The following is a 70,916-nucleotide window of genomic DNA, read 5'->3' as shown; positions in this document are numbered from 1 at the left end:
TGTGATGTTTCCTCCTCAGACATCAGCTTCTTGTCTTTTCTTTCAAAAAGAGGAGAAGTTTATTGAGAAGCAGGAGATGAGAAAACTTCCCGGCCAGAAAGGAACGTAGTAGAGGGCTATGCTGAGTGTCTGTGTCTTTTGCGGAGTTTTGCTCCAACTTTTTAAATGAAAAACAAAAAACTAAACATCCCTAGGGGCCTTCCCATCTTTCTGCTTCTTCTGGAAATTATATTTGCTCTTAAGACAATGTATTTATGGCTCCTCTGTTCTGTGTGAAAAATTATTATTATTATTTTTTGCTTTTTGGGTCACACCTGGCGATGCACAGGGGTTACCTCCTGGCTTTGTACTCAGGAGTTACTCCTGGCGGTGCTCAGGGGACCATATGGGATGCTGGGAATCGAACCCGGGTCAGCCGCATGCAAGGCAAACGCCCTCCCCGCTGTGCTATTGCTCCAGCCCCTGAAAAATTATTTTTTATTCAAAGACACCAAGTGTGACAAGAGCGTGACAATGTGACAGTGGCATAGTCTTGTCAAAGGCATCGTCCTGAAGCTCACGAATGACTCTGTAGTAAGAGAGATCATGGCACAAACCAAAACCTTGTGGGGTCCAGCTTACTAGTGAGGTGTTTCCACCGAGATTTTCTTATAGTACCTAAATCTCTCCCATCCAAATACTAACCAGGCCCAACCCTGCTCAGCTTCCGAGATCAGACGAGATCGGGTGGGCGTGTTCAGGGTGGCATGGTCATAGACAATAGCACAGCAGGTGGGGTGTTTGCCTTGCACTCGGCCAACCTGGGTTCTGGGAGAGCCCTGCAAGCTACTGAGAGTATCCCGCCCGCATGGAAGAGCTTGGCAAGCTACCCATGGCGTATTCGATATGCCAAAAACAGTAACAAGTCTCACAATGGAGACGTTACTGGTGCCTGCTTGAGCAAATTGATGAACAAAAGGACGACAGTGCTACAGTGCAGTGCTACCTAAATTTCTAGTGCTCACATTACCTCCTGGACTTAATTTCTGTGGTCCTGCTACTCATTTTTTTTGGTCTGTACTGTATTTCTTTTTTTTCTTTTTCCCTTTACATTTTTCACTGCCAGTCTTCAAATACTGTGACTTGGATCATCTGAATCCGCTCAACTCAGTAACAGACCATGATCTCTCAGTGAGTCAAATCTCTCTCTCTCTCTCCTTCCCAAATGGAAATTACATCACATTGCCTCAACTGTTCACATTTTCTTCAGCCCCACTTTAAGAAAAAACAGACTCATTCCTTTGTCTCGAATGTATCATCTACCTTTTGTAGAGAAGTAGGAGACTCTCCACTTCTCTTATATAGATTTACTCAGACCAGGCCTGGGAGCCCTCTCAGTTTTATCATCCTTTTCCTCTGAGGAAATATCGCCCATATTTTATTTATTTATTTATTTATTTATTTATTTATTTATTTATTTATTTACCTTTTGGGTCACATCCAGTGATGCTCAGGGGTTACTCCTGGCTCTGCACATGGGAATTACTCCTGGCGGTGCTTGAGAAACCCTATGGGATGCCGGGGACTGAACCCAGGTCGGCCGTGTGCAAAGCAAGCACCCTACCTGCTCTACTATTGCTCTGGCCCTTGCCCATATTTTAATGTTCAATTTAAATGCCGCATCCAACGTTGCCTTGGACTTCTGTTAGCCAGAAACATCTTCAGAATCAGATAGTAATTCAGTTGTCTTTGTGTCCCCAGTACAGTGGGGAGGGCATTTGCCTTGCGTGGGACTGACCTGGATTCGATTTCTGGCATCCCATATGGTCCCCTGAGCACTGCCACAAGTAATCGCAGAGTCAGCCAGAAGTAAGTCCTGAGCATAGCTGGATGTGGCCCCCAAACAGAATAATCAAAAAAACAAACAAAAGGCACTTAAGTAGGAAGAAGGTTGAGGTTTCAAACAGAAAGTTTGCTCCAAAGGTTGCAAATGATGGCAAGAAATAAAATCCTCCAAGATTTGTTTGTTTGTTTTTTGGGTCACACCCCGCAATGCTCAAGGGTTACTCCTGGCTCTGCACTTAGGAATTACTTCTGTGGTGCTCAGGGGATCAGACGGGATGCTGGGAATTGAACCTGGGTCAGCTGTGTGCAAGGCAAACGCCCTACCCACTGTGCTATCACTTGGGCCCCAAGATTCATGATCTCTGGTAGCACTTACAGGGCAGCTGGAAGCTACAGTGGGTGAAGACCGAAAGCAGAACAGTTCCTGGGGTGGAACCAAGGAGAAGATGATTTCCAAGTTTGGTTGGGAAAAGGATACCTTATGGCAACACAGCAGGACCTTCGGGCAGGAGACAGGAGGATTCTCTGGAGAATCCGAGGGAGTGGTATCAGTAAAAGCATGTGAAGAGAGGCTATCAAGAGAGTGACTCAGTCTCTCCACTCATTCCACTGTGAGGCTCACATGCCGGCAACATCTACAGCGACATCTGATAATTTCAGTGTCTCAGTCTAGGTAAACAGAAAGCAAAGGTTCATGGGATACTTGCAAAGATCTCCATCAAATAAGACTCAAGAAAACAGCAAAAGAGAGAATTCAGGGGGATGAACAATATGAGTTGCATAAGAAGTCTTTAATAAATAGTATTAACATATCCTGAGGGATGCATATAGATACTACACCCTTAAAAAAGAATAGGGTGCTATTAAACACAGAATCAATAAGAAAATAAAAAAGAATTGGCAATTAAAAATTTTTTTCTTTTTGGGTCACACCCGGCGATGCACAGGGGTTACTCCTGGCTCTGTACTCAGGAATTACTCCTGGTGGTGCTCGGGGAACCATATGGGATTCCGGGAATCGAATCTGGGTTGGCCACGTGCAAGTCAAACTCCCTATCCACTGTGCTATTGCTCCAGCCACCGACGATTTAAAATTCTTTAAATGATAAGTACAATTGAAAATAAATCAGGGAACTCCTTGAGCCTCATACTGTAGATTAAAGAGACAAATAAATGGTCAACAAGTGAGTTTTCAGTAAAAAAAATTCCACTAACAAAGGAAAGCCTCTTTAACAAATGGTGCTGGCAAAACTGGACAGCCACGTGCAAAAAAAAGGGGGGGGGGACTCAGACCTCTACCTAACACCATGCACAAAATTCAGAACAAAATGTATTAAAGACCTCAACATCAGACCACAATCCATAAGGTACATTGAAGAAAAGGTAGCAAAACCCTCCACGACATTGAAGCTAAAGGTGTCTTCAAAGACGAGAAGCCACTGACTAAGCAAGTGGAAACAGAGATAAACAAATGGCATTATCTTAAATTAAGAAGCTTCTGCCTCTCAAAAGAAATGTGACCAGAATCCAAAAACAGTCTACAGAATGGGAAAGGATATTCACCCAACACCCTTCTGATAAGGGGTTAATATCAAGAATATACAAGGCACTGGTTGAACTCTACAAGAAGAAGTTCATGGGATACTGGCAAAGATCTTCATCAAATCCCATCAGAAAATGGGGCGATGAAATGAACAAAAACTTTGTCAAAGAAGAAATTTGAATGGCCAAAAGGCACATGGAAAAATGCTCTTCATCACTAATCATCATGGAGATGCAGATCAAAACAACGATGAAGTATCATCTCACACAACAGAGACTTGCCCACACCTAAAAGAACAAAAGCAACTGGTATTGGTGTGGATGTGGGGAAAAGGGGACTCTCCTTCACTGCTTGTGGGAATGCTGACCTGTTCAGTCCTTTTGGAAAACAATATGGTCATTTCTCAACCAAAACTATAAATTGAGCTCCCACTTGACCCAGCAATACCACTTCTGGGAATATATACTGGAGATGCGAAAAAATACAATAGAAATGACATCTGCACTTGTATGTTTATTGCAGCACTATTTATGATAGCCAGAATCTGGAAAAAACCCAAGTGCCCAAGAACAGATGAATAATTAAAAAAATTGTGGTACATATACACAATGGAATACTATGCAGCTGTTAGAAAAGATTAAATCATGAAATTTGCATACAAGTGGATCAACATGGACAGTATCCTGCTAAGTGAAATGAGGCAGACAGAGAAGGATAGACATAGAATGACTGCACTCATTTGTGGAATATAAAGTAACAGAATGGGAGACTAACGCCCAAGGATAGTAGAGATAAGGGCCAGGAGGAAGTCGGCCTCACATACTGGGGAAAAGGCAGCTGGGATAGAGAAGGGACCACCAAGTAAATGATGCTTGGAGGGCTTGTTCAGGATGGGGGATGTGTGCTGAAAGTAGACTATGGACCGAACATGATGGCCACTTAGTACCCGTATTGCAAACCATAACACCCAAAAGGAGAGAGAGAGTACAAGGGAAGGTGCCTGCCACAGAGGTGTGTGTGTGTGGGGCGGATGGGTTGGGGGTGGCGGGAGGGATACTGGGAACATTGGTGGAGGAGAATGGGCACTGGTGGGGGGGATGGGTACTCGATCATTGTATGACTGAAATGTAATCTTGAAAGTTTGTAAGTCTGTAACGGTATCTCATGGTGATTCTTTAAATAAGAAAAGAAAAGAAAAGAAAAAGACAAAAAAAATCCGCTAACATACATTTGAAAGCAAAAGAGGAGAGTGGCAAAGAAATGATCAACGAAGCATGACACTTCCCAGAAGTGTGGATGATTCCTTTCTTTCCTTTCATAGAAAGTTATTGATAATGAAAGTGTCCTGTGACCATCCACCCTTAATATAGGCAAGGTCCAGAAAGCTGAACAGAGGCCTGCATAATTTAAATATTCACAAGTTTTTTCTTTTTCAATTGAATCACAGTTACAAAATTGTTCATGATTGGGTTTCAGTCATACAATGTTCCAACATCCATCCCTCCACCACTGTACATTTCTCATCACCAATGTTCCCAGTTTGCCAGCCTCTGGGGATTGAACTGGGTCAGCCGAATGGAAGGTAAACGCCCTCCCCTCTCTACTATCGCTCTGTCCCCAAGTCCACGTGTTTTACTTGGCTTCTTGGACTCTGTGTGTTTTGATTCAGAAGCCAGGAGGCTTGTGTTACTCCCAAGGAGATTCTCAAATTTCAGTAGGTAAAAGTGGCGGAGTTTCTCCAGAAACTTGCTGGTATTACCTGGGTTATCTCAGACTGCATGGTCTATAATGAAAAACAGAGATGACTAGTCTGTTGGAAAGTCTTCTGCTTTATAATGAGAAAAGGTAAGGAGTCCCAAAGGGACTGGAGATTGTGAGTAGAAGTGGGGATGGAATTTGCACCCTCGTGCTTATAAGGCAGGTGCTGCTTGGAGCTTGGTGCTGACCTATCCCTATATTCAAGTCTTTACTGCTGCTACTTAGGAACAATCTATTCCAATTTTTTTTCCTATTAGTTTTTGGGTGACACCTTGGAGGTGCTTAGGGATCACTCCTGGCGGGGCCTAGGGGACCAGATGGGATGCTGGGGATCGAATCTGGGTCAGCCTCATGCAAGACAAGCAGCCTACCTGCCATCTCTTTGGCTCTGTGAAACAAGTTTTTGATTCACCAGTTCTGATGTGCTGGGGTTTTCACCCACACCAGACAACACGTCTCCAACCTCAGCTGGGTTCAACCTACTCTTTGTTCAGTCCTGGTACTACTGCCTGCGGGTGGGAGGGCACCGGGGCTATAAGTTCAGTCGCTGCCATCAGTGGTTGGTAGGCTGGCAACCAGTCCCAACGTTAGGTGAGGGGCCCCCAAAGTAACAAAAGGCACCTTTGCCACTCTCCTTATTTAAGAAGGTCCAAGGGCTTTTCCTGTGAAAAAAAGAAAAAAAAATCCTGTGCAAGGACTGGGGGTGAAAACCAATTCTCAGGGCCGAGAGACAGTAGAGTGGGGAGGTGCTTGCCTTGCACGTGGCCTGTGTTTGGGTATGATCCCCCAAACTCAGGAGTAATCGGGAGTAATTCCTAAGTGCAGAGCCAGGAGTAATCCCATAGTGTCACTGGTGTAGTTTGAAACCTAAAGAAAAAACAAAACAAAACAAAACAAGCTACCCCCCTCCCCAAAACCAATTAATAAAAAAATCCTGTACCAAGCCAATTCTTTACATTTCTTATCACTCATCATCACAATTATTGCAGTTGCCTTGGGAAAATGGCAAGTTCTTTGTGCTTTTTTTTAAAATCTAAAATATGATGATAGCAAAACTCTAATAAGAAGTTAATTCGTAATTATACATTACTTTAATGATTTGATTAGTACATTTAGAGTGTTTAGAGCAGAGCCTGGTATATGCTACTAGCTGATGCTATTGTTTCATTACTACTACTATTAGTATTATTATCGTCATGACTATTCAAGTCTACCGTGGAGGTTGAGGGGGTGAGATTATGAAATGGAAGCAGATGACTTGAGATTTAAACTACATCAAAGCTCTTTCCCTAAGCTCTGAGAGTCTCTAGTGGGCTTCTTTATGTAAATTAATACTTCAATGTCACCAAAGTTTGTAGCTATTTTTACACATTTGTTGTTTAGTTTGCCAGTATTATCTCACAGGTATATGGGGAAAGGAGGGAGGGAATTTGTTCAGTATTGACTGGCTTAGGAAATTTCAGTGCAAGGAATAATAAAATAGAACATATTCAGGCTTAAAAGTTACAATTGTTAACCAAGATAGAGAAACAACCCAAGGTACCTTTGGAAGTGTAAAGAAGATATGACGTATCTACATAATATGTAGAAAAAGACGCAACTACAAAAAGATAAAATGATGTCATTTCCGATAGCGTGGACGAAACTTGAATTATACTAAGTAACCTGAGTCAGGCCAAGAAAGACAAATATCACAGGATTTCACTCACATGTCAACCACCAAAAAACAAAGCAAATCAGCAGACAAAACCAAGAAAAACACACCCTTGGATTTGGGAACAGAGTAGTGGTTACTGGGAGATAGAACTGAGGGAAAGGTGGGGAGAAAGAGCGAAGGCTCAGGGCACGTGTGGAAAGTTATTGGTGTCTTGGTGGTAGGCACGGATGGCATAGCAATATATATTTGAAGAAGTGTAAGTTCCTACTTCTCAAAATATGCAGAAGAAAACAGACACGTTCTCATCATCATTCATGATAGGGAAATGCAAACCAAAACATTGAGATACGATCTCTTGCCAATGACAATGGCCAATGGCACGTATCAAAAAGTCGGCGAGCAGCCAGTGTTGGTGGATTTGTGGTGAAAAAGGAACCTTCATGCTATAGTTGTAGGAATTTTACCTGGTTCATCCTCCATGGAGAGCAATATGGAGACCACCCCCCAAAAAATTAATTTGAAAGGATATATGCACATCTATGTTTGCAATTGTATTTAGAATAAGAGCCAAGATATGGGAACAACCCAAATGAATGATCAAGAATTGGTGACGTACACACACACACACACACACACACACAAATACTATGAAGCTCCACGAAAGAACAAAATCATGCAATTTGCTGTGACAAGGATGGAACTAGAGACTCTCATATTGAGTGAAGTTAGTCAAAAGGAAAGGGATGGAAACAGAATGATCTTTCTCACATGTGGGACATAAAGATACACAGCAACGCATCGTGTCCCTCTGAGTGCAGAGCTGGTCCCGGGAGTTGAGCGTTTTGCACACCGAATGAGTTGAGCCGACTTGCCTCAATTTTAGAACATCTTCCTCCAGCCTGTAAAACAGAGGTGATGCGTGGCAGCGTCAGAGGACGGTAACTCCTACTTTGCTGGCTTCCTGCTAGGTGGCAGTGTGTAGCAGGGAATGGAGTCCACAGTAGCTACTGTTAGGGTTCATTTTTGTATTCCTCAGTTAAAAACAGTGTATCTTCAAGTTTTATCTTACAAACATTTTTGAAAAAAAAAATTAAAATTCAGGTTAAATTTTTGAAGTGAAGAACAGTCTGCACAAACAAAGTTATTCCTGGAGAGGAATATATATTTCTATTTTTGTGCAGACCAACGCCCCCTGCTTGAAACAGCACCTGGGAGCATTCCACAAATGAAATTCGTTATCCAAGCCACCATGTGCACAGCATTCCTAGCGCCCAACTATTTCAGGGAGTGGTATTCAGAAAAAGAAAAAGGAAAAAAAAATTTAAGGTCATGTTGCATGGCTTAGACTCCATATGAAAGAAACATTAAAAAATCTCCCAAAATAGGGACTGGAGCAATAGCAGAGTGGGTAGGGCGTTTGCTTTGCATGCGGCCGGCCCAGGTTCGATTCCCAGCATCCCATATGGTCCCCTGACCAGTAACCACTGTCCATTGCTGGGTGTGACCCAAAAAGCAAAAAAAAACCAAAAAAACCAAAAACAAAAAACCCTCCCAAAATAAAATAAATAAAAAGATACACAGCAAGGTAGCAACTAAGGGCTGAAGGCAACACACTGAGAAAACTGACCCACAAAACTGAGATTGTGAGGGTCACTGAGAGGGAAGGGCATTGGGATTGTTGGAGGGAGGATAGTGGGTAATGTTTGAAATTACGTACACAGAAGACCATCATTAACAGTATTATCAATTACACTACCTCAATCAATAAAAATGATAAAATAAAATACAGTGCTGTAAACTGTATGTTCTGTATAAACTGTGAACCTATATTAAGGAAATAATAAATCAGTTCAGATCATAAAAAATTACAATTGTTGAAACTGGAGCCACTTACGCAAATACGATCTTTTGTGTCAGTGGTTCCTTTTCTACAACTGAATAAGAGAGGTGGGAATAATGTTTAGATGCAATAACCTCCATTGCTATTCAGGGCCATATATGGAGAGAAAGAAGTATAGCAATTATCGAATATAAACTCATTGAAATCATGGGAGGAAAATTAGGAATGAGTGAGTCTGCTTTTGGGAGTGCATTTTGTCTCCTACATTTGCACTGATTCCTTCCAGGAGAAGCTGGTAAAAACCAGAGTCTTGACCATAGAAAATTTTAGTGAGGGAGGTAGTCCAATAACTTTAAAGAAGTTTTTGGGTAACTTCATATTTTAACATAACTTCAAATTTATGAAAAGTTGGGATCAGTAGGAATGAATCATATGCATTGTTAAAATACTGCATTTAGGGAGACAAAATTAGTGACATTTCATGCTCACAGAAATATGTCCGTAGGAATACATAAATACCACTTTTCTAAGAACTGGTCTGTAACTGTAATAGAAAACCCAAAGAGTAATTTTGTGACGATCTGCAAAAATATTTATGTAAGAACCTGGGCCAACTGTTAAGATTTTTGAAATGACAATATTGGGGCTTAGTACTTGAAAGTACAATTTATTATATATATATATATATTTTTTTTATTTTTTATTTTTTTTTGCTTTTTGGGTCACACCTGGCGATGCACAGGGGTCACTCCTGGCTCATGCACTCAGGAATCACCCCTGGCGGTGCTCAGGGGACCATATGGGATGCTGGGATTTGAACCCGGGTCGGCCGCGTGCAAGGCAAACGCCCTACCCGCTGTGCTATCGCTCCAGCCCCCAATTTATTATAAAGCTAGAAAAATAATGTTGTGGAAATGGAACATGCACAGACGGTCAAACATGCCAGCACACTGGAAGCTCAAAGGTGTCACCACATGCACCCGAGAATTCCGATGCAAATCACGGACTTAAGGAGGAGCTGCTGAGTGCTGGAACCAACGGTTCTGCATGAAAAGGTAAGTCTCAGTGTCTTACCATCTAGAAAGGTAAAATTCAAGGGTCTTAAAGAATTAGATATGAAAACTTCAATATTAATTTTTCAAAATAATGTGCAAGAATTTCCTTTTGACTCCAGGAAGGCAAATTTGAGAAAAAGAAAATTAATTGTAATAAAAAAAAAGATTGAATACTCTGACTTTATTCAAAATTTTAAACATGCTAGGGTTGGAGCGATAGTTCAGCGGGTAGCGTGTTTGCCTTGTAACTGGCCAACACAGTATCTCGGGAAAGGGGAGGAGTGGGCCCTCCCCCCCCCCCCCCCCCGCACCATGGGACGCTGAGATGATGTCACATCCGCCCACTATCTACTTAAGCTCCCACGTGGACTCCATCCAGAGACACACAAATGAATCTCAGACCTGAGCAACTTGAGGCAGTGATTTCTTCAGACCCTAGTTATCAAAATCTTACAGTTCTCAGAGCGTCCGGCTGCACGACATTATTTTATATCCATTATAAGCAATACAAAATGCATTACCAAGCAATTGCATTTTCGGCTGGTATGAGGGGTGGTAGGACTGGTCTCAAAATATCAAAGGTAACTAAAGTAGAGAAAGAATATTTTGCAAATTGTCTGCCACACAGGCAGGGGGAGGTGTGGAATGAGGGGAGGGGCGGATACTGGGGATTTTGGTGGTGGAAAATGTGCACTGGTGAAGGGATGGGTGTTTGATGACTGCATGATCGAAGTTCAAACATGAATGTTTTGCTACTGTACCTCACAGTGAGTTAATAAAAAAATTAAAAAATTAAAAAAAATTTTTAAAAAGGGGGACAAAGCAAAATAAAAGACAAGATGACAAGATGGTTTTCTTTGGGATCTGAGTTCACCGTCTTCTCAGGCTGCTAGTTCTTGAATAAATCTGCTTTTCTCACATTAACTCTTGAATGCTGGCCTTCAGGCAGTGAGCAACTGAAATTGGTGAGCAAGATGGTCACCAAAGGACTTCAAGTTCAAGCTGAAGAAGGGCCTAGAGATCTAGCACAGTGGAGAGGACATTTGCCTTGCACGCGGCAGACTCAGGTTCAATCCCCAGCATCCCATATGGTTCTCTGTACACTCCCAGGAGTAACCCCTGAGCACTGCCAAGTGTGGCCCCCAGAGAATAAAAACAGCAACAAAAAATGATGGAAGAAATATGCCTTAGTCTTCAAAAATCATATTTTGTATATTTGAAAAGGAAAATAATAGCTAGGAAGACAAGCAAGAAGAGCAACAAAATAAAAGCGAAGGAATTAGTGGGCAGCAACATGGTTACACAACTTGTGTGACAGGGAGAAATGTGAATTAAAACCACCCGGAGAAGGCACTTCTCTAGAGATTTAGAAACATAAATTTCAAAAGAAGTTTGACACTACAATAGGGGACATCGTAGAACAACTGAAAGAGGCTGATATGGGTCTCCACCAATGAGAGTGCTTAGAACATTTCCTGAGAGCCATCTCCTGAATTTGAAGCTGTGCTGCAGTTCCTTGCCATTACCCACTCCATCCTGTTAACTCAGACGTTCACTAAGATAACTAGCACATATGTGTTCTCATCAATATCCAGTTACTGGAGTCAATAGGAATGCCTAGCACATTAGTGGGATGAATTACTAATGACACGTTCTTGCAATGAACTACAATATATAATATAAAAGTACTGCAGGGGCCCTAGAGACAGCTCATCAAGCTTGTGGGAGTTCTGGATTCGATCCAATTGTCTCCTGAGCACCACCAGGAGCAACTTCTGAGCACAGAGCCAGGAGTAGTCACCAGCAATAGGTTAGATCCCCCAAAACACACACGCACGCACACAAATCAAAGAAATACAGCAGAACATCTAACAATAAGGTAATCACTATCACTATCATCCCATTGATCGTCGATTTGCTTGAGCGGGCCCAGTAACGTCTCCATTCTCCTAGCCCTGAGATTTTAGCAGCCTCTCTTTACTCGTCCTTCCCAATGGTGCCGCATTAGGGGCTCTTTCAGGGTCAGGAGAATGAGACCCATCATTGTTACTGTATTTGGCATATGAATACACCAGGGGGAGCTTACCAGGCTCTCCCATGCTGGCAGGAAGCTCTTGGTAGATGAATCATGGAGCAAATTCTAGAAGAAATATGCAGCATTTATGTGCATTTGTCATTAATATAATATTATAATTATTTTGGGATGGAGATATAGCTCAATGAACTTATGATATTCTTGCAATAAGTCTGGTTCAGTCCTTGGCACTGCACGGTCCCTGAGCACTGCCTGCAGTGGCCCCTGAGCATGGAGATAGCAGTGACATCTGAGTATTATTGGTTGTGATCCCGAAACAAATACATTGATATATTACCAAGCAATTTTACACATAGCTTATCTGAAATATCTAGAGTTCAGATACACTTTAAAAGGATGCTCCTTTGCTCTGACTTACTTCAAAGTATCTCTTTTGGGGAACAAAGATATTCTCTTAAGTTGCCATAATATAAAACAGATCAAAAGTTGGAAATTTAACATGGGGAAAAACCCCAGTGATCTAACCCACATCATCTGCAAACTTCGTTACTATCCCAATAATGCCCTTCATAAGTTTTTCTGGGCTCGTGCTCCCATCTCCAAACTGCATTCAGTTGTCACATCTCCACAGTCTTCAGAAGGAAGCATGCCATTTGGGCTGAGTGTCGGGGAATAGGGTAGAAAAGGAACAACACTGGTGGATGGAAGTGTTCAACTGGGAGGAAGTGGGGGAGCTGAACGGTAGTCAAGTGCCATGCATAAAACCCCATCAGCTGTGGTACTATAAACCAGGGTGCTAAGAGTCATAAAAAAGTGCCTCTCATAGAGGCATAGTGGGAAGAGCATTTGCCAGGCATTTGCCTTGCATGCAGTTGACCCAGGTTCGATCCCCGGCATTCCATATGGTCTCCTGAGCACTTTTGAGTGAGAAGGGTGGGTCGGTGGGAAACAGGGTGTGGGGAAGAGGACAGTAGTGAAGGGATTGGTGTTGAAACATTGTATGCCTGAAATCCAATCAGAATAACCATCTAAGGCACACTGACTAAATAAAATAAAATAAAAAATGTGAAAAAAGCATTGCTTTTAGAATGTAAAACAATGTGTTAATATTTCCTTATATGACTTAAAGTGATTTTCTACCTATTTTCTGTTTAGTAAGGCTAAATGGATGGAATTATGCTTGTGGCCAAAACAAATTCAACAAATTTAAAGATAACTGGGAATATGTGTATTTAACAGGACACATATTACTGTGAAGAAAATTTAGATAAATTTACCTGACAGTGCATCATCAAAAAACTTTCTGAGATGTAATTTTAAGGTTTTTGTGTCAAGTCAAATATGACTTTCCAGTTTCCTCATCAAATCCTAGATATCTTCAAAATTCAAGGCAAATATCATTCATTCCTATTTTTTCCCCTACACAAAGTTTATAGTTAACTGTTTTTTGGTGGCTGCCTCTAGCTGTTCTCAGGGTTTAATCCTGACTCTGTGCCAGGTGGGTTTATGGGTCCACATGGGATGCTGGAAATTGAACAGGTCCTTTGTTTATTCACTAGTTTATAGATTTCTTAATGATACTGATGTTTTTCAAAGCAGGTACTCAACAAAGTATCTTCATTGGATAATAGCAAAATTACTTAGATGATTTCTAGAGCTTTCTGTGAAACTAACCTATTTGAATGCAGATGGCATAGTATTTCAGGTGATGAGGCAAGTACAAATCAGTGAAAAACAATCTGACCCATATTTGCATGCCAACACATTTGACTTTAACCTGTTAATCATTGCTATGAGTGGAAAATTTTTGTAGATGCTAATAATAAATTTACACAAAAAACTGTTTGGTATAGAAGTCAGTAGCTCTTTAAAAGAAGCAGTTGAGTTTCTCGAGCTATCCAGTGTTTGTCAACAAATGCTAGCACACGTTAGAAAAAATGTTACTTAGCAGATCTCTCTGTGTTAAGATGAGAATTGCAGTCAAGGCAGAAAAATTTTCTTTTGCAGATATGAGATTGTATTTGATGGTCTACTCCAAGCTCTACTGAAGACTGGAATTTGCAAGGAAAACAAAGAAGTATCAGAAATGGAGACTGTTGTACAGGTTTGATTTCAAGATAAGTATCAGAAATGGAGAATATTGTGCAAGTTTCACTTCAAATTTATCACTGTGACTGACATTAGAAATCTGGATCTTTTCTTATGGAACTGCTCACTAGTTTGGAAACTCTCTTCCTGACACTAGCAATGATGGAATTCATCATTGGAATGTTGGGCAATGTTTTCATTGGACTGGTAAACTGCTATGGATGGGTCAAGACCCGAAAGATCTCTTTCTTTGACCTCATCCTCACCGGCTTGGCTGTCTCCAGAATCAGTCAACTATTGGTCTATTTTCTTGAGTCGCTTGTAATGGGACCATACCCAGAATTATATACCACTTATAAACTTGCCAAACCTTGCAGTTTTCTTTGGAGAATAACTAATCACTTGACTACCTGGCTTGCTACCTGCCTTAGTGTTGTCTACTTTCTTAAGATTGCTCAGTACTCCCATCCCCTTTTCCTCTGGCTCAAGAGGAGAATGAACAGAGTGGTTCTGGTGACGCTTGCGTTTTCTTTGCTTTTTCTGATTTTTGACTTTTTATTGCTAGAAACATTTAATGATGCCTTCCAGGATTACCCTACAAGACACGCACTCAATCTTACTTCATTTTCAGATAGAAGAAAGTCTTTGCATGTTCAGTCCCTGATTTTTCTCAGTTTGACATATTGCATCCCTATTGCGGTAACCCTGATCTCCTTGTTATTTCTGTTTTGGTCCTTGGTGAGACACACCAGAAATTTGCAACTCAACTCCTTGGGTCCCAGGGACACTAGCACAGAGGCTCATAAAAAGGCCATGAAAATGATGATGTCTTTTCTCTTCCTCGTCATGGTTCACTCCATTTCTACGATCTCGTCAAACTGGATATTTCATATGTTTTGGAGTAGTAAGTTCATTAGGCTTCTCATGCTAGCAGTCTACATCTTTCCTTTAGGCCATTCGTTAATTTTGATTCTGGGAAACAGCAAGCTAAGACGGACAGCCTTGAAGGGACTATGTCATCTTCAAAACTTCTTTATGACTACATTTGGGCTTCTTAGAAGGACTCTCCACAGTCTTTTCAGAAATAAGGACTTAAAGAAGTGACGTGGAAGATTGACTTTCACTTCTATTCTTCCTGGGGTCCTTTAAGCATTGTTGGGCATAAAGGAAATTTCCTCTTAGGAAACAAGTTGCTTTTATGATTCATATATTGTCAAACAGTATAATGTAACTTTATTTTTTGGCAGATTTGGGGCCACATTTGATGGTACTCAGGGATCACTCCTGGCAGCGGTTTGGGGACCATATGTGATGTAGGATCAAACCCGGGTTGGCTACGTTCAAGGCAAGTACCTTAACACCTCCAGTCCCTGACAGACAATATAATTAAAAAAGTAACCATGTCATTAAAACACTGGCTACCGGGGGCCGGAGCGATAGCACAGCGGGTAGGGCGTTTGCCTTGCACGAGGCTGACCCAGGTTCGATCCCCGGCATCCCATATGGTCCCCCAAGCACCGCCAGGAGTAATTCCTGAGTGCAGAGCCAGGAGTGACCCCTGAGCATCGCTGGGTGTGACCCAAAAAGCAAAAAAAAAAACACTGGCTACCAATTAAAAAATAGTTTACAAGAGAATCTAATTTAATTATATCTAAAAAGGTGAGCATGAACGAAGTCCAACAGAACCCAAGTAACATGGAACTTTGTGATCTTGGGCTTTGGGCTCAACGGGATCTGGGACCTGGGAGCAGAGATCCTCTGCCTGCTTCCCCCAGTCTCCAGTGACCCAGGGGTCGCACCCATAAACCACCTCCTGCCAGCACCTGATAATCTCCTCATCGGCCACCCTCCAGAAATCACGGCTGCTTCTCCCGGAAGGGAGCATAAATTGAGGCCTCCATAACCATGTCACCGGACTCCACACCAGAGGCTGTTTCCACTCAGGGCGCCCCAGAGGGGGACGAGTGAGAGCCCTCCCCGCCCCAAGGGACCCCAGCAGCTGACCTCCACTACTCAACCACGGCCACACTCCAGGCCGCTTTCCACATACTTGGGGCAAGCCTCACGCATGAGCCAACATATTCCTGGACTGTAAGGCCGCTTCATCATAAAGGGGGAAAAATATATTTTATATATAGATAAGAATATGTATAAGATTCTTATATATTATATGTAATACATAATTATATAATATATAATTATATATACATATATAAGAATAATAATCTTAAAGTGAAATAAGATACATTTTATTGAAGTAGAAACTGGGATTATGTACTCACGATGCTCTTCTGTCTGGGGGAGGAGGATTCCCAAGTGATTTTCCGGAGGCTTGAGGGACCCACTGCCAATTCACGGCCAGTGGATAACAGGGCGGAGTCTTCAATGCAGGGGCCTGACAATGTGGCCTTGCGGTTCTGGGGCTACCCAGTAACCTTGAAAGTGTTTGGGGGTCTACAGGGCTTTACTTGGTGATGTTTGAGGGACCATGTGGTGCCAGGGATCAAATCCAAGTTGGACACATGCTAGGGATGTGCCCTGAATGTTCTATTATCTCCTGCTCCCTCACAATGCTAATATTATTGATTTGAACCCCCAAGTCATGCACAGTTTGATACATCTAAGTACTTATCTATTTTGCTAAATTCTAGAATATACAATATGTACTTTCAGATTGGCAGAAATCAATATTTCCTTCATTTATACAATAGAATTATGTATATAGATCAGTTCTTAATTCATTATCCCACTTATATTGCTGTCAGAAAAAAGATGAGAGAGAGAGAAGAAAGATGAGAGAGAGACAGAGACAGAGACAGAGAGAGAGAGAAAGGAAGGCAGGCTGGGGGCAGGGTGGGGGTGACGCGAAGGAAACTGGGGACACTGGTGCTGGGAAATGTACACTGGTGGAGGAATGAATGTTGGAACACTGTATGACTGAAACTTAATCATGAACAGCTTTGTAAGGGTCTAACTCACAGTGATTCAATAAAACAATTTAAATAAAAAAGTAAAAGACTATAATTACATTTTGAGAATGATTATGTTTGTGTATACACTTATGTGTTACGTTTGTGTATTTTCTTTTGGGGGGATGGTAGTGGGGTTGCCAGGGTCCAGAGGGAGGGAGAAGTGGAGAACTAAGAGTGCTTTGTCTTGCAGTTTCATGGGAACAAACCCAGGGCCCCTTTCATGCAAAGCATCCGCTCACCCCACACAGCCCCAGCTTGGCCCTTTTGCATTTACATTTTGTTGTAATCTGATCACTACAATTCTGAGAGAAACAAATAGAAGCAGGTCATTAGGGAAGGCAAAGAAAATTAAGTTTCTAGTTGAACTCTACATGTTTGGTGTACATTTTAGACATGCCTATGTATGCATTGTTGTTTTGACTCAAATATTCTAAATTTAAACAAGGTACCTATAAATTATGAATAAGGTTGAGGGTGGGAAAGTTTACTATAACATTTTAACATCCTATGGCTGTAATACTGTATCATACGGTAATGATGCTATATATAATGGAATTCTTTAAAAATCAAATATTTCTTTGTATGGTTTACCCTTAATGTATTTTTTATTGTGTTCATGTATCTTTTACTGTGTTAAGGAAACAAAAATCTGAAGTTATGCAATGATAATAGGGGCTATAAGTTAATTTTGTCAAGGCTTGAGGAGAGTGACTGCTTAAGGAATATCTTGGAGCTAAGAATATTATTTTCCCTCCTCAAATGAATGAAGTGAAACCTTAAGCAGAGCTAGGTTATTGGTGTTTATGAGCACCCGCACCCACAATGACGTTGATGATGGCTTTAGTGAGAAGAAGAGGGCGTCGGGCCAGGAGAGTACTCAAAGGTCTGGAGCACAGGCTTAACTTACAGAAGATCTGGCTTTGATACCTGGGCTTTGCACAGGAGAGAGAGAGAAAAGTATCGCCGGGTGTGACCCAAAAAGCAAAAAAAATAATGTAAGTAAGTTCTTCACCTCCACTTTCTGCATAACAAGAGCCTTTTCGGAAGACTCAGAAACACTCCCAGTCTGGTCCACGAAGAGCCATTCCCAGTACCCCTGACACCAGACACGTATTTCCAGGCCTATTCAATCTGGAGGAGAAGGATTGATGTGATTAGTTCAGACTCTGGGATCAGAGCATCGGGAAAAGAGGAAAAACATTCATTTGATGTTGATGATCTTTTCTCTGCCTATCAAATAAATGCTCATTAAAAAAAATCTGGATATAATCACTGCTTATTTCAACATGTCCCGCAATGTGAGAGGAACAGGTAACCTGTTTCCTGCTGCTGAAATAGTCTCTCACGGATGCCCAGATCTAGATGTCTTTTTAATCCTATTGCATGTAGGTGTCACTTAGATGCTTGTCTGTGGCCCACTCCACCCCTCACCCCTGTGCCCCACGTAGCTTTGTTCATCTCGGAGCAAATGAACAAAGTCTAAAGTAATTTATCTAATGTCTAAAGTAATTTATCTGTTGTCTCTCGTAGGTGACCCCTCCTAGCAAAATTTGGATTAGACCCCATTTTTTTTTTTACTTATATTTTTTGATCCAGACATATCCTTTTAGGTGTTTCTACATCACAACAGTCGTTCCCAATTCTATCATTAACACACTGTGATAGAGCAGTGGGTTTTCAGCAGTTAGTCTAGAAGCCCTTGGTCTAGGGTCATCTATGACCTATTTCACTGTATCCCTGTATCACTGTCATCCTGTTTTTCGTCGATTTACTCGAGCGGGCACCAGCAACGTCTCTATTCTTTCCAGCTCTGAGATTTTAGCAGCCTCTCCTTACTCATCTTTCCTAATGATTGGAGGCTCTTTCAGGGTCAGGGAATGAGACCTATCATTACTGTTTTTGGTGTATCGAATATGTCATGGGGCTCTGCCGTGTGGACGGGGTACTCTTGGTAGCTTGCCGGGCTCTCCAAAAGGTATATATACATATGTATATGTGTATATGTATATGCATATATATATATATTACTCTCTATGATTTGTTGCCTACTGTCTGAACTCCATCAAATATGGTGTGGTAATATGGAAAATGGGTAGAAAGTGTCTTATAATGGAAAGTGGTCTGGAAAGCGGTCTGGAGCATGGTGGCGGTTGGGTAGTGGAGGTCGGCTGCTGGGGCTGGGTCCCTTGGAGTGGGGAGGGTTCTCACCCGCCACCCTCTGGGGTGCCCCTAGTGAAAACAGCCTGGTGCAGAGTCCTATTTAGGAACTTAATCTCAATCTTCATAAAAACAAATTGAATAGTTTGGTGGATTCAAGGAACATATATAGGCAGACTTTTTTTCTTTTTGTCTCCTAGTAACTCAATAGAAATGCAGCCTTAGAAGACGAAAAAACCAGACAATTATCTTATATGTTAAGCCTGAGACTCTACTACTTACCAGTATGGGGATGTGTTAGTGAGTTAAGACTGACCCTGTTGGGAGCCAGGGATGTGGCCAGTGGGGAAGGACTAGCCTTGCAAGTGTGAAACCCGGGTTTGGTACCTAGTGTAGTATGGTCACCTCCAGTAGCATCCCCTGAACACTGATACAGGAATAGCTCTAAGCATTTGGGTCATTAGCGTATGACCCAAAAATGAAAACTGGAGAAAAAAAAAAGGAATGTTTCTATCTTACGTTTATCGTGAGAGAGAGTTCTGGGGATATATTGCCTTCTAAGAACTTTGAGAACAAAATGAAAACAGAAAAGCACTATAACGCTTAGTTTTGAAAATTAAAGGACTCTATTAAATGAAACAAGAGTCTGCAATAAAGCATGACAGGATTGTCCATGGATTGCAGTGATTAAGCTACAGATAATGGACATGGGTGAAAGACGATCCCTATCCCTACAAGCTCTGGCCCTGGTCCCAGCAATTGCTTCTTGGTTTAGAATAGAGCCAAAGAATGACTGAAGGTCTCTTTTCTCCAAACAACACAAAAGTCAGTCCTTGAGTCAATACAAACGAAAACGTTGCTAAATTCAATGCTTGTTCCAAGTTGTGATTTAAAAAAAAAAAACAACAGGAGACGATGTCTTTGCTTGCAGATTCATGGAAAAACTTGCTATTAATAGAGAGTAAATCACCGGGAGTGCAGTATTGGTTGCTGGCTCCTAAGAGCTGGAAGAGCAGAAAATGTGGGTGGGGGAGGGGCAAGGGGCACACGGGACTCTCAGGCCTTGTATTTCACGGGAAGGAGGCGTAAGAGACCCTCAAAATGAATTCAAGTCAAACAACGAAACTGTATTAGTGAGAGGTGCTCACTAGGTCTTTGGTGGAGTTTCCATTACTTACATTTTACAAAATTTATTACTCAATAACACCCCACAGGGCCGGGTTTTGAATTAGGTCAAAGGGGACTTGTGAATGCATCGTCTCACTATTTCTTATAGGAATTATTCTTTATTAGTTTTTCTTTCAACTAACCACTATAAGGTTCAATGTCTGTATTTTTTCTGATTTCACTATTATCATAATTATAAATGTTTTCTTGGATGTGTTTTTGAGGCCATACCCAGAAGAGCTCCGGGGTTGCTCCTGGTGGTTCTCAAGGAAGCAGGTGGGACCTGGGATCAGGATTGGCAGCATGCAAAGCAAGCACTAAGCGTGTGCAAGCATGCTTTGCATGCAGGAGGTCCAGATTCAATCTTTTGCATCATATGGTCCCCCAGCACCTTTGGGAGTGACTCTCTGAGCACTTAGCTTAGAGTATCCCTTACGCCCACTGAACACTGTTGGAAATGGCCCTAAAACAAACAAAAATGTGTGACAAACACAGACAATTCAAACAGGAACTAAGACAGATATGTAGTAGAACAAAGCACTGTAGCACTGTTGTCCCGTTGTTCATTGATTTGCTCGAGCGGGCACCAGTAACGTCTCCATTGTGAGACTTGTTACTCTTTTTTGGCATATCGAATATGCCACGGGGAGATTGCCAGGCTCACCGTGCTGACGGGATACTCTTGGTAGCTTGCCGGGCTCTCCGAGAGGGACGGAGGAATCAAGCCCGGGTTAGCCGCATGCAAGGCAAACGCCCTACCTAGTCCAGCTATCGTTCCAGTCCAGAACAAAACTGAACAAAATGTGATTAATAGCTTGGAGTTCAACTCATCGGACCCTTGTGGTTTCTCTACTTACTATTATGTGCTTTAGGTTAAGTTTCTTCTCCAGTGTAATGACGAGTTCAAGTGGTCAAGAGAACCAATGGGGCATCTGCTTTGTCAAAACTGATTAGATAGCTCTGTGTGCCATCCCTGGAGATTATGACTTAATTGGTCTGGAACACAACCTAATGGCCCTGAGAACTACTTAATGTATGCTTTATCATGCCCCCAAATATCAGGCAGCAGTCCTTCTACCCACAAGCTACAGACTCACGAAGGTCCTTCAGGAACCCATTGTTCTCTGAGAATGCAGTTCCTATTCACTCAGTTTTGACTTTAGTTGCCAACCTGCTTGGCAGTGGTGTTCAAATGTGATGCTATTAGCTAGGAATGCCTGGAAAACCTGACCTCAGAATCCAACAGGTAGTAACTTACTGAAAGCAAAGCTGAAAACTCCATAGCAGGACAGAGAGACATTACAGCAGGTACAGCACTTGCCTTGCATGCAGCCAATGCAGTTAGATCCTCAGCACCGCAGATGGTCCCCCCAAACCATACCAGGGGTGATCCCTAAGCATAAAGCTAGTGTGGCCCTAAAATTATAAATACATATACCTATATGTTCAGAGTAGTATCTCAGAGAGAGACAGAGATATGATTTTGGTATTCTTTTGTATAATCCTCTGATTCCCCCCCCATTTCTTCAAGAAATCCCCTAAAATTCAAGATGCAAACCATTTGTTAGTATCCTCTTGAAACTAGAATTAATTATTGGCCACAGATCTTGTCTAACTTAGGTGTTGCAACTGGACTTTGGTCAAACTTTTGCCTCATTCAGAAGTAAGACTTTATTTAATGTTGGTTTCTCTACTATTCCGTGAGCAATTTTATATGGTTTTCCTTTCTCACACTTATTTCATCTAAAGAAAATCCGTTAAATAGAAATAATGGATAATGCCTACAGTATGGAGGTCACTGATGAAACTTAAGAAACTTAAAGGGCAGGAGAGAAAGCTCAAGAGGTTGGAGCGAGTGTTCTGCAAGCAGGAAGCCTGGTTTTATCCCCAACACTGAGCAGTCCCCAGAGAACCCTCCATGACCCCTGAGCACTGAGCGGGGTGCAGCTCCCCTGCCCCCTTACGAAATAAAACAAAGATACCTGAACCCAAGCCGTATTGCGTTTCTACTGGACAGCAAAGGACAAACCAGTGGAAAGAAATCGACTTCTCATTTGCATATTTGCATGCCCGGCAGATCCCCTGCCAGGTGGAAGATCCCTGCCAGAGTCAGCCGTGAGTGGGCACAGTCACCGTGATTTGGAAATCAGTAGCTGAGCGAAAGCAACCGCAAAGTTTTTCATGAAGGTCTTTGGGACTTGGTCTCTGCACATTTTTTCAGGCCTACAGTTGGAAACAATTTGAGAAGGAGAAAGTTCTCTTGTGAAGATAAGCGAGGTGGTGTCTGGGAGTCGCTGAGTGTTTTTAATGTGGAAGTAAGAAACATCCAACTGAAGTTTTTTCCATTTCCCCAGCAAACACGTTAAGGAAACTAGCTTTGTGGATTCTTTCTACAGAAATGCCGTCAGGAATGGAAAATGTTTTTCTGATAGTGACAATGGGAGAGTTCCTAGTCGGAAAGGTGGGGAATGGGTTCATCGTACTGGTGAACTGCATTGACTGGGGGAAGGGCCGGAAGCTCTCGTCCGTAGACCATCTCCTCAGCAGCCTGGCCCTCTCCAGAATCAGTCTTCTTTGGGTAATGCTATTTGAATCAATTGCACTGGTGTTATGGCCACATCTATACACCAGTAACAAAATAACAGCATTCATTAGTACTTCTTGGGCCCTGAACAATCACTTTTCTATCTGGATTGCAACCTGTCTGAGTGTTTTCTACTTTTTAAGAATAGCCAATCTCTCCCACCCCTCCTTCCACTGGCTGAGGCAGAGAATCAGCCGAGTGTTAGCTGTGCTTCTCCTCGGCTCTTCACTCTTACTGTCTGTCAACTTTGCGTTGGTAGATACGTTTATTGATTTCTGGACTAACTGGCACAGGACACATCAAGGAAACTCAAGCTGGCCCTCGGGTTTGACGATAACTCTGTACGTTAACAGCTTGGTGGCGTATAACTTGATCTACCTGATCCCCCTGCTCCTCTCGCTGGGCTCCCTGGTGCTTCTGTTTGTCTCCTTGAAGAGACACACCAGGAACCTGCAGATGAGCGCCAGCTGCTCCGACGCCAGCACTGAGGCCCACAGAAGGGCCATGCAGATGGTGATGTCCTTCCTCGCCCTGTTCCTGGTTCACTTGGCCACCACCATATTAGTTGGCTGGGCTTTCTTCATGCCATTCAAATATCAAGCCCAGCTGGCTTTCTCCGTGACAATGAATCTGTTTCCTGCCGGCCACTCACTGATCCTGATTAGGAGCCACAGCAAACTGCGACAGACTGCCTTGTGGCTCCTGGGGCATCTTGAATGCAGCCTGAGAAGGAAAACAGGGCGAAACCTTTTCTTCACAGCCCTTTGGCAGAATTTTCTCTCTCTCAGGAGAATTAAGTTAACGAGACAGTGAAGACCCATTTTTAACTTCTCTCTTTTTTTTTTCCCCCTAACTGCATTCTTTTAGAGATTATCAAGATCACAGGCTTTCTCGAGAAGGTCTATGAACTGACAAGTCTACCTACATTTTAACTATTGGAAGTATTACGGTTATTCTAACTAGCTGGTAACCAGAAAATATTTCGGACTTCTTAAGAAGGTAAAACGTAGTATATGACATGTAGTCATTTTATGAGTCCTGGAAAATATTTTCTACATTCATCAGAGAGAAGACAAGATTATTTAGAGGTGAAATTTTCTTCCAAGCAAGAGCAGGTGGACTACTTGTATAGAGTATTAAGTTAAAATAGGTTAAAAAAATGAATATGGGGCTGGAGAGAGTACGATAGGCAGGGTGTTTGCCTTGCATGTGGCTGGCCCAGTTTGGCTCCCAGCACCTCAAAGGGTTGCCAGAGCCCTGCCGGGAGTGATCCCTGAGCAAGTCCTGAGCAGAGCCAGGGGTGGCCCCACCTCCCCCAAATAGAATAAAAATGTTGGAAGCAGAAAGTATACAGCGGACATAATTAAAAAAAATAGTCTCTTTTCTGGGCCTCCCCACCCACGCTGGGGTCATGCATTACGGGGGGTTGAGCCTGGGCCCCACAGACACCAGGCAGGTGCTTCTCTCTTGACAGAGCTCCCCAGTCCCAACAGATAAAAAATTTAAAACAAAATCTCGAATTAGCTCTAGGAATTCAAGAAAGTCTATCACTATCTGTGTAAACAAAGATATAAAAAACAACGGACTGCACTTATAAAAAGAAACTGAACAATTATCCTGAAGTGCACAGCACCACTTATGTTTAGAAGGACGAAAATCACTGTGACGGTTTACGTGGCGTGTGCACATGCAAAGACTATATATGAACATTTGTGTCCTTTGTGTAGGAGAACATGGGGTTTGTCCTTTTAGCCTTGCCGCAGGGAACTTTGTTTACCTTAGAGCAATGTCCTTTCTGTATGGACACAGGAAGAGAGTTAATAATTATGTTTGCAACTTGGGAGTTGATTGACTCCAATAATATTTACTCCTGGACATCTGCTTTCTCAACCCAGTTGCCCTTAGTTCCTAACACCCCAAAAGCAGGGTCCCGACGAGGGACAGAACGGATCCAGGGCAAGCGGTGAGTTATGTGCTACCCTGGCATCTAAATGGGCCAGGCCAAAGCGCCACAATACTCAACTATAAGTTGAGGGCATAATCATGGACAATGCTGTCATGATCCAAAAGTAATTATGAGATTAGAATCCTGCTGGGGTTTGGAAGATTAACCTGGCTTGAGGACTGTGGTCTGGAGATGTCCTCAGGAAAAACCAAACTTTATATCTCTTACTGTGCTCATACAGAATAACATTGTTAGAAATATTAGATTTACTATAACTATTTAAGTAGATTACTAGCTCACAACGTGATACACCCTTGTTTGGACCCCCACCCTTGAGTGGATCTCCTTAGATGAGATCTCCTTAGATGAGATTTTGTTAATCTCCTCGAGAAATGGTCTTATCCTTTTTTGTTAATTTGTTGATGTTAAACCCACCTTTGTGCTACCACCCTATGTAATTTGCTATATAAACTGAGACTGGGGGGCACTGGAGGGGGAGAAAGAAGACAAGGGAGACAGAGGAAGGAGACAGAAGAGGGAGACAGATGAAGAAGACAGAGAGATAGAAGAGACAGAGAGGCAGAAGAAGACAGAGGAAGAAGACACAGAAGACACATGGGAAGACACAGAAGCAGAGGCAGAGAGACAGACGCAGAGAGACAGACAGAAGAGAGCACAGTGGCACACACATAAGCAGAGCACAAGGTGAAAGAAGTGAGAGCAAGCGGGGCAGAAAGGGGAATATTAGAAGATCCAGAGAGAGACTGAGGACGGGGAAGAAGCAGAGAGAGAGACAGGAGTGTATAGAGAGGAGATTGGAATAAACTGCGATTGAGACCAACCAGCTTGGCTCCGTTCCTTCCTTCGCCTGCCTCATCATCACCATCAACCTCCCCCGGGGTGGGGAAGCAGTGAGAGACTACCGAACTCGGGCAGCGGGAGAGATAGAGCCCCTCTGGTCCCTCTTTTCTTTTTTTGTGTTTTTACACACTTTGTTGGGGAAGATCACAGAATCAACTCACCAGGAATAAGGATGTAGGGAAGCTGATAAGAGTCCCACTTAAATGGAAATGCTTTAGGCATGTTTGTGTGTGTGCATATATATATATACATATATATACACATATATAACACATACACATATACATTTATCTGTATATATAGATAGGGTTGGCATTATAAAAAAATCACTGAAATCAAAGTAGCTGAAAATGGATATAATACTGATGCTAGCAGGTGGTAATATTGTGCTAATCTCATTACAAATTTCAATAGGTTTAAAATGTAATTTTTATAAACTAAAAAGCTATTAATAATGAGCAAATATTTGATAGGGATTGACTCAATTCTTCAATGGTAGAAAAAAAGAAAAACTAGAAAATCAATGTTGAAAATATGAGAACTATAAATTAATTTTGATGAAGCAGAGTTTGGTCTGATGCTAGAAAGAATGTAAGAATCTTAAGGATTTTGTAAATTGTACTCTTGATCCAGGTAACTGGGCTATGGGTCCACTGATGTGTCTATAAAATAAAGATGATGCTAATTATATATATATAATTATATACATATTATATATAATATAAATAATATATATATCGTGAGACTTGTTGTTACTGTTTTTGGCATATTGAATATACCATAGGTAGCTTGCCAGGCTCTGCTGTGCGGGCAAGATACTCTCAGCTGGAGTGATAGTGCAGTGGGTAGGGTGTTCGCCTTGCACACGGCAGACCCGGGTTTGATTCCTCTGCCCCTTTTGGAGAGCCTGGCAAGCTACCGAGAATATATATATATGTGTGTGTGTGTGTATATATATATATATATATGTATGTATATATATATATATATATATAGAGAGAGAGAGAGAGAGAGAGAGAGAGCGAGCGAGAGATTTAACCCCCAGGACACATTCCCAGCTAGAAATTTTTTTTTGGGGGGGTGGGGGAACTTTTTGGGTCACACCCTGCGATGCTCAGGGGTTACTCCTGGCTCTGCACTTAGAATCACTCCTGGCAATGCACAGGGGACCATATAGGATGCCAGGGACGGAACCCTGGTTGGTTGCATCAAGGCAAAAACCCTACCTGTTGTACTATTGTTCTGGCCCTGAGATTTACATTTTTAAACTGTATTTGTCTGCTGGACACTGTATGCAAATTTCCAGTGACTGTCACTGCTATTATTTTGTTTTAGAAAAGGCAATGTTTGAAATCATAGTGCTATATGTAAATTATGGTATTAGGATATTTTGGTTCAGTATGTTTCTTTTTCAGTTCAAAAAACAGCCAACAAGTATACACATTGCTCTTGCTCTGAGTGGGATTTAGTAGTTAACACCTCATTAGGATCACTCATTATCTCATTGCTTCCTGTTGGATAACATGGGGTTGTCCTTGCTCCTCCTGCAGAGAGCTTAGGGCCACTGAGTCACTCCCACAAGTGGCCTGTGATATATAACAGATATCCACAGGAAGAGCCAAACTTTAAGTTAATATCTCTTACTGTGTTCATACAAAACCTAGAAATATTGTAAGAAGTAAACGCAGTATGATTGTTTGAATGGACTACTAGCTGAGAAAAGGAGAAAGCAATACCCTGGATGGAATCCCGCCCTTGAGCAGATCTCCTAGTAATCTAGAGTGCTGAACCCTCAGATGAGATTTTGTCCCTGAGTTTATCTCCTAGAGCTTCTTCCCCTGAAGGAGTGGCTTTACCTCTGTTTGTTGTTATGACAATGTTCAACCCCACCTCTGTGCACCCCACCCTTCACAGTTGCTATGGAACTATGTTGTAAGGGGCAAGGGGGGTGGAGGACTTTGAGGTCTAGGAGACAAGGGTGATGGAACTATGACTGGGACTACGACCAACACCACAACTACAATTGTGCAGTAAGGGGAGAGAAATAGTTAAACTGACTACCAACCAGCCTGGGGTTAGTTTGTTTCTCCATTTCCCTTGTCCTTCGTCCCTTGCCGTGGGCTGGCCAGGGGTATGATCTGAATGCTTGAGCCCTGCGTGTGCCACAACACCTTTCCTGGGAAATTCACGCTTCCCATGTGCTTGCTTTAAAGATGAAGTTATTAGAAGCAGGGACCACACACACACACACACACACACACACACACACACACACACACACACACACTTCAAAGCCTGGGTTACACGCTTGGTATGACTGCAAACATTTGGTTTTTCTCTATATTAAAATAGAATTTTGAGATGAAACTCTTTTTAGGGGTGGCCTAAAGACCACATACATATATAAAGGTATGATGATCTGGTCTGGAGGATCTGGGGAAAAGTTAATGGAAGAAAATGACATGCTATTTCATTTTAAAACAAAGGCAAAAAAAATCATTTAGTTTCAAAAAAAAAAGAAAAAAAGTAGAAAAGGTAGAACTACAACATAGAAAGAAATTGTGTCATGCTAAGCCAGTGAAGTGAGAGGGAGGAAACACTAGATGTTTCCATCTGGTAAAAAAAGAGAGCAAGGTAATAATAAACTATGTCCAGGAAAAGTAAGTCTGCAGACTGCCCACAGAACTGATCATCTAAGGGGAGGTGGGTCTCTCTAAGTGTGGGAGAGGGTCACTGACACTGTAACCTTAACATACAAACTGTTAAGGTTAAGGCTCGTACACTTTTATCTCAATAAATAAAAATAAAATCTAAATTTGCCCGAGCAGTGGTCCAACTGGAGAGATTAACTAATGACGACCCTCACATTAAAACTGAGCAAGCAGTTAAGCAGTCACTGAAGAAACCCAGCAATAAGTCTGAAGAGGATGTGCTTCAAGTGTGGGAATCACAATTACCCAAAGCCAGACACGATGCTGGGGGACACGCTTTTCCCACCCTCACATGTTCTTGTTTGTAGACACGTTTTGTGGTCTAGAGGGGCCACAAGGGCTTCTAGGGGGCCCCCTTATATTCCATACCGGGCAGGGGTGAAAATAGTGTAAACAGGTGGCACAGTTTGAAGACGAAGTATGAAGGGAGCCAGAGCTAGAAAAAAAGGTTGAGAAACCCTGGTCTGAACACTGCAAATCGCTCCAATTGGACTTTGGCAAATCCTGTCCATTTCATCAGGAATACCTCGCCGGAATCTTCCTGCCCTGTCTTTCCCACGTCACTAGGTCAGGATCCTGCACAGCTCAAAACCCAAACACCTCCACTTAAAGAGACCCCGTCGGAGTTTTACTCCCGTGAAAATGAAATATTTAACAGGCACACTGTTTATCCAGCAAGCAGTGTTTTTAATTTTCAGGCCAAGCAGAACAGGTGGGTATTTTTGCCGTCATCTGATAGGAAACAGGGGTTTATGCAGATGAATGGACTCAGATATCTAATGGACACAGGTCTTAAGAGAACTGTCTGATTCAAAATTTGATATTTAACCCTGAAGGCTTTAACCAATGGAGTACGCTTCAATGACCACTTTTACAATTGAAATGAATTTTTTAATCAAGTACACAGTTAAGACATCAAATAATACTGTTAGTGAAAACACAACCGTGCTCCCCGCCTTTTCTACCTGTTCTGGATTTTATTTTTCGGTGATAACCTCTTGGCTGGGACGCTCTTCTGAATAACTTATTTATATATATGTAATTGACCTTTCTGTATTTCTAGATTGACTGGTTCTAGCTAAAGGGGGACTGCTTCTTCCCCATTACACACACCTCCTCTTCAATGCCCCCAACGTTATATAATAATTTTGTTATAACTCTATTCAGTGTTTACATGATGATGAGTGACTTTGGCTACTATGATTCACATGTTCAGGTATGCAATGCAATTCTGGGAAAACGTTTATCTCTCCCGGGGTCCATAAATGCCTCAACTTTATATCCGGACTCTCAAAACAACTTAAATTCTCTGGTCTCTGCATTTAAACACACAGGTACTCAATTCCTCCCTTTTTTGGGAGGTGCGGGGTACAGGGGAGACATTTCACCTTAAAGCTGCTTCTACAGGAATTTCTTGCTGACTTCAATTTTCTCTTTTCTCCTAAATATAGTCATATAATTTTAACAATTTTACATTTTCCCACTCTGTAAGGGTAGCACTACATTCAATTTACCTTGATTCTCCTTTTAACATCCCGACTCGGTAAAACAAACTGTCCTTTTCACACGAGCAAAGCTAACATTTGCACTGGTTTTTTTTTTTTTTTTGATTTAAAAGATGAAAATCATAAACAGCATTGACACTGGTATGATTATCTACAGGTGATGCACGAAAGAGCCACGCGATGCGTTTGCCAGGATTCCCTTCTCTTTGGCTCCGAGATCCAGTCCACTTGCTCACATCCCAAACCCCCGGCCCCGTTCTGCCGTTGGAAGCATGCAGTTCCTGCACAGTCGGTCCCGCCTTCCAAGGTCCTGCTGCTCAGGGCTTTCTCGGGGGGCTGAGGACGTGCACACCGTGCCCCAGCGGGGCCTGCAGCTCTTCGTTTATGTCCCTTGCAAGGTCCCTGCTTGCTCACCGTCCAATCTCCCCCAAGTCCATCCTTTCCTTCCGCCTTGGATCCTGAGCGGGTCGATGAGCGTCAGTCATGGGGGAAAAAAAACCCCACAAACCATTGAACGCCTCACCCCGTGGGTCCCAAAGTCCAGGTTTCGGCAGAGACAGCGCGTGTCCGAGGTTCCTCCCCGGGTCTTCACTTGCAACAACGCTCCATCCCCCGACGGTGTGCGCGCGGGCTCTGGCGAGTCACAGAGCGGCTCTCGGCGACTGGGAACGAAGAGCGCAGGCGCGGGACGAGGGCGGGGGCGGGGCAGTGCGCGCGCACGGGCGCGCGCGCGATCCGGCGCTCTCGCGAGACCGCGGCGGCAAGCGCCGCCATTGCCGCCGCCGCCGCCGCGTCTCCGGGGAGTCGGCCATGATGCCGGGGCCCGCGCCACCGGGCCGCCCCCGCGGCGGCGCTAAAAGTGTACCTGCAGGCGGATGTTGAGGATGACGGAGCCCGCGATGTAGAAGTACGGGAAATTCATGCGCAGCTGCCAGGCCAGCTCGAAGAAGGCGAGCAGGGTGCGGGAGAGCCCCTTGCAGAAGACGCCGTAGGAGCTGGGCGCGGCGAGCGGGCCCGGGGCCCGCAGGGCCAGCGAGCAGGGCGCCGCGGCGGGGGCCATGGGGCCGCAGTGGGGGGTCTCGCGCGCTGCGGCGGCGGCGGCGGCGGTGGCGGGGGGCTCCGGCTGTCGCTGCGGCCGCCCGGGCTTCCTCCGCGGCCGCGCGCGCGCTCCGCCCCTTCCTGTCCGCTGCCCCGGCCGCGCCGCACACGTGGTCGGGGCCGCCGCCACCTGCCACGCCGGCGGGACCCGGGGGGTTAGGGTCCCCCAGGGGAGCGCCGCAGGCAAGGCCGTTGGGTGCCCGGCCGCGCAGCCTGCAGGAACTAAAAAAAGAGAAATAAAAAGAAAATGCGTTTGTAGGAAAAGCAGCCCCGGGATCTTAGCCAGGCAGCTTGGCCCCTGTGTTTGTTGGCGTCAGCCCCAGAATGCGTGCCAGAGGATTTTTTTTCCCCCCCAGTATCAGCAGATTTGGTGCTCAAGGTCCTGTATCTAGAACAACACCATTGTAAGGGATTATAGCCTCATACCTGGTTTCAAATCACACACTTTGTAAACACATGCGCCTAATTTTACTGACTTGGCAGGACACAGTAATTAAATTGCCACCCATGCAAAAATCGTGATGAATCTTAATACGAGACTGATGTCCAAGGACAGCAGAGACAGGAACAGGAGGATTGCTCCATGGTTGGTAATCTGTCCTCATGAGCTGGGGGAGAAGGCCGCTGGGATGGAGAAGGGATCACTAAGTCAGTGATGGTCAGAGGGATCCCTGGGGATGGGAGATGTGTGCTGAAAGTAGATAAAGGACCAACTGTGATGGTCTCTCAGTATCTATTTGCAAATCATAATGCCCAGAAATAGAGAGGGAGCATGGGGGAGATTGTCTGCCATAGAGAAAGGGGGAGGTTGGGATGGGAGGGGATACTGGGTACATTGGTGGTGGGGAATGTGCACTGGTGGAGGGATGGGTGTTCAGTCATTGTATGACCGAAACTCAAGCATGAAAGCTTTGTAACTGTATCTTACGGTGATTTAATTAAAAAAAAATCACGACAAATCTACATTAGGAATGGGAGCTTGTATTATTTCTGCTGGGAGATAATGTATGTGAAACCTATAGTTAGGGTCTAAGGTTTGGGAGCTAAAATTTGGCGTCCACATCCTGCATACCCTTGGGGAATCTCAAGGAACCTTCATGGCCAGGCACATACGTTTTTGGATTTAAATGATGTACATTTTCATAACCTCTAATCTCTCAGTTTTACTGGCAAGCACTGTATTTTCCTTCATAGACAAGCACCACCTCCACGAGTATTTAGATGGGTGACTTCTAACCTTGAGATTTCAGTCTCCTTCAGCAAAGCATTGTCTGACTAGCCCAGCCTGCCCTGAATGAGTATTAATTTTTTGAAGCACACTTAAGTGTCCTAGAGGTCTTGTGTCTTTCTACACCGACTTACCCAATAAGACTGGTACAAGTAACATTGTGAAATTTGTAGAAATTGTGTGTTCCTAGCCAGGCTTTTTTCTTTGGTTTCTTTTTTCTGTACCAATACAGAAACGACTAGAAAGCCCAGTATTATGACAACTTCTAAAATACGGTATTGGGATTGAATAAAGTGTGGTATAACGTTAACTTGAGGGCAATGAGATTTATAGTTTCAGTGCATGCAAGTACAATGCATCCGACCTGAAAGTGAAAGAATAATAGAGATACACACGGCCACTGAGGTTGAGTCCATGGGTGCTCCATTTCCAGCTACACTTACTCTCTTCAGTCATTCATCTGCCCTTCCTGGAAGACCCAGATTCAACCTTCATGAACCCCATGAAAACTTCATTTTTAGCCCCTGGAGCAAGCTATAGCCATCTAAAACATGACTAGGTTGATTTCCTATCGAAGTGGGAAGGAATAGACAGAGGGACAGTTATAGATGCTCCAACTGTGATTCAATGCTCTAGAGTTGATGAAATGCAAACATTAATGAGTTTTGTGAGTTACATTTTTATGGTGTAAAAATGTGTAACAAAATATATGAAAACAATTACTTTTTGAATTTTTATTTTTTTAAAATTTTAAAATTTTTGTTTATTTTTTTTTGCTTTTTGGGTCACACCTGGCAACGCACAGGGGTTACTCCTGGCTCTGCACTCAGGAATTACCCCTGGTGGTGCTCAGGGGACCATATGGGATGCTGGGAATCGAACCTGGGTTGGCCGCGTGCAAGGCAAACGCCCTACCCGCTGTGCTATCACTCCAGCCCCACTTTTTGAATTTTTAAATTTTTTGTGAGGCAAGTCAGATTTACGTATAATTGACCTTGTCATTCTACTAGAAATAGACCAAAACAAGTGCATCAAATAATATTTAATGAATCCTAATAGAAGTATTAGGACCTGAGAGTTTATTTAATCTCTTAATATTAACAATTAGAGAGCTCAAGAGATTGAGCTTTGCATTCAAGAAACCAGGCTTTGATTTTAGGCATATCATGATTTCCTGAGCACTGCCAGGAGCAAGGCCTCAGCTTGGCAGGAGTTGCAGGGATATCTATAAAATGTCTAGATATTGCCATTAGCTATCACAATATTGTTTTTTGGTTCACACTTGGTGGTGTTCAGGGACTGTGCTCGGGAGTCATTCCCAGCAATACTTGGGGGATCAGTCTAGATGGATGTACATCCTGCCCCAAACAGTACATGAATTTATCCATGATATTCGTGTGTGTACATTTAGGAGCTTGTTCACAGTCAAGCTACTCACAAATATTAGTTATTAACAACCAGATTATGGAATATTGCTTCTCCTGGGAATCCCAAGTAAATCTTGGATGATTTTGATAAAAAAGTTTGAATTCTTTTTATATAAGTATGGCATTAAAAATAACTCATAATGAGGGGCTCAATGATGAAAAACTCCATCTAATAGTTTGTGTATTCACTGTTTTATGTAAAGTGTTTGCAAATTTTACGAGAACAATGAGGTTGAGGAAGCACAAATCATGGAAAGGTTAAAGGAGTAAAACTGCAGGACAGGTGCCCTTATTTGCATGTTAGCAAGTGAGAATTCACACTAGCACTAATTCTGCAATACCCTAGCCTGTGACAAGGACTTGCAGTGTATGAATAGGAGTTATTTGACCTCAGGGAGGTTAACAATGTGTTTTATTTATTTATTATTTTGTTGAGTGTATTAGAACCCATCTAGTAGTATGCCTCGTGCTGATGGTTACAGAAATTGAAAGAGACAAGAAACCTTTACTGAACACTTAGAAATCAACTGCTCATAGAACTCGAGATCAGAAAACCAGTATCAGTGATTTTAAATTGGTCTTCTAGAGATGATAACTTTACTATGGTACATTCTCACCGTCCTAGTAGTTGTACAGTTTGTTCTAGGAAGTTTTGCCAATGGCTTCATAGTGCTGGTGAACTGCACAGACTGGATCAAGAGACGAAAGTTCTCCTTAGTGGATCAGGTTGTCACAGCACTGGCGATCTTCAGAGTTAGTTTTCTCTGGGTAATATTAATAAATTGGTACTCCGTTGCAAGCAATCCGGCTTTAAGTAGCTTAACAGTCTTTCGAATCATCATTCATATCTCATGGACAGTGAACACCCATTTTAACACCTGGCTTGCTACCAGCCTCAGCATACTTTACTTGCTGAAGATAGCCAATTTCTCTAGCCTTCTGTTTTTCTACCTAAAGCGGAGAGTTAAAAGTGTCCTTCTTGTAATCCTGGTGGGGAGTTTGGTCTTTTTGGCTTCTCAGCTTGTATCGGTAAGCAACCACGAGATTGTGCTCTCTAATGAAAAGGAAGGAAACGTGACGTGGAAGACTAAAGAGAGGCACTTGATACTGGTTTCAAATTCAGCAGTGTTCTTGCTAGCGAACCTCATCCCCTTCACCATGTCCTTGGCGTCTCTTGTGCTGTTGATCCATTCCCTGCGGAAACATCTCAAGAAGAGGCAGCTCAGTGGCCAAGGATCCCAAGATCCCAGCGCCAGGGTCCACATCAGAGCCTTGCAGACCATGGTCTCCTTCCTCCTGCTGTTTGCCATTTACTTCTTTGACACGCTGGTCTCATTTTTGAATTTTAATAAGCTGATGAACAAACTGGTCCTCATGTTTTGCAATGCTCTATTAGTCCTGTACCCGTCAAGTCACTCACTCATCCTGATTTGGGGAAACAAGAAGCTGACACGGGCCTTCCTGACATATTTGCGGCAGCTGAGATCCGGGCTCCGAGACAGGGAGTAAACTGGGTTCGAGTGTGTCTTTAGGCAGAAGACAAACTATAGCATCAGCCAAGTTTTCTGTTCTGCCTGATCTTTCTAATGGGTCTGTATTTTGTGTTGTTGGTAAATTTGGCCACATCTGGTTGTGCTCTGTCATTGGGATCATTTCTGACAGTGCTGTGCATTGAACCAGGTTCTGCAAGGCAAATGTCTTAAACCCTGTACTATTGCTTGAACTTTCTAATGGGTAGACAATTGAGTTACTTTCAACGATAGAGTAAGATAATCTCCCTCATAATCTTATTATGAGGGAGATTATCTTCATAATCTCCTTGCCATGTCCACACAATAAAATAATGTTCAACAGTAAAATAAACAATTAAATTTATTCAGTGTGTTTATTTTTTTAAAAGAAAAAAGAAAGACTATGATTAATATACCATTAACCAATATTTTCTTCGTTAAGCAACCTAATGTTACAAACTTATACCTACATTTTGTATATATGTATTTTGCATATATATAAGAAAGCACTAAGGACTATTAGATAATAGTAGTTGACAAAAAAATTAGAAAGATATTGTTTTACAAGAGATAAATATTGATCATGACCAGAAATGGGAATGTCTAATTAGCTCATTTAGTTCTTATCAGCTTTGCAGTGATTAAAAGTCTTCAACTGTGGGTAACACTGTTGGATCCTTTGATAATAAGCCGGTCTTCACAGCCGTATGCTATGGCAAAGGTGTTGACCATTATTTGCAATAGAATCAGTTACCTGATTCACCACCTACCTAATCATTTCTCCTTGCTTAAAATAGCCAGTTTCTCCCATTCCTTTTCTGACCAAAATAGAGGATAAGCAGTGGTTCTTATATCTTGCCCGGGGTCTTTGTTGTTATTGTTTGTTAACCTGTCAGTGCATAATACTATTGCTGAATTGTGGACAAACACTTATGAAGATGATGAAAGATTATAGTGAAGAAATGATGATGAGTTTTTGCTCTTGCGTGGAAATAAAATCTTTGATGTGCATAGTCGCATCCTTCTTAGCTTGATTGATGTTATTCTCTGTCTCCTGTCCCTGACTTTACTCCTATTAGTCCAGTCCTTGATGAAACACACTAGGAATTTGCACCTGATCCCTGACCTTGAGGAACTTCAGCACAGAGACCATCAAAGGCCTCTGAATATGGTGAAGTCTTCTTCCTCCTCTCATCATTAATTTCTGTTTAACAGCCAGTGGGCTTTTCCTCAAGGGGCAGAGGTCCAGGACCTTGCGTCTTATCAGAGTGTGTTCAGTGACCTTTGCCTCAGGGCACTCATTTATGGTAATTTTGGGAAAGAGAGAGCTAGGACAGAATGTATCAACTCTACTGTGGCATCTTCAATTCCCTGGAAGAAAATTAAAACTTTTAATTTTGTGGATTTTGAAAGAGCATTTTGCATTCTGTGAGAAAATGCTTTCATAGGAGATGGTTTTATTTTCAATTTTACTATTTCCCCCCTTATTGGGACCTTTTATGTATTGCTTGTAGTAGTGAGATTTTCCTTATGCCTTTAAGTAACCATATTTTCTTAAAATAAGGTAACTTGGTCATGTAATAGAAATAGCTCTAGTAGGTTTGCAGTTATAAAAGAGTATTTAAGAAGCAGAGAAGAAAATTTTAAAAGCTATATATATAGTGACAGTAATAATGCATAATACTAAATGTATATGACATTGCTAATATATAATTTTGAGATAGATATAATTGGAGAATTTTGAATGGGAAAATTATAAGGTTTGATTATTAAGCTCTATAAACTTTATGTAAATAAGAGTGTAAATGTTGACTTATACTGCTAAATTTGGAATAACAAAAATAGGAACTTTCACATACTATATTGAATTATATATTGGTAAATAACATTTTACAATAGAATAGCATTATGTGATTAAAGTGAAGAAATTTTTCTCAAGACCTACCTTTAATTGTGTTCCTACTATTCAACATAATTGAAATAATTCTTTGTACATGTATACAGAATATATTTGTAGAATGTTCATATAACCACTTTCCTTTATAGCAGAAATGAAGAAGCCATCAAAATATATATCAGTGATAAAGTGAATAAATCAACAATGCCATATCCACACAATAAAATAATGTTCAAGAGTAAAATAAACAATTAAATTTATTCAGTGTAATAAGTGCATTTATTTATATGTATATGTAATGCTATTTTGTCTACTGTAATAAAACAACCAGTTAATCACAATATGTAGAAATGCAAATAAACAGATGGGAAAATTTTGCTTGCAAATGATGCTATGGAAATCTGTTAAGAATAGTGTACACTGGGGGCCAGAGAGGCAGTAGAGCAGGTAAAGCACTTGCCTTGCTCATGACTGACCTGGGTTCAATCCCTGGTACCCTGTATAGTCCCCTGAATATGCCATAAGTGATCCCTGAACTCAGAGCCAGAGGTAAGCACATCTTGGTGTGGCCCCAAACCAAAGCCCCCCCAAACAAAAAACAAACAAAAAGACCACCTCTTGGGTGGATGAGAGCCTTCCCCGCCCCAAGGGACCCAGCCCCGGCAGCCAAAAATCACCAGAACCCAACTGTTGCCATGCCCAAGGCCGCTCCCCACACGATCCCGCTGAGCCTCAGGTACCAGTGAACATATTCCTGGACCACGCGGCCGAGAAGACACTCCCTACCCATTCTCCATAAGTACCACAGCACATTTGATGGGGTTCAAATAGTAGGCAACAAATCATAGAGTGAAATATATATATATATATATATATATATATAATTATACACACACACACATATATGTGGCCTGGAGCGATAGCAGAGCCGGTAGGGCATTTGCTTTGCACGCCGTCGACCCGGGTTCGATCCCTCCATCCCTCTCGGGAGCCTGGCAAGCTACCGAAAGTATCCTGCCCACATAGCAGAGCCTGACAAGCTGCCTGTGGCATATTCGATATGCCAAAAACAGTAACAAGTCTCACAATGGAGATGTTACTGGTGCCTGCTCGAGCAAATCGATGAGAAACGGGATGACAGTGACAGTGATAAAGTGATGTATGTATATATGCATATATATATTTTCAGGTATATGTACAAAAGCTCATATCAAAAGCTCATATACCTTTAAGAACATGTCAGTGATATCCTAAAGAATGTCTTAATGACCCTTGACAAAACAAAACAATCTTCACACTCTTTCCTCTATGGATACTTTTTTGTAGCATTTTTCAGTGGTTTTTCAATAACTGTCAATACAAAATATATTATTTCGGTTGTGCTTTGGAACAGGACTTGGGGCTTGGGGTGGAAACATCCCAAACTTGGTGGTGGGAAGGTATAATGGTAGTGGGATTGGTGTTTGAATATTATATGTAATAAAACCTTTTGAACTATCTTATAAAATAAAAAAATTAAAAAACCACACCTCCCATAAACACTCCAATAATTTATTTCTTTATTACATAGAATAATGGCACACGACAAAATGAAAGGGCAAAAAAAAAAAAACCCAAAGTAGTGTTACCTTTTTTTTTCTCTTTTTTTGGTTTTTGGGTCACACCCAGCGATGCACAGGGATTATTCCTGGTTTATGCACTCAGGAATTGCTCCCGGCGCTGCTCAGGGGACCATATGGGATGCTGGGAATCAAACCGGTGTGGGCCGTGTACAAGGCAAATGCCCTACCCGCTGTGCTATCGCTCCAGCCCTGAGTAGTAGTACTTTGAGGCCAGTTTTGACATGATTGTTTGAACAAAGCAAAGGAGAAACAGGAAGCAAATTATCAAAAGTGCTGAAAATAATTTAATTTTGATTAAGTTAATCTTGGTGAAAGTGCCATTTCAAGCCAACTGCACTGTTGAGATGACCAAAAGCATGGAGAAGATTGGCAGTGTTCTCCCTTGCCCATGAACTACCAGTTAGAAAACCGCAAAAAATTACAGTTATTATTGGATTTCTCCTGTTTTATGTAACCACCACTATCAACAACTTTATTATTACAATGTGTCTTATTGAATGATTTATATGATTTTTTTAAAATTGAAAATATTTACACAATTAATTGGGCAATAGCTAAGTAATTTATTAAAGATAATTTTGAATGACTGACTTTATCGGACAAGAGTAGTATATTTAGAAATTGAGAGATTTTAACTTTAAATGTATTCAACAAATTATTTAAATGATCTTAAACTCATAGAATTAAGGCACAGAATCATATTTGTAACATTAGTAAAAAAAAGTTAAAGGACTGACAGCACAATTCATGGACTAGGATGATGTCCTTGATTGATATGTTACCATTTGCTTATTTGAATGACATTTTGAATGATGTTTTGTTTCTTGACTCTCGCTATGGCGAGAGCCTGTGTCAATTACAGAGCTTCACTAGTCCCCCATCCAAGAAAAGCTATGCTCTTTTCAAGAGCTCAGAGCTTTGAGTATTATAATAAGTTTCCTATAGCTGCTAATTCATATCTGCAGATCAAAGGCCAGTGTCTAATACTAAAGATGGTTTAGTTTAATTTGTTAAAATTGAAAATAAAAATAAAAAATAAAATAAAATTGACAAATAATCAAGATAAAAAATTTAATAGAGGGGCTGGAGTGATAGCACAATGGGTAGGGCGTTTGCCTTGCACGCTGCCGACCCGGGTTCGATTCCCAGCATCCCATATGGTCCCCTGAGCACCGCCATGAGTAATTTCTGAGTGCAGAGCCAGGAGTAAGCCCTGTGCATCACCGAGTGTGACCCAAAATGCAAAATGAATAAGTAAATAAATAAAAATTTAATAGAGAGCCAGAAAAATAGTACAGGAGTTAAGGTGCTTGCTTTGTATGTGGCCAACACTGGTTTGAACATCAGAATCACACTGTCCTCTAAGCACAGCAACCTGGCCAGGGCACAGTGGCTTCACCGGGCCTAAGGAGCACTGTGTCCTTAGACTCTTGTGTTTGTAGGAGAACCACTGGAAGGAGCCCCAGCCCTTTTGAGCACACTTTGGGAGACAGCTCTCTCCCCAAATTCAATACATATTTTAAACTACTGGTTAGACACTGTGGAAAAGAAAATAAGTGAATTGGAATACACTACCTAGAAAGAAACCTAAGGAGGAAAAGAAGTGGGAAATTCAGGCTAGACAGTAAATGTTAAGATCACAGTAGAAAGCCCAACATATTTCAAGAGTTCTGTTAAAGCAGAAGTTAAAATAAGGAAGAAGTTATGGCCTGAAAGTTTTCTCAAAACATTTCAATCCATCAATTCAAATAACTGTAAAAACCCAGAGAAGACAATTTTTTTTTTTTTGCTTTTTGGGTCACACCCAGCAATGCTCAGGGGTTACTCCTGGCTTTGCACTCAGGAATTACTCCTCGAGATGCTTGGGGGACCATATGGGATGCCGGGGATCGAACCCGGGTCGGCCGCGTGCAAGGCAAATGCCCTACCCGCTGTGCTATCGCTCCGGCCCCCAGAGAAGACAATTTAAACAATTTAACTTATTAAATACTTCAGAAATAAAAAGTCAAAGAGAAAATCTCAATGGGTGGAAATGAAAGGCAGATTATATTAAAAGAAAAGATTTTATGGGGAGGGGAAAGTATTAAGATTTTGGGTCTTTTCATTTCTTATTCACACTAAAATATTCTCAAATATCTTATTAAAAATTATCTAGTTCAAAATATTTAAATTCAAGGTGCTGATCCATCCGATATTGGGCATTCTGTCTGACTCCCACCATGGACCCATGGACAGACACCTCTTCTTAGGGGAGCTCTACCTGTGGCCCAAACCTTTGACCCCTTTTAGCAGAAAGTATCCAATAATTTCTTCGCCCCTTTTCTCCTGCTACCATTGGAGCCCTCCTTTAAAGAGGGGGAAATGATAGGAACAAAGAGGAACAATCAGGGTAAGATGAGGAATATGGCTCTAAGGTGTGATCCAAAAAGCAAAAAAAAAAAATACTTATTTAATGGAGAAGACATAAATTAGATTGTTGTTTTCGACTTCCCTGATACTAGTGAAACGAGGAATCAATTTCACATGTTTGTAAGCATCTCAGGATTCTTCTGAAAAATCTCTGGTTGACATCATTACCCACTTTTTTCCAATTGTTGCTGTGTATTTCAGACATAACCATTTTTTTATTATATGCATTACTAATATCCACAATTCCCTGAAATATCTTTGCACTTTGATCCTGATGTCTCTTATTCCATAAAAGCTTTTCATTTTTATGAAAACAAATTCATAAAAATAAAAAAATAAATAGAATGAATCAATTATGGAAAGATGGAACAAAAGAAAGCTGAAGTCACTCTGTCCTTATTTGCATGCCGGCAAATGAGAATTCAGTGTTCAGTCTAACATCATTTATGAAGTACCTTAGCCTACGGCAAGGACTGATTGTTCATTAAAAGGAGTCCATTTGAGCTAGTAGGAATGTATTTTTCTGTAAAGAGAGCATTGAGTCTCATGATCAGCATATACTCCACTGCTTTCCTGCGTGACATTGGACAGAACTGAAAAGGATCAGAAATTTTAGCCAAAAATTGGCCATACATAGAAATCAAGGTAAAAAAAGGCAACATTAGTGGTTTTTGAAGTGGCTTTTTTCTTTCTTTTTTTTTAAAAAAAGACATGGCAACTTTGAATTTTATTTCCTTCTTAGTAATAGCAGAATTTCTTCTGGGGAATCTCGCCAATGGATTCATAGTGCTGGTGAATTGCAATGACTGGATCAAGAGACAAAAGATCTCCTTAGTGGATCAAATGCTCACTGCTTTGGCTGTCTCCAGAATTAGTTTGCTGTGGGTAGTTTTAAGTTATTGGCATTCAACTGTATTTAATCCAGCTTTATTTCATTTTAAAAACGTAATTATTGTTCATATTGCCTGGACATTGAGCACCCATTTTAACATCTGGTTTACTACAGGTCTGAGTATATTTTATTTACTGAAGGTAGTCAATTTCTCTAGTTTTCTATTTATTTACCTAAAGCAGAGGGTTAAAAGTGTACTTCTCAAAATACTGTTGGGGAGTTTGATCTTTTTGATTATGCAACTTGCATCTTTAAGCATTCATGAGATTATGATAATAAATGGAAGTGAAGGAAACGTGACTTGGAAGGCTGAATTCAGACATATTGTAAAGGTTTCACATTGGACTATACATCTACTAGCTAAATTAGTACCCTTTACCATGTCTCTGACATCTTTTGTGCTGCTTATCTTTTCTCTGTGGAAACATCTCAAGAAGGTACAGCTCAGAGGCCAAGGATGGCAAGATGCCAGCACGCAGGTCCATGTCAGAGCCTTGAAAACCTTGGTCTCCTTTCTCCTTCTCTATGTAATTTACTTCCTGGAAGTAATCTTCTCAATCTTGACTATTGATAAGCTCCTGAACAAACCGATTCAAATGATTTACACTACTCTCTTCATCCTCTATCCTTCAGGTCACTCGGTTTTTCTGATTTGGGGAAACAAGAAGTTGAAACAGGCTTTTCTGTTATTTCTGTGGTGGCTTAGGTTCCCTCCGAGAGGAAGGGAGTAAGCGAAGTCGTGTGTGTTTTCCTACAGAAAACAGGCTTATGCAATGATTTAGCGATGACACTTTCTTCCTGGTCTTACTGCATTTTTTAAAATGCATTTATAAAAAAAGGCAGACAAAAGAAAGAAAGATTAACATATTGCTTATCATTTTTTCTCCTCAGGCAAGTCATCTTCTTTCAGGAATGCATTATAAATCTTTTTATATGTGTGTTATGTGTAGCCCTGAGGGCTATTAGGTAATATAAGTGGGTGAAAAGCTTAACGAGATGGTTTTATAATTGAGATGGTGAATGACCAACAAAGCTTGTGACCTGTGTTCTATGCTGCTGTGTATCCATGTGGAGTTTGGAAAGTAGTTTCTTCCAATTTCTAACTGAATGAATATCTTTAAAAGTAGATTTTATGCAAATTATTTTAATTTCCCTTGGCAACTTATGGATTTTTGAATGGCCAATATTTTTCTTTATCTTTCTACTTAAAAATTACTTTAGCATATATACTACAGTATCTTTATCCAATCACCTTTTTTTTTTTTGCATTTTGGTCATATCCGGTGACGCACAGGGGTTACTCCTGGCTCCTGCACTCAGGAATTACTCCTGCGGTGCTCGGGGGACCATATGGGATGCTGGGAATCAAACCTGGCTCGGCCGTGTGCAAGGCAAATGCCCTACCCGCTGTGCTATCACCCGAATCACCTGTTCTTGAGCACTTGCAATGAACATGAGGGTGCAAATGTCTTTTTGAAGTTTATTTATTTATTTATTTTGGTGGGGATCCTTGTGGGTAGATGCCAAGAAATGGAATTGCTGTATATGAAACAGAATACTACTCCACTAAAAGAAAAGGTGAAATCATGCAATTTGCCATTACATGGATGGATTCGAGGCTCTCATGCTGAATGAAGTCAGGAGGAAAAGGGACAGATACAGAGTGATCTCTCTCATATGTGGGATATAAAGATGCATACGAAGTGGACAACAGATGGCAAAGACAACAGAATTGGAGAGTTGGTTTACAGAGCTGAACTTAACTGGTGAGTGGAGGAGGCTGATGGGAGCGGGTCCTTGGGACATTGGTAGAGGGAAGTGGACACTCTGATGTACACACAAAACTATCATTGACAGTATTGTAAACCATGGTGCCTCAATAAAAATGAGAAAAACTTTATTTTGGTACTAGAGAGATAGTTAAGGCACTTATCTTGCATGTAGCTGACCCAGGTTCAGTTCTTGGCACTGCCGGGAGTGATACTTGAGCACAGAACCAGGCTGGATCTTCTAGCACCATAGGAAATAGCCTGAAACAAAGGAAGGAAGGAAGGAAGGAAGGAAGGAAGGAAGGAAGGAAGGAAGGAAGGAAGGAAGGAAGGAAGGAAGGGAAAAGGAGAGGAAAGAAAAGAAAAAGAAAGGAAAGAGAGTCTCGGGCCGAGGCCGATACCGGCTTGCGCTCCGCCGAGACTCGACCCGGGTGGCCATGCTTTTGCACGGCCGCTTTGCTGCTGAATGACCAAGATCCAGAGCCAGCTACATTACTTCTGGTCCCAGCAAGTGCTTGCAGCCATGTCTCCAGACTGTGAACTAAGTTTTTGCTCCACGCTGCCCCAGGAAGGGAAATGATGCAATTTCCAACATCAATCTCCCTGGACTTAATTACTAAGATACAGAAATCCTACAGAAAGTAGCGGCTGCGCGACTTTATATCTCTTCATTCTCATCAGTGGAAAACTAATCATCAAATGCTTCCTTGTCAGTAGGGCTGTATTTTGGGGGATAAACTCCAACAAGAATAGTGAGTTCTGTGTTGAAACTCCAACAACAATAGTGAGTTTTGTGCTGAAATATGGAATGTAATCAAGGTAAAGAGAAAATGAAGTGAAATTTATCAGTTATGCAGGCAGGGCTGGGGGGGTTGGGGAGTGGGGGGTGGGAGGTATACTCAGGTTTTTTGGTGGTGGAATATGGGCACTGGTGAAGGGACGGGTGTTTGAGCATTGTATAACTGAGACATAAGCCTGAGAACTTTGTAACTTTCCACATGGTGATTCAATAAAATAAATTAAAAAAAAAAAGAAAAAGAAAGAAAAGAAAAGAAAAGAATCCTGTCTTTGGGCCAGAGTGGTAGTATGGAAGACAAGACACTTGCCTTTGTCTGACATATTTGAATTCTGGCACCACTTATGGTTCCCTGAGAACTGCTAGGAACAGTCTTGAGCACAAAGCCAGTATATTCTCTGAGCACTGAGTATGGCCCCCAAAATCAGGAAAACAGAGAAAATTATTTTTAGGGTTGGAGCACATGCTTTGCATGTGGGAAGCCCAGATATGATCCCCAGCACCCCTGAGCTCAGTCGTGACCCTGAAACATTCAAATGCCAATAACCAATCTGCACATTCTAAGTTCCAATTATTGCTTTAGACTGGGTAGACAAAATGCTATCACTTAGAGATTCCGAAACATATAGTGACTCAAACATAACGAAAGCTTCCATTTGTTCTCTTAGCAGTACTCATAAGTAGTTATTGAGAAATGAAGTCAATCAACACTGTTAATGTATGACTGTAGCTTCCAAGAATGCCTTGATGACATGTCTACTCCAGATTAGGGAGGAGAAATGGTGGGATATGCAGAAACTTTCGAGGGGCTGCCTGGAGGTGGTGTACACAATTTCTACTTATATAACATTCTCCAGAGTTCATGCACACGGCGGATGGCTGGGTATAGAGGAGGCTGGAAAAGAACATGGGATATGGAAGTCGGGGGCCACGAAGGGGCTTCGCAATCCAAATAGCCTGTAAAATAGAGGATGCTCACTTTATTTAATCCATGCTGTGTACTTATTTCATCTTGAGAATTTCTACATGTTTTTATACCAGTTTTCACTTCTTTTTTCGAAATGTTATCTATGTGAAAGAAAAAATTTTAATTTATAATGGATTTATAATGGATCATACCAAACTATATTAACTACTCTTTAATGTAAATATATTGATGGTTATAAGGTTACACAATATTGCCTCAAAAGTAATTTTAAAGCCAGAGAACTTTTGTCATGTTAGTCTATTTCTTCCCTTGCTCAGTAAAAAAAAAATTAATTTATAAACTATCACTTGTATCACTTGTAGTCCCCTTGATCTTTGCTTTGCTTGAGCGGGCACCAGTAACATCTCCATTTGTCCCTGTCGTGAGCTAGTGTGGCCCAATGATACCTGCTCGCTCCAGTAACAGAATGAGCCTCAAATCGTTCACTCAGAGATTTGACGAAGAAATCTGACCATCTAGTTGGAGGGCGGCCACGAGGTCTTCTGACGTCCCGTGGAATCCAGTCTGTAACAGCTCTAGTCCAACGGTCATCTCTGAATCGCATTACACGACCGGCCCATCTGATTTTTGATGCCTTGGCAAATGAGACAGCATGCCTGATTTTTGACCGTCGACGGAGGTCAGAACTCTGGATTCCTTCTCTCACTTGAGTGAGACATGATATTCCCAGCATATCACTTCAGGAATATGCAATCTAATGAAACACACATAACGTAGACACTTCATGGTTTTTACTCAAGTTATAGGAAAAATCATAGAAATTTATCTTTTGTTTTTGAGAGGCACCTCCCAAGTGGAGTTGATGAGGTCTGGGGGCTCCCCCGACTTCTCTGTCTCCAGGGCCATTGGTGTAACACAAGCACGGGAGCATGAGATGCTGCTCCGGACCAGCAGTGCGGGCGATACCAGGCCCCCCGGCCATGCCCTGGGGACCAAATGCTGCTCGGAATCAAACTAGATCGATTAGGCATGCATTTTAACTGTACTATCTCCTGGCCCCTTGAAACACATTATATTTTTATTTTTAAAATATTTTTTTAGTTAGAGACAACTGCAAAGTTGTTCATGATTGAATTTTAGTCATATAGTGTTCCAACACCTGTCCCTTCACCAGTGTACATTTCCGCCACCAATATTCCCAGTTTGCCACACTTTCCCCACGCCTAATGGCAGGCAATCCCCCTCCCCCTCTGCCTCTCTCTCTCTCTTCTCTGTCTCTGTCTCTGTCTCTCTCTCTCTCCCCTTTTGGGCATTGTGGTTTGCAACACAGATACTGAGAGGTTATCAGGTCTATCCCTTTACCTATTTTCAACACTCAGTTCCTGTCCAAAGTGATTATTTCCAACTATAATTGTCATATGGTCTCTTCTCTGGGCTGGAGCGATAGCACAGTGGCAGGGCATTTGCCTTGCATGTGGCCGACCCGGGTTTGATTCCTCCGTCCCTCTCAAAGAGCCCAGCAAGCTACCGAGAGTATACAAGCTACTCGCCCGCACGGCAGAGCCTGGCAAGTTACCCGTGGCATATTTGATATGCCAAAAACAGTAAAAACAAGTCTCACAATGGAGACGTTACTGGTTCCCCCTCGAGCAAATTGATGAGCAACGGGATGACAGTGACAGTGACAGGTTTCTTCTCTATTTTAACTGCCCTTCCCCTCCCCCTTCCCCGGCCCCCCACACTTGTGGCAAGTTTCCAATCACTGACCAGTCCTCCTGATCCCTTCAAAATACATTTTAAGATCCTGAGTTTGTTGTTAAGACTAAACAAACATATTCACAAGGGACTCTATTAGAGAGTCACAAATTACCTAAAATTAATATTATATCTAGCTCAGTCACATTTCAAGGTAAACATAGCATTCAGTGCATTGACAGATAAATATATATATATATATACATATATATATGTAAACTGTGAAAGTGAATTCAAGTGACCCAGTATGGCTTAATTAATCATACACAATAATGCTTTACCCTAAACAAACTAAACATGTATAAAATAAGCTAAATATTTTGCTTATATTTTGCTTCAAGTAGATAACAAAAAGTTTGAAATCTATTTATTTATTTATTTATTTTAATTAAGTCACCATGAGCTACAGTTACATTTTTTCACGTCTGCGTTTCAGTCATACAATTATTGATCACCCACCCCTCCACCAGTGCACATTTTCCACCACCAATATCCCCAGTATCCTTCCCCTTCTGTAGGATTACATAGCTCAGGTAGTTTAGGTTTATTGGGTTACTCCCGTCACAGTGCTCCCATTCCTTGGTGTTTATTTGTAGTTTATTTCTTAGTGTTCTGTTGACTTGTAAATCTTGTTTTTCTCTTCTCCTTGAGTCCTTTGCATAGTTTATTCAGAGCAAGTCCTTTTTGTATGGACACAGGAAGACTTAGCAAATGCTATGCTTTTGTAACCTGGGAGTCATTTGACTCTACATGATATTTCCCTCCTGGGCATCTGTTCTCTCGACTTAAGCCTCAGCTGCCCTTACTTCCTAGCACCCCCAAAAGCAAGGTCCCGACGAGGGACGAGATGGACCCAGGGCAAGCGGTGAGTTGTATGCTACCCTGGCATCGAGATGGGCCTGGCCAAATTGCCTAATGCTTAACTATAAGTTAAGAGCTTGGTCATGGACAAATGCTGTCATGATCCAAACAATATAACTAGATTTGGACCCTGCTAGGGTGAGGAGTGATTAATCTGGCCTGAGTGCTGTAGTCTGAGTCTGTGGCAAGATGTTCCCAGGAGAGCTGCCTTGCAAGCCTCAATGTATCTCTTGCTATGTCCATACAAAAATAACTAGTATTAAGATGTTAATAAGTGTTTGGACTAAGGAAAGGAAAAAAACCTTAAGAGTCAGGAAGGGCTTTGGAATGCCCTGCCCTCAGGAAGGGCTTTCTTATGTTGATTTTGCTACCTGGCTGGGTGTAGCCTAGAGGGCAAGTAGCCTAGAGGGCAAGGTGGGAGAGGCAAGTAGGGGGAGAGACTAGTGAAGGAGAATCCAGGCTGCGGTAGATCCAGAGAGAGGACGGAGCTGGGAGTGCGGGAGATGAGAAAGATGAAAGATTGAATAAACGGTAACTAATCAGCAACCAGCTTGGTCCTCGTTCTTCCTTCGCCTGTCCTTGGCCAACGGCCGTCCGGATCCAGCCCATTCACAGCGGTTCCAGAGCACCGAACGCGGGCAGCGAGACACAGCCGCCTGGAGAGCCCGCGAGTGCACTCGCCCCTTGGCGTGCTTTAGTTTTTTACACCCTTCCCCACTGAAATTTATTTATTTATTTAATTTGGTATTGGGGCCATTCCTAGTAATGCTCAAGAGTTATTCCTGGTTCTCTACTGAGAAATTACTTCAAACTTGGTCGACCATATGCAAGGCAAGTGCCTTAACCTGCTGTTCTATCGCTCTAACTCCAAACGTTTGAAAGACCCGTGAATGCACACTTTTCCTGGCATATACCCTCTACAATCAAACTTTTTTCTTTTAACTTCTTTTTCTATTTTCTTTTACAAATTGAAAAATAATTCAAAATCGCCCATAATGTTCCCATTGGTTCCCCCTTGTAACATTTATAGCTCTACATGCTTTTGTTTTTAATGTATCACATAGTTTCTATATTTATGTGGAAGTTGTAGCACTGTCATCCAGTTGTTCATCCATTTGCTCGAGCGGGCGCCGGTAATGTCTCCATTGTGAGACTTGTTGTTACTGTTTTTGGCATATCGAATACACCATGGGTAGCTTGCCAGGCTCTGCCGAATGTGGAAGTTATAGCTATTTATTCTATGTGGAAGTTATAGCTATGTATTCTAGAACTTGCTATGTTAAAACTTGTGTTATTTTGAGAAACATTACACTAAATGTAAATAAAATATCATTAAATTATGTCTAAAATCATATTTAACCAACCAAATGATTTGAGAGGTAGAAGATATTGTTAACGTGAAAATGAATTATGTTAATTTTTCCTCATGGTTTCTATTTAAAATCTGTTTGCATAATGCATGGCTTGGAATATGACTGAACAGGTAGCAAAAAATGTCTCATATTTGCATGCTGACACACTTAACACCATCCTTTTAGTCATTAGCACAGGTAAAATGTAGCAGTTGGGGACTAAGGGTGTTGCTAAGGCTATATGACATTGTTACTCTGGAAATTATAATAGTTGACGATTATTAATAAGAAAGATATACAGATGTCTTGACAGGACTTTAGTCTAACATTGGAATTATTGCTCAAAGAAAATGGATTAATTTTCTAATGAAGATTTCTGCATCTATATCAAGATATGACATTGGTTACAATGCAACTGATTAATTAGAAGCTTCCAGCAAGACACAACATCAAAAATATTTTCCCAGACATGTCACTAGGAATGAAAGCATTATTTCTGTCAGTGACAACAGGGGAATTCATTTTAGGAATGCTGGGAAATGGATTAATTGCACTGGTCAATTGCATGGATTGGGTGAAGAAGGGGAAGATCTCATCAGCTGATTTCATCCTTTTCAATTTGGCAACGGCCAGAATCATTCAACTGTGGGTAACACTATTGGGTTCCTTTATGTGGCTATTACCACAAAATTATCACAATGGCAAGCTACTATTGGTATTTGCTTTTCTTTGGACACTAAGTCATCACCTTACCATCTGGTTTACCACTTGCTTAAGCATCTTTTACTTTCTCAAAATAGCCACTTTCTCCCACTCCCTCTTCACCTGGCTGAAGTGGAGAGTGAAGAGGGTGGTTCTCGTGATTTTCCTGGGCTCTTTCTTCTTACTGTCTGTTGACCTGGCGAAGAAGGGTACTGTTTGTGACCTGTGGATAAATGCTTACAGTGTCCCTGGAAGAAACTGGACTCTGCATTTATATGCGAGTACGATTTTCCGTCAGGATTACATTATTCTTTCCTTGATCTTTGTTATCCCATTTCTCCTGTCCCTGACTTCCTTGCTTCTTTTATTCCTTTCCTTGTTGAGGCACACAAAGAACTGGCAGCTAAACTCTCCAAACCCCAGGGACTCATGCACAGAGGCCCATGAAAGAGCCATGAAGATGGTAGCCATTTTCCTTCTCCTCTTCATGATTTACTGTATTTCCATTCTATCAGCCAGTTGGATCTTCGTTACGGGAGAAATGTTTCAGGCCAATTTGGTGGCCATGATGCTGTCTGCCATCTTTCTCTCAGGCCACTCATTTGTGATAATTTTTGGAAACAGAAAGTTCAGGCAGGTTCTCCTGAGATTGCTGTGTTATCTTAAACGCTCTTGAAGAAAAGACAAATATGTCATTTCATAGATTTTGAAAAAAAATTCTGTATTCTGCGTGGAAATGTTTTGATAGAAGACTTTATAAGTTCACTTTAAAGTCAACATTTCTTTCGCTGGGATCTATTTTTTGTTTGTTTGTTTTTTGTGCCACAACTGGTGATGCTCAGGGTCCTAGCTCTGTGCTCAAAGATCACTCCTGGCGGTGCTGGGGGACCATCTGTGGTGTCACCACACATAAGGCAACACCTTGATTTCTGTACTTTATCTCTGACCTTCATTGGGACCTTTTGTGTGTTAATAAATAACACCGAGATTTTCCTTACAATATGACTTTAACTAGTAATTTTCTCAATATACAGTGACATGTATGTATCATGGAAATATCTTTGCTATGTTAAAACTTGTGGCAATATAGGAATGTGTAAGAAACAAAAAGAAAAGCTGCTTAATGATATAGCAATAAACAATAAAGCTGTTTAATGGTATAGTAATAAACAATGACAAGTGGATATAAAATGGCAGAATTTTTCTGAACTAAATATTTAAAAATAAAACAGAAAAATGGTTATGAATGTTAAGTTGATGTTAAGTATAATAAAATTCATATAGGTAAAATTTGTAAATATTTTCTGATAATTATATTTTTTTGAAAAGCTATGAAACAATGAGAATTTTCATATATTGTAGAGGATTATATGTTGCTAAAATGACTTTTCATAATAACATGGTATTATATAATTCAAGTGAATACCGGTATTTAAGACCCAAGACCCTTATTTGTTCTCTCATTGTATATAAAAGAGTACATATAGTATATAAATACACATATGTATATGTATGCATATATATAAATGTTTATATACTCATTGTTCTTTAAGCTGGGATTGAGAAATCATCAAAATGTATGTGAGTAATAAAATAAATGAATCAATTATGACTGTCAACACAATGAAAATAGTATATTATTTTATTGTATAAATAGTATTATATCATCTAAATAGTATATTAGATGAAACAATGTATGTTAGATAATATATTAGATGCAATAATATATTGCGTTCAACAATGAAAAGAATATAATAGAGCTATGGATTATTTATATTTTGTCCACATCTGGCTGTGTTCAAGGTTCACTCCCTGGTCTGCACACAGGCACTGTGCTCAGGAACCAGTATGGGGAGTGATTGGGGATCAGGGATCAAACCTGGTTCAGCTGTGTGCAAGGCAAGTGACTTTCCCTCCGTGCTCTGGCCCCAACTATAGAATTGTTTTGCATGACATTTGGGTATGTTTGTACGTGTGTAATGCTATTTGACTACTCTAATAAAATAACCATTTAGTCACAGAGCCTTAAAAATGCAAATAAACAGGTGTGAGAGTTTTGCTTATTACTGATGCTATAAATATCATAAAACTGATTGTTTATATTGCATGATTCTATTTAGCAGATTTACAATAAAATGAAGAGCAAGAAAACCAAGCACATTTTGTCTTTTCTATTTTGGGTTTTGATTTTCAGGTCATACTAGTGATACTTAGTGGGTACTCCAGGTTTGCTGCGTGGTGGTCTGTCCCGGTGACCCACGTGGGACCATGCAGTGCCGAAGCCTGAGCCCAGGCCTCCTAAATGCATACACACTAGCACATCTCCCCGACCCAACTCACGTTGGAGAGTTATGAATAGTTTTTTCTAAGCCTGAGAAGAAGGATAGGGAGATAAACTTAGATAATCTTTTTTTAAACTGGTTTGCATCCAGGAACTAGAAGATGCTAGTTGCTTCCATAGTGGCAAGATTTATCTGAATATGTTTATGTGCTTAAAGCTTGTTTTTGGTTTTTTTTTTTTTTTGGTCACACCCGGCAATGCACAGGGGTTACTCCTGGCTCTGCACTCAGGAATTACAGAAAAATTTGTACAATTTGTACAGTTTCAAATTGTACTGTACATCTTCGAGTTAATGGCAATTTTTTTACCATGTCCCTGATATTTCTTCCCCGCCCCTTTGGGTGAAGCAAGATAACTGTTATTGAAACTTAATTAGAATAAAGTGAGGGGAGAATCAGATGTTCAAGAGACAATAGGGGCTTCTCCAGAGTAGAAATAAACAAGCAAAGAAACCGAGACGAGCAAGCAAGATTGTGTGTGTGTCCAAGGGAGAGCACGGGCTAGAAGAGCTTGATATTTCTTTTCTCATTTTTTTGGGGGGGTTTATACCAGCAATACTCAGGGGTTGCTCCTGGTTCTACGCTCAGGAATAACTTCTGGTGGTGCTTGAGGGACCATATGGGATGCTGGGGATTGAACCCCAGCCAGCCGTGTGCAAGTTAAAAGCCCAATCTGCTGTACTATCACTCTGGCCCCCTAACCTGTTATTTCTTGTGATGCTGATAATTCCCTGTGAAAACGTCCTAAGAAGATGTAGCTCAGTAGCAAAGATGCCAAGATCCTAACACCAAGTCCACATCACAGCCATACAAACTGTGATCTCCTTTCTCTTAATGATTTGTCATTTACTTCCCTGAAATAACCATTTCAATTTGGAATTTTTATAGGCTGCTAAGAGACTGGTTGTCTTACTTTGCAATATATTCTTAATTTTTTTTTTAAGCCTCTCATTCATCTGGATTTGGAGAAGTAAGAGGTTGAGACAGGACTTTCTCTCTTTGGCAGCTGAAGTGTAGGCTGAGAAAAAGGAAGACAGAACACGGGATATTTTTCAGAGTTTACAGATATGATATGGCAGACAGATATCTGGAAGGAAGGCTGGGAGCTACAGCTTCTTGACAGCCCAGAAATCAGAAAAAAAGAGGAATTTGAGCCCTGGAAGTTGGGTGGTCTAAGAAACTTTTCAATCCTGATAGCGTGTTATTGTAAAATAGAAGATGATGTTTTAAATTAATTCATACTGTAGAGAGTTTATCTCACTTTGAGGATTTCAATACAAGTGTGAAGGGCTATTCCCCTCCTACAATACTTAGCCTTGCTTACCACCATCAACAGAACCATTTCGGAGAAACAAAGCTTTTGCCAGTAACTCCCTATTGAACTGGATAACCCCAATTTATGGGAATCAGCGGAAAAGGCAGAACTGTTGCATGAATATTCTTTCGGTCGGAGGCGCAGAGACAAGACATGCAAGAGGAATGTAGACAGCAAGGAGGGCCAAAGCGTCGATCTGGCTCGAGTGAGGACCGACTGCCAGAGGCCTCCTTTCATTCTTTTTTTTTTTTTTTTTATCAGTTACATCCTAATGACTTCATCACAGAGAAAGACTCACTAGCGAGAGTACAAACAGTTATAGGATACGCATTCGTCAGAAGAACATCAGGGTATACATTGTCTTGTCAAAGCTCTGCTGTCAAAGCTACATGGCAATGATCAAAACGTCAGAGAAAGATATGGAGCTGGACACGTAGGCTCTGTAGATTATGTCCCCCACATTCTTGTGGTTGGTTACACATAGGGCAAAGAGAAGACTCAGACTGATACTTGAAGGTCAATCCAGATTAAGGATGTGTAAGAGCGGGGGAAACTGCTGCCTTGTACTGCCAAGATAATGTATGGCTAGGCGGTGTCTGAGAGCAGGCTGTATTTCTCCAGGTCATCGGACTCACAAGGTGTAGCTTACCCACTTAATGTGAACGTGGGTCCTTGGTTCTGCCTCCTGCTTGCAGGGCAGCGTCCAGAGGCTCATCCTAATGTCCTGGCTTAGCACCAAGGCAGAACTACTCCCATCCATTTATGGGCACCAGCCGAAAAAAGCAGAATTACCCTGCATGAAGTCGGTAGAGATAAGGACTGAACCAATCAAGGAAAAGGTCACTAGGGAGTGGCACAAGATGCTTAGGAAAGCCCCTTGCATTTTTAGGGTATAAAAGGACCCCGGAAACAAGGGGAGGGGTTGCTCTACTAGAGGAGACGGCCCTGACTGGTCAGACGTCTCAGCCTTCTCAACTTTTTCAGCTTTCTGACCTCAACACTTGTTTGACTTGTGCCAAATAAAATTTTATACTGCAGAGCTCATTAGCTCATTGATTTGTGTGATCTTTCTGATGTCGGACCCTAACATTAAGTTTGTATCAAGTTCTTTTTCTATTCCTTCACTGTAGCACTGTCTTCTCCTTGTTAATCTGCTTGAGTGGGCATCAGTAACATCTCCACCGTGAGACTTGTTACTATTTTTGGCATATCGAGTACATCACGGGTAGCTTGCCAGGCTCTGCCATGCAGGCGGGATACTCTCGGTAGCTTGTCGGGCTCTCCGAGAGGGATGGAGGAATTGAAACCGGGTTGACCATGTACAATGCCCTACCTGATGTGCTATCTCTTCAGTCCATTCCTTCAAAAACTGCAAAAAAATCCAATTCGCATTTAATGTTCCTATTTTCATAATCATAATTGGTTCCTCACTATGGAACCTTTTTTAGCTGCCCCATATATATTTCATGTTTTGCTCTTAATTTATATTGCAAGTTTTGTATTATTATGTTGAAGCTGCAGTTATTTATTCTAAGAGTTGGATGTGAATTTTGGTAAACATTTTATTATATTTAAATTATAAATTTTTCAAAACTTTTTTATAATCATACTTAGTCAACAAAGTTGCTCGAGAGGTAGAAGGACATTTTTGATGAGAAAAAATGAATTATGTTAACTCTCTTATCAAGATATCTATTCAAAATATAAAATATTTGCATTATGTTTGGCTAAGGACATGAAGCACACAAAACATTTTTCTTACATTTACATATTGACATATTTGATCTTATCCTTTTAGTGATTAGCAACAGCAGAAAGTTGCAATTGGTAGAGTAAGGATGTTGAGAAGGGTAAGTGAACGTTATTGGAATTTATTCTGGAAATTAAAAGAGTTGATGTTAATAATAAAAATGATATAGATGCTTTGTATCTCTTAATAGAACAATTTGGTTTCATGCTGGAATTACAGTTCAGTGAGAATGAACTATTTTTTTTTTTTTGAGGAGATCACTGAGCGTTCCTGCTTATAAAACCATCTACCTGCAGATTTATGTGGCCAAGATTCCAGCTTCATCAGGTGAACAGTTGATCACCACTTTTTTAAAAAATAATTTATTTATTTTTAATTAGTGAATCAACGTGAGGGTACAGTTACAGATTTATACATTTTTGTGCTCATGTTTCCCCCATACAAAGTGAGAATGAACTATGTTTTTAATGAAGGTTTCTGAAACTATATCACCTTGATGAAGTTTGGTTATACTTTCGGCAATTTTGAAGATAACATTGACTGAAAGCATCAGTTGGCAACCCACGGCTGACTAAATACAAGCTGTCAGTGACGTGTAATATTGGAAACATTTTTATGAAAATGTCAACAACAGTAAAAGTTTTTTTGGTACTGACAATAGGAGAATTTATTTTAGGAACTCTAGGAAATGGATTCATTGTGCTGGTCAACTGCATGAAATGGATCAAGAATGGGAAGTTCTATCAGTTGACTTTCTCCTGATTTGCTTGGCGATGACCAGAATTGTTCAACTATGGGCCACACTACCAGATTTTTTTTTTATATCAGTACTCTCTCCACATCTGTTTGCCACGGGAGAACTAGCAATGGGGTTTAGTGTCCTTTGGACTCTAAATCATCATCTTGCCACCTGGTTTGCGACGTGTTTAAGTATTTTCTACTTTCTTAAAATAGCCAATTTCTCCAACTCCCTTTTCATCTGGCTGAAGTGGAGAGTGAACGGCGTGGTTCTCGTGCTTTTCCTGGGCTCTTTCTTCTTACTGTTTACCAACCTGTTGGTACAGGATAATATTATTGAGCTTTGGAAGGGTACTTATCTAGTCTATGAAAGAAACACGGCTTTGAATGACAGAAGTAAAACTTTTCAACCACATAGCCTTATTGTTAGTTTAACCTATGTTATTCCCTTTCTCCTGTCCTTAACTTCTTTGGTTCTTTTATTCTTGTCCTTGGTGAGACACACCAAGAATTTGCAACTGAAAGCCCTGAACCCTAAGGACTCCTACACAGAAGCTCAGAGAAGAGCCATGACATCAGTGACAGCCTTCCTTTTACTCTTCATCATTTCCTTTATTGTCTGTCTAACTGCCAACTGGATTTTCCTTGAGGTACAGAGGCATCGGGCCATGATCATCATCATTATGTTCTCAATGACCTTTCCTCCAGTCCACTCGTTTATCATAATTTTGGGAAACAGAAAGTTAAGACAAAGCGCCCTGAAAGTACTTGGGCATCTTAAATTATCTGGAAGAAAAACAAGACCTTAATTTCCACAGATTTTGAATGAATGGTCTGTATTCTATTGGGAAATACTATAATGGAAGATTTTGTAAGTTAATTTCAATTTCAAAATTTGTTTCATTGGGGTTTCTTCTGAATTACTAAACAGCACTGAGATTTCCCTTACAATATGCCTTTAATTAGTAATTTTTTTCTAAATTAGTCATTTGAGTAATGGAAGTATACGTTTATATTTCTGATATATTAATTCCTGAGGTAATCAGACTATTTAAGAGATAGAAATGTTGCAAGTTTTATAACGGTATAGTAATAAACTGAAACATATGCATAACATTGTAGTCATTTCTTGAGCTAATCGTAATCTCTGTATAAAAACAGTAACACTGTTATCAAACATTAAGTGTAAGTTGCATTTACTAATACTTTATATTAGTAAAAAGTACACATATGTTTACTGATATTACTAATTTTTTGTAGGACTGGAGCCATAGCACAGTGGATAGGGCATTTGCCTTGCACGCGGCCAGCCTGGGCAATTCCTCCATCCCTCTCAGAGAGCTTGGCAAACTACTGAGAGTATCCTGCCCACATAGCAGAGCCTGGCAAGCTACCAATGGTGTACTGGATATGCCAAAAACAGTAACAACAAGTCTCACAATGGAGATGTTACTGGTGCCTACTGGAGCAAATCAATGAACAACGAGATGACAGTGCTACTGTGTTACTAATTTTTGGAAAGGATAGGCAGTAGTAATAGTTTTCACAGAATGTATCAGATTAGATAGTGGTAAAATAACTTTTGGCAGCAGCATGGCATTATGTGGTCGACATAAGGTAATTTATCCAAGATCCTTAACTGTACTCCCCTTATTCAATATAACTGAATCTTTTTGGTCAATGGGTACCAGAATATATATGTGAAATTATTTATATAATCATTATTCTTTATAGTCAAAATTGAAATGTCATAGAAATGAACATCAGTGATAAAAATGAAATCAGTTATGCTGTCAACACAATGGAATATTTGCATGTACAATGCAAATAAACATAGATCTATAGAGTTTATATTTGTAGAATACTTAGATGTTTGTGTGCATGTAGTGCTACATTAACTTCATTTTAAAATAAACATTTAGTAGCAATAGCTGAAAATGCAAATGAACAGGTTGAGGTATTCATTTGCAAATTATCCTGTGAAAGCATTAAAGAAATTGCTATCATTGTTACCAAAATACAAAGACAATCTATAGAATTGTCTTTAGATTTAGGGAAAGGATATTCACCCAATATCCATCTGATATGGGGTTGATATCAAGGATATAATAGGCATTGGTTGAACTCTACAAGAAGAAAACATCCAACCCCATCAGAAAATGGGGCGATGAAATGAACAGAAACTTTCTCAAGGAAGAAATATGATTGGCCAAAAGGCAAATGAATAAATGCTCTTCATTGTTAATCATCAGGGAGATGCAGATCAAACCAACTATAAGATATCACCTTACACCACAGAGACTGGCACACATACAAAACAAAAGCAACTGGTGTTGGCGTGGATGTGGAGAGAAAAGGATTCTCCTTCACTGCTGGTGGGAATGCCGACTGGTTCAGCCTTTTTGGAAAGCAGTATGAATGTTTCTCAAAAAATTAGAAATTGAGCTCCGATTTGACCCAGCAATACTACTTCTGGGAATATATCCCAGAGAGGCAAAAAAAGTATAGCCGAAATGACATCTGCATTTGTACGTTCATTGCTGCACTGTTTACAATAGCCAGAATCTGGAAAAAATCCGAGTGCCTGAGAACAGATGACTGGTTAAAAAAACTTTGGTACATCTACACAATGGAACACTATGTAGCGGTTAGAAAAGATGAAGTCATGAAATTTGCATGCAAGTGGATCAACATGGAAAGTATCATGCTAAGTGAAATGAGTCAGAAAAAGAGGGACAGATATAGAAAGACCGCACTCGTCTGTGGAATATAAAGTAACAGAATGGGAGATAAACACTCAAGAGTAGTCTAGATGAGTACCAAGAGGTCTGTTCCATGGCTTGGAAGCCGGCTACACATGCTGGGTCAGCCCAAATAGAGAAGGGAACACCAAGTAAAGGGGGTCTGGGGGATCTGCTCAAAATGGGGAATGCGGGCTGAAAGTAGACTATAGACCGAACACGATGGCCACTCAATAATACCTCTATTGCAAACTACAACACCCCAAAGGAGAGAGAAAGCAAAAGGGAATGCCCTGCCACAGAGGTGGGGGTGGAGGGGTGGATGGGCTGGGAATGGTGGAAGGGATACGGGGATCATTGGTGGTGGAGAACGGGCACTGGTGGAGGGATGGGTACTCGATCATTGTATAACTGAAATGCAAGCACGGAAGTTTGTAAGTCTACAACTGTACCACATGGTGTTTCACTAATACAAACAAAAATAAAGAAATTGCTATCACTATTATAATCCATATGATAATATGGGTCACACGTACTTATTAAAATGAAAAGGCAACTGAAGTATGATGCTGTTAATTCTGGGATATGTTTCGGATAAAAGCAAAAAAGAAGTAGTAAGGAAGTTATCAGAAATAGGCTGGTGTTAAGTTCCTCTTGATGAAGTAATAGTCAAAAGTGGTCTTTCGTGAGACTGAGAAAGACGTAAGAAAGGAGAAGGTGGGTAGTGTTCTATGACAACGCATATGCCTATTAGAAAATGCATAAAGTCAATCTACCAGGAGAGTTCTCTTATTTTAGCTGCGGTCACTACCAACATCCTCAATCATCATCATCATTGTTATCACCATCATCCCATTTTCATCACTTATGTATTATTTGATGATTTATATTTAAAAATTTTACAATATAATTAGCATAATCTATATATAGTACATTCTTTTTTAAAAAAAATTAACTGAAATTCTGTGGCTTTTAATCCTGTTGATATTGGTTTCACTTTCTTAAAACTGTGGGTAATTTACCTAATAAAAAAAAAAAAGTAAGGCAAGGTGAATCCACTTAGAAATCAGACATTCTTTAGTTTTAAATGTATGACTTCAACTACTTATTTAGCAATAAGCCCCAGAGCTCTATTTCCACATTAGACAGTGTGATAGAAATTTCTCTTAGAGTAAAGGTCTTCCTTCTGGTGACAGCAACAGAATCCATCTCAGATAACTGGAAATGATTCACTGGTTAGATCAGTGGCATTGATGGGTCAAGAGTGGAAACGTCTCATCAGCAAACCTCTGTGCGTATCAGAAACTCCAGCACAGAGAACCATAAAGGAACCATACTTTTGATCACTACTTTATTCCTCTTTAGCAATTGTTTCGTCTCCAATTCCAGGCTAGATTCTCCTTATAACACTGACTGTGATGTTGGACATAAGATGTTCATATGCTTTTCCATCAGTCTATATCAGTTATCGGTTTTCAATAGAGCAGACCAGGTAGGTTACCTCGAGACTGCTGTGGCACCTAAAATTCTCTGGAAGAAGCACAATCCTTAACCACATTCATAAACATTTTTGTAATGAGGGATACCCAGTAAAAGACCTTATGGGTCGTATATTTTTCAACATTTCTTTTACTGGATTCTTTTTCTTTTCTTTTCTTTTCTTTTCTTTTCTTTTCTTTTCTTTTCTTTTCTTTTCTTTTCTTTTCTTTTCTTTTCTTTTCTTTTCTTTTCTTTTCTTTCTTTCTTTCTTTCTTTCTTTCTTTCTTTCTTTCTTTCTTTCTTTCTTTCTTTCTTTCTTTCTTTCTTTCTTTCTTTCTCTCTCTCTCTCTCTCTCTCTCTCTCTTTCTTTCTTTCTTTCTTTCTTTCTTTCTTTCTTTCTTTCTTTCTTTCTTTCTTTCTTTCTTTCTTTCTTTCTTTCTCTCTTTCTCTCTTTCTCTCTTTCTCTCTTTCTCTCTTTCTCTCTTTCTTTCTCTCTTTCTTTCTCTCTTTCTTTCTTTCTTTCTTTCTTTCTCTTCTTTCTTTCTTTCTTTCTTTCTTTCTTTCTTTCTTTCTTTCTTTCTTTCTTTCTTTCTTTCTTTCTTTCTTTCTTTCTTTCTTTCTTTCTTTCTTTCTTTCTTTCTTTCTTTCTTTCTTTCTTTCTTTCTTTCTTTCTTTCTTTCTTCCTTTCTATTTTTGGGTCACACCCAACATTGCACAGGGGTTACTCCTGGCTCATGCACTCAGGAATTACTCCTGGTGATGCTTGGGGGACCATATGGGATGGATAAATAGTACAGTGGGAAGGGTGCTTGCCTTGCCCACTGCTGACCTGGGTTCAATCCCTGTATCCATGTGGTCCCCTGAGCTCTGCCAAGAATGATTCATGAGCACAGAGGTAGAGGGAGGAGGACCATATGGGATGGTGGAAATCAAACTCTGGTCGGCCACATGCAAAGCAAATGCCCTACCCACTGTGCTATCGCTCCAGCTCCTTTTACTGGATTCTCATAGGTGTTATTAAACAGCACACAATATGCTTTTAACATTGCTTTTCAAGTGATCTAACTTAATGTTCATTTAATGAAAATATTTCTGCTCTATAATGCTTGCTCTTACAATAGTACTGAATACAAGAACAATTATAAAGCTGTTAATGGGATATGAAATGCAACACTGTGTATGTGACATATAAATAAATTTATACTGTGGATTGATAAAAATTATTTTGTATCATAATATAGCAGTATATGACTAAGGTGAGAAAGTGAGAAAGATGGATTATTTTAAGATGATTTTAGATTAGTGGCCTTTAGCAGCACTGTAGAATAATTTGTGTGTAAACCAACAAATCTATGGTGGTTTACTCCAGCCTCATTATACAACTAAAAAGCATTTATGATTATTAATAATTAATTTATTTTTGCTTTGGGGCCACACATAGCAGTACTCAGGCCTTATTCCTACCTCTGTGCTCAGGACTCATTCCTGGCAGAGCTCAGGGGATCACATGGATTCAGGGATTGAACCCAGGCCAGCAGTGGGCAAGGTAAGCACCCTTCCCACTGTACTGCTTCTCCAGCCCTGAAAACCAGTTTTTCTGACTCACTGTATTTTTCTTTTTATCATAAATAGATTATACAGTCATTCACTGTCACTGTATCACTGTTATCCCATTGCTCATCAATTTGCTCGAGCGGGCACCAGTAACATATCCATTGTGAGACTTGTTGTTACTGTTTTTGGCATATCAAATACACCACAGGTAGCTTGCCAGGCTCTGCCATGTGTGGGAGAGATACTCTCAGTAGCTTTCCGGGATCTCCAAGAGGGGCGGAGGAATCGAATCTGGGTCGGCCGCGTGCAAAGCAAATGCCCTGCCATTGTGCTATCACTCCAGCACATAGTCATTAGTTATCAAAATACATTATTTATGATAATGACTTTTTATATAGTAATTTTGGAAAAATTTTGTTAAAAAATTTAAATATAACTATACGTACTTATATCTGCTAGATTTCCCTTGGGAACAAAAATAAATAGAATACAAACAGATATAGGTTATAATAGCACATATAAGTTTATGATAATTAATGGCTTCATGTATTTATGGAATTGAGAAATCTTACGCTATATTATGGAAGGAGTCATGAAATCACTGGCAAATTTTCAGTCTGAGTTTACAAGCATGAGAAATAGGATAAAATGCTAGCATATTGAATCACTTCCTAAGTTTGAAGTCAGGTGGACAATGTGAAACTTAAAGTTTGTCTTGTAGAGAAGGAAGAGTAAATTCTGTCTTTTGCTTTTTTCGGACCCTCAATGGATTGGTAGAGAATTGTAAGATGCAATGAGAAGAATATCTTCCTTACTCATTTTACTGATTGGAAGCTTAGTCTTAACCAGAAACACCATGACACATACACCCAGTAAAACGTTTATACCAGTATCTGATCGCCTTTGGACCCAGTCAAAATTATATGTAACATTAGCCACCACAAATACTATGTAGCTGTAAGAAAGAACAAAATCATGCAAGTTGTAACAATATGGATAACATGCTGAGTGAAATTAGTTGGAAGGAAAGGGATCAATACAGACTGATGTCTCTTATATGTGGGACTTAAAGATACACAGCTAGGTAGCAAGCCAATGGGAGAACTGATCCACACAATTGAGTTATTATTGGTGGTGGGAAAGGAGGTTGTTGAGAGGGAGAAGCATTGATGTCCTGGGAAAGGAAAGTGGGGACACTGGTGAGAGGTGTTGTGTTGGAATTATGTGCATGAGAAACCATGTAGGTCACAGAATTTCAATCTATAAAATTTTATTAAAAATTAATCTCCACGATTCTATTCCCAGAGAATTTGGCAGTATATACATTTCCTAATAGCATAGTTGATTTGCAAATGAAGTGAAAAATTAATATTTCTACAGAACAGAATGTAACCCGTGTACATACAAAACAAGATAACCTCCTCCCCAGAAGAAGTAGTAAGATCTAGATTTTATTTTATTTTATTTTATTTTTTTGCTTTTTGGGTCACACCTGGCGATGCACAGGGGTTACTCCTGGCTCTGCACTCAGTAATTACCCCTGGCCATGCTCAGGGGACCATATGGGATGCTGGGATTTGAACCCGGGTCAGGCGCGTGCAAGGCAAACGCCCTACCCGCTGTGCTATCTCTCCAGCCCCAAGATCTAGATTTTATGAATTTAAAAATTATGAGATAGAATTCACTCAGAACGAAAAGGGATAGATGCAGAATGAATTCTTCATATGTGGGACTTAAAGACGCACAGTATGGGAGCAGAAAATGGTCAAAGGCAGCAAAACTAGAGACGGTCCATAGAACTGAGATTGGAAGTAAGACAAGGGATTGATCAGGAGAGACCTCTAGGACCTTGGTGCAGGGAAGCGTGTGTTCTCTGGTGGTGGGTTTGCTGTTGGAATGATGTTTGTAGAACCACTGCTAAATTACTGTAAACCATAGTACTTCAATAAAGTTAAAAAAACAACTATGAGATAAATTATAAACACATGAAAGGCCAGAGAGATAGTACAGAGCGTAACGTGCTTGCCTTGCATGCAGCTGATCCCCAATATGAAAACCAACACTATCTCTGATACCTCAACACTGCGGGAGTAATGCTTGAGCAGAGACCCTGGAGTAAGCCCAGAGCACTGCCAGGTGTAACCCGAAAGTAAAGAGAAATTACTAATACTTGATAAATTCATATATTTTATACCATCAGATAAGGAAATAAGAGAGAAAACCAAGTCATTTAGTTCATATTTATGTGTATTAAATTTCTTTTCAATAAAATTGGAAGTGCACTAAATGCAAAGAGAGGCAAAAGTTAAACAATAAATGAATGTGAATATTCATAACTAGTGACTGTAGACTCTAGTACAGAAACTACATGTTCTTTAGAAATAAAGAAATAGGGGTAGAGCGATAGTACAGCAGGTAGGTCATTTGCCTTGCACGTGGCCAACCTGGGTTCGATTCCCAGCATCCCATATGGTCCCCTGAGTACCGCCAGGAGTGTTTTCTGAGTGCAGAGCCAGGAATAACCCCTGTGCATCGCTGGGTGTGACCCAAAAAGCAAAATTAAATACATAAATAGTTCTAAGACATTGAATATTTTGTTTAAAGAGTTGAGACAAATATTAAATTGACCAGAGAAAAATTTTATTAAATTCCTAGTATGAAAGATATATCTGGTAACTATTATTAAAAAGCTAAGAAATGGAATGAGAGAAAATGTGGATTTAAATCTAGAGAAACTTCCTGGGGATATTTTTCGTCTTGTAAAGTATGGGACAATAACTCTTTATCAATGAGGCATGTGGTACGCTTATGAGTATGTGTGAGTATTCATAAAATTTAAAGGAAAAATACACTTAATATTTGTGTCCTTATGCAACCTGTAGAAACTCTTTGTCCCCAAATTGTCCTTGGTACTTTGACAGGAACAACTTGGATTCTTTCTATTTAAATCTGACATTAAAAACAAAAATTGGTGCTAGAGCTATAGTACAGCAAATAGGGCGTTTGCTTTACATGCGGTCGACCTGGGTTTGATCACCAGCATCCCATATGGTCCCCCAAGCACTGCCAGGAGTAATTCCTGAGTGCAGAACCAGGAGTTACCCCTGAGAATCGCTGGGTGTAACCCAAAAAGAAAAAAGAAGTTCATAGTGAAGATGATGAATCTTCATTTAACATTTCAGATACTTACTTTGTGATAAGCTTATTTGATTTCATTTTGTTTCAATTATTTTAATTTATTTTTTTTTAAATTTTGGGGCCACACCTAGTGGAGTTTGTGGACTAAAGCTGATTTAGTGTTCAGAGAACCATGTAGTACTGGGGATTGAACCCGGGCCTCCTGCATGCAAAGTATACACTCAGTCCACTCTCTCTGGTGCTGTATTGGATTTAAAATTTTACTAAATGACAGGCAGTGTTGATGAACACAAATGATGGAGAGGTCACAGAGAAAAATTGCAAAACAATGAAAGAAAATATGTTCCATTTGCATGCTAGCAAATGAGACTTTGGCATTTACATGATCATCAGTTATGGAATATGGTAGCTGATTTATAGCAAGGACATAAAGTAGATGAACAGAGATAATTTGAGATGTTTGGGACTGCAGCATTTATCAAATAGCTCATTGAAAGACAACATTTAAGCTTTTATATTATCACACCCCGGTTGTTTTCATCTTAACACTGATGTCAGAATTAAAACGAGGATTTTATGCACTTCCAGGTACCATGTGCTCAAAGAATTAAGATCTGAATATTAAAGGCTCACAACGAGAAATTTTAGTGATTTTAGATTTGACTTTTCCCCTAGAAATGATAACCTTTCTGACCATTGTTTTTTCCATCCTAACAATGACAGAATTTATTCTAGGAAATTTTGCCAATGGCTTCATAGTGCTGGTGAACTGTATTGACTGGGTCAAGAGTCGAAAGGTCTCCTGTGTAGATCAAATACTCACAGTTTTGGCCATCTCCAGGATGGGTTTGCTTTGGGTAATAGAAATATATTGGATTGCAACCATGTTTAATGCAGCTTCATGTAATTTAAAAGTATTTATTATCGGTAATATCATCTGGATCGTGAGCAACCATTTTAGCATCTGGCTTGTTATTAGTCTCAGCATACTCTATGTGCTCAAGATAGTCAGTTTTTCTAGCGTTCTATTTTTTTATTTAAAAAGAAGAGTTCATAAAGTTGTCCTTATCTTACTGCTGGGGAGTTTGCCCTCTCTGATCTTTCATCTCGTAAAGGTAAGCGCAGATGAAAATGTGTGGAAGAATGAATGCGGTGGAAACGTGACTCGGAAGACCAAGTGGAATGACATTGTACGACTTTCCAGCATGTCTGTCTTCCTAGTATCAAACTTTATACCTTTCACTATGTCTCTGATATCTTTTCTGCTGTTAATCTTTTCCCTGTGGAAACATTTCAAGAAGATGAAAAAGAATGGGCAAGAACCTCAAGATCTCAGCTCCAAGGTCCACATCCGAGCCATGCAGACTGTGACCTCCTTTCTCTTGCTCTATACCAGTTACTTTGTGACGGTAATCATCTCAATCTGGAATTCAGAAATGTTGAAAAACGAACCGTTCTTTCATGTTTGCCAGATTCTTTTAGCCCTGTATCCTTCAAGTCACTCATTTATCCTGATTTTGGGAAATAAGAAACTAAAAGAAGTCTTTCTGTCACTTCTGTGGCAGCAGAGATTCCAGTCAAGAGGAAGGAAATAAGTGGGACCACGTGTCCTCATGAAAAAATGGACTCATGAGTCTGTAACTTTCTACTCAGGTTGCTTTATATATAATTGGGACGTTTCCAAAGAGTTGGATATAGAAGTCTTTACTAAGTGTCTCACAGGTGCTATGTATAAACATACTTTAGAAAAAGAATAGAGAAAAATTGCAGCTGATCTTTTTCAGAAAAGCAACTGAACGTTAAAAAATATTGTAAGAAATTCTATATAGTTATCAATTGATAATAGTACAAATATTGTATTTTACCTATATACTTTATTAACTTCTAATTATATAATTTATGTTTATGAATATTTAGGAATCATTAATGTATCTTAGAAACCACTACTATGTTTTGTTCTAATTTGCTCCTTTCAAGTGTTTGAATGTTCTGTCTGTTTTTAGAATGGAAAGGGAACGTAGATACATGTTTGAGATGAACATTACTCTGTCATAAGTCTTGCTCAGAAACACGGATCATCCAGAACTGTGTTTAAGAAAAGATGTGTTCAGTGAAATTCATGACTGACATTCTACATGCAGAGTATGTAGAATTTACATGTAGAATGTATAAAATCTACATTCTGTAGAATTCCTGTATATAGATAACAAGAAGTATTAAAGAATGCTAAATTATACAAATTGTGTAAAGCTTAGGAAAAGAGGCAGTTCTTTAAGAAACTGTAGAAGAAAGAAAAGTTTTTAGTGTTTTAAGATTCCCAGTGGGAAAGTTAGAAAAGAAATTTTTTTCCTTCACTTTATTACTTAGAATACTATTTTTTAGAAGTTAGGTGAGATGTCAAATTATTTAATTTTTCCCAAAACTGGTCCCTGGAATTATGAATTACCAGTCAAGTCTCAATTTCCTATGCAAATTTCCTTTTCACTTTACTAACAAAGTTTCAATTATTTCCTGTCTTATAAAAGTTTGCATCACTTTATCACTGTCGTCCCGTTCATCAATTTACTCGAGCAGGCACCAGTAACGTCTCTATTCCTCTCAGCCCTGAGATTTTTAGCAGCCTTTCCTTACTCATCTTTCTCAATGATTGGAGGCTCTTTCAGGGTCAGGGGAATGAGACTTATCGTTACTATTTTTGGCATACCGAATACACCACGGGTAGCTTGCCAGGTTCTACATAGGAAACCTAAAAATTATAGCACATAATCCAATGTCTATTCTGCATATATTAAAATATATTAAAATGTTATCTGTGATTTTTTATAACTAAAAGGAACAATTTTAAGATTTTTTTAATCGTATGCAAAATCATGATCAAATAATTTGTCTATTTGTCTATCCCCTCTACTGCTGGGAATGTTGACTGGTCCACATTTTTTATTTTAAATTTTTTGGGGGGCCACACCTTGTGGTGCTCAGGTCTTACTCCAGACTCTGAGCTCAGGGCTCAGTGCTCCCTTCTGGTGGGGCTCAGGGCACCATATATGGTGCTGGGGATTGAACCTGGCTTGGTTGCATGCAGGGCAATCACCCTACCTGCTGCACTATTGTTCTGGTCTAATCTTTTGGAAAACAATAGGGGCACATCTCAAAAAAAGCAGAAATTGAACTTCCATATGACCCAGCAATTCCACATCTTGGCATCTACCCCAAAGAACTAAAAACTGAAAAGAAAAAAAAAGACATTTACACTCATATATTCATTGCAGCAGAGAGCAGAGAGTCTCTTGCCTGCACGTCTGGCTGTCTTCCCCGAGGCTCTTCGGAGGGGATGGGCTCCAGCTTCCCTTCCTGCCCTGAGCAGAGCTCCCGGTGGCCAAAGACCACTGGAACCTAGTTACAGCCATGCTCAAGGCTCCTCTCCACACGTTCGGACAGGCCTCATGCATGAAGGTACTGGCAGAGGAACCCAGGTGTGTGTAATCCCATCAAGGGCCAACATCCAGAGACTTAAAAGCAAACTCCCAGAAGCGATATCTTCTAGCCTACTTCTCCCTCTGGGAGGAACTGGCAAGCTTCTGAGAGTTTCCTGCCCACATGGGACAGCCTTGCAAGCTTCCCATGGTGTATTCATATGCTAAAGCCAGTAACAAGCTGGATCCCATTCCCCTGACCCTGAAAGAGCCTCCAGTGTGACATCAACATCCTTGGGAGGGCCAAGTCGAGAGAGACTTCTAAGATCTCAGGGAAAGGACGAATGGAGAGGTTACTGAGCCCGCTCGAGAAATCGACGATTAATGGGATTTTGTGATTCATTGCAGCATTATTCACAATAGTCAAAATCTGGAAAAACCCCAAATGTTTAAAAGCAGATGATTTGGTAAAATACAGCACAAACGTTGTACGCATTGTACGTAGAATGATAGGGGGCCCCTGGTAATGTATATGGGGAAAACAGTGTCTGAAACCAGCCCTCCTGAATGCACAGCAGACTTTGAGACAAAGAAGCCATCTCGGGAGCTTGGGAAACCATTGAGACGCAGAATTCCAGGCCAAGTACCGCATCCCTGAGAAGAGAGACTCCCGGAAGGCTTGGAACACAGGTTACAACAGGAACTCAAGAATGAATTACCAGAAGGGCAGTGCTCTTCCCCAGGGAAAAGCCACATCAACTCCTCCTTGTATAAAGAATTTGGGACAAAGGGGGTTATTGGAAACATCCATACTTAACCTTCCCCCCAACACTATTTGGGGCTCTCTAAGCTCTGGAGAAGCCCAGATCCTTGTAGCTTTAGCTACCCTTCTTCTTCTCTCCCTAATTTCTCCAATAAACAGATTATACTTTTCTCTTTGTGTCTTCCTGAAGTTCTTCTCTGTGAGGGACAGGTGACAAAACCCAAGGGCCTGGGTAAGATTGAGACTGACTTTCCTTTCCTGCAAAGAGCAGTTCCTCCCTCCAGCCTGAGTCCACAACAACCCAGGAAATCGGGTGACAGGGGTCATCTCCTGTCCGTGCAGAGCAAGTGGGCTTCTGGCGCAACTGACGGCTACCTTGTGCGGTTGGCAGGGCGTGAGCATCTATGCCTGGCAGGGGCTCACTGCAGACTTTCATCAGTCCTAAATTTCCCAGGTGCTCCACTGGGTGACAGAGTTGATAGAGGGACAGCCCTAGACTCCCTTCTGAACGCTGCTGCCTCTCTCTTCCCCACTTCCTGACAAACCACTCTGGGACCTTCCATTGGAATAAGAAGTGAATTTAATATGATTGTTTATGTGGATTACCAGTACAGGAAAGGAGAAAGCAATATGGCCCTAGATGAAATGCTATCCTTGGGCAGATCTCCTAGAAGGAATCTTGAGCGCTGGAGCCCCTCGATGGAATGCTGCCCTTAAATTAATCTCCTAAGAATATTCCCTGAAGGAAGCACTTTAGGGCTGTTCATATTTATGTTAATGTCAACCACACTTATGTGTAATTGCTTTCCTTCAACCCTTTATGCTTTTTCTATAATAATCCTGATTGATTTGAATAGAGTTATCGCTGGTTACTGGTCTGTGGACCCATTCCTTCATCCATCAGCTGGAGGGATGGCTCAAGGTCCCGAATGAACCAGGGGGATGACCAGGGGGTCCTGGTCATTGAGAAACCATCAACAAACACTGCAGTTCATGCCTTCATGTTTTTGGGCTGGTTTGGGTTCCAGACTGTGTCTTTCATCACTGTGTCATACATCACAGGGTACTATTTGTCGTTTTGCCTATAACCATTTATTGCTACACAAAGATGCTATGCAAATTCTTGCTTGAGGAGTCTCAGAGCCAATTCATATTTAAGCCAGAGCTATATATCCCTGAACTGAAGGGTAGGATAGAAAAAGAAGAAAATATTTTAAAGAAAATACACAGATCTGAAGCATGCTTTATAATAATACCTCAATCACGATCACAAAATCCCATTAATCACCAATTTCTCGAGCGGGCTCAGTAACCTCTCCATTCGTCCTTTCCCTGAGATCTTAGAAGTGTCTCTCCGCTCGGCCCTCCCAACGATGTTGATGTCGCACTGGGGGCGCTTCAGGGTCAGGGGAATGAGATCCAGCTTGTTACTGGATTTAGCATATGAATGCATCCTGGGAAGCTTGCAAGGCTGTCTCACGTGGGCAGGAAACTCTCAGAAGATTGCCAGTTACTCCCAGAGGGAGAAGTAGGCCACAAAAAATCTTCTGAGAGTTTCTGAGAACTTTCTGTCAGAGAGTTTCTGTCAGAGTTTCTTCTGACAGCTTCTGAGAGCTTGCTTTTAAGTCTCTCTCTGGATGTTGTGATGGGATTACACACACCTGGGTTCCTCTGCTCGTACCTTCATGCATGAGGCCTCTCTGAACTTGTGGAGAGGGGCCTCGAGCATGGCTGTA

General features: G+C 40.8%; 4 protein-coding genes and 1 pseudogene across 4 annotated transcripts; 4 read left to right on the top strand and 1 right to left on the bottom strand.

Annotated features, from left to right (window-relative positions):
* The first annotated feature begins 13,914 nt into the window (after positions 1 to 13,914).
* Positions 13,915 to 14,904, top strand: TAS2R42 (taste 2 receptor member 42). The gene has a single exon (XM_004611384.3). The coding sequence runs from the start codon at positions 13,915 to 13,917 to the stop codon at positions 14,902 to 14,904; it is 990 nt and encodes a 329-aa protein (XP_004611441.3).
* Positions 14,905 to 29,066: 14,162 nt separating this feature from the next.
* SMIM10L1 (small integral membrane protein 10 like 1) lies at positions 29,067 to 30,882 on the bottom strand. Its single transcript, XM_055118162.1, has one exon. The coding sequence runs from the start codon at positions 30,760 to 30,762 to the stop codon at positions 30,556 to 30,558; it is 207 nt and encodes a 68-aa protein (XP_054974137.1). The 5' UTR covers positions 30,763 to 30,882; the 3' UTR covers positions 29,067 to 30,555.
* A 3,161-nt stretch (positions 30,883 to 34,043) lies between these two features.
* On the top strand, positions 34,044 to 34,964 carry LOC101547505 (taste receptor type 2 member 31-like). The gene has a single exon (XM_004611387.2). It carries the CDS (start codon positions 34,044 to 34,046, stop codon positions 34,962 to 34,964), a length of 921 nt encoding a protein of 306 aa, XP_004611444.2.
* A 21,011-nt stretch (positions 34,965 to 55,975) lies between these two features.
* LOC129399103 (taste receptor type 2 member 42-like) lies at positions 55,976 to 56,901 on the top strand (annotated as a pseudogene).
* Positions 56,902 to 65,681: 8,780 nt separating this feature from the next.
* LOC101548322 (taste receptor type 2 member 20-like) lies at positions 65,682 to 66,599 on the top strand. Its single transcript, XM_004611389.2, has one exon. It carries the CDS (start codon positions 65,682 to 65,684, stop codon positions 66,597 to 66,599), a length of 918 nt encoding a protein of 305 aa, XP_004611446.2.
* The last annotated feature ends 4,317 nt before the right edge of the window (positions 66,600 to 70,916 follow it).

The sequence above is a fragment of the Sorex araneus genome, chromosome 10 (assembly GCF_027595985.1).
Source record: "Sorex araneus isolate mSorAra2 chromosome 10, mSorAra2.pri, whole genome shotgun sequence".
In the NCBI taxonomy this organism is placed as follows: Eukaryota; Metazoa; Chordata; class Mammalia; order Eulipotyphla; family Soricidae; genus Sorex; species Sorex araneus.
Note: the sequence above shows the minus strand (reverse complement) of the source record. Positions and strands in the feature narration are given on the sequence as shown.

Excerpts from the sequence above, each read along its gene's own strand:
- LOC101547505 (XM_004611387.2), top strand. The coding sequence starts at position 34,044 with ATGATAACTTTACTATGGTACATTCTCACCGTCCTAGTAGTTGTACAG.
- LOC101548322 (XM_004611389.2), top strand. The coding sequence starts at position 65,682 with ATGATAACCTTTCTGACCATTGTTTTTTCCATCCTAACAATGACAGAA.
- SMIM10L1 (XM_055118162.1), bottom strand. The coding sequence starts at position 30,762 with ATGGCCCCCGCCGCGGCGCCCTGCTCGCTGGCCCTGCGGGCCCCGGGC.
- TAS2R42 (XM_004611384.3), top strand. The coding sequence starts at position 13,915 with ATGGAACTGCTCACTAGTTTGGAAACTCTCTTCCTGACACTAGCAATG.